The sequence below is a fragment of the Leptosomus discolor genome, chromosome 2 (genome assembly GCF_034619465.1).
Source record: "Leptosomus discolor isolate bLepDis1 chromosome 2, bLepDis1.hap2, whole genome shotgun sequence".
Classification (NCBI taxonomy): domain Eukaryota; kingdom Metazoa; phylum Chordata; class Aves; order Leptosomiformes; family Leptosomidae; genus Leptosomus; species Leptosomus discolor.
In genome coordinates this window covers 62,765,912-62,838,000 of record NC_141392.1, presented here as the reverse complement: position 1 = coordinate 62,838,000, position 72,089 = coordinate 62,765,912, and the positions used below count along the sequence as shown (strand labels likewise).

The 72,089-nt window shown below is 43.1% G+C and overlaps 2 protein-coding genes across 2 annotated transcripts in view; one reads left to right on the top strand and one right to left on the bottom strand.

The window, feature by feature from the left end:
• Positions 1-1,352, top strand: part of TNFAIP3 (TNF alpha induced protein 3) — an 11,299-nt gene extending 9,947 nt beyond the window's left edge. Inside the window, exons 7-8 of the mRNA XM_009960105.2 lie at positions 106-338; positions 1,077-1,352. Of these exons, the coding sequence (XP_009958407.1) occupies positions 106-338; positions 1,077-1,352 (509 nt within the window). The remainder of the gene's footprint in view (positions 1-105; positions 339-1,076) is intronic.
• Positions 1,353-54,505: 53,153 nt separating this feature from the next.
• Positions 54,506-68,462, bottom strand: LOC104348103 (p53 apoptosis effector related to PMP-22). Its single transcript, XM_086461195.1, has 3 exons — positions 68,252-68,462; positions 54,979-55,122; positions 54,506-54,720 (listed from the first exon to the last, which is right to left on the bottom strand). The coding sequence occupies exons 1-3, from the start codon at positions 68,460-68,462 to the stop codon at positions 54,506-54,508; spliced, it is 570 nt and encodes a 189-aa protein (XP_086317321.1).
• Positions 68,463-72,089: the final 3,627 nt, after the last annotated feature.

Sequence of the window (72,089 nt, the reverse complement as noted above, 5' to 3'; positions counted from 1 at the left end):
TTTTATTTATTTTTTTTTTAAACTGGGGAGCTTTTTATAGTTGCTTTGGGTCATCAGATCTATTGGGCACATTTAAACTCCTCCTGTCCTTACTTTGCATTACAGACAGCGCTTTGCTACGCCACCAGAGGAGATCCCAGAGGAAGTCCTCAGCAGCGGGTCAGCCAGGGACCTCCGCTGCCGGTTTCCGTAACACCATGTCCTGCCAGCGGCGTGACTGCGGCACCCTGGGCAGCACGATGCTCGAGGGGTACTGCCAGAACTGCTTCATTAAAGCCCAGAACCAGCGATTTCAGGAAGCCAGGAGGGCAGAAGAACAGCTGGTGAGACAGCCAGAGGTAAGTGTGAACTTCTCAAAATCTTCCTTTTGTTTAGCGCTGCACGTTTTTGTCTTGTGAGAACGACTCTGGATGTGTACTAAAAAATCCTCAAATGGCTGCATCCCAAGTATAACGGAAAGGCAAGCGTAGAGTATCTCATGAATTTTACCTGCTGAAACCGAGGAGAATCATAGAATCATTTAGGTTGGAAAAGACCCTTAGATCATCAAGTTCAACTATAAACCTAATGCTGCCAAGTCCACGTTGTTCTCAGTTTAGGGTTATCATGGCCATGTTCAGTTTTACCTCAGCTGGGACTTCACCAGCAATTTCAGTGGAAGCGATTGAACCAACAGTTGGTTTGTTTGCTGGTTGCAGAGAGATTTTCATTCTTACCCTTAGAGCTATGCAACTGCATCAAGGCGTTTAGTCCACTTCATGTCACCTTTTTCATTGAGCTCATTACAGATTTTTTTTTTTAATTCCAGATTTTTTTTAATTTGGTTTGTTTTGGCCCTTTTAGAATTGAGAGCTACCAGAGATAAAACCACTTTTTTTCTAAGAAATGACAGAATTTGTGATTTTTCTTTGGTAACGCCCAACTTGGCTTATCGTATTGTACTTTTCAGAAGAAGCTTGTGTCTGCAACAACCCCCAGTGGTTACCTATACAAACCATAAGTAGAGTTGAAAGTAAATGAGAAGCCACTTGTGCTGCCAGCGCAGCAACTGACAATGTGTTTTAATGTTTTTCAAGAGAACGGGACAGCACAGAGATTTGCAGCGAGCAGTGTTGAGTAGCCAGAAGAGACAGTGTGCTGTGGCTTCGTGTAGAAACAACCTGGCCTGCAGAAGTGATGACTTGTGCCAGGAGTGCCAGCGCCAGCTTCTGACATCGGGGACTGCCAGGGACCCGGCTGCAGAGGAGCCCCCGAAGCAGCGCTGCCGAGCCCCTGCTTGTGATCACTATGGCAATGCCAAGTGCAACGGCTACTGCAATGAATGCTACCAGTTCAAACAGATCTATGGGTAGCGGAGGGGAAGAGTTGGTAAAGAACAAGAAAGCGATACCAGCTATTTCCTTCACTGAAACGGTGCTATGTCCAAAACACTTAACAGTCCTGGGAGTGGGGCGGGAGGGGGTGGGGGGAAATATAAGCTGTCTTCTCGTGTTCCTGTTTATTCCCAAGAACAGGAATAAGTGTCTACTTCCTCTAAACACTGCATACAAGGACTGCTGAGAAGGGCAGGTTGCCTTCTGCACAGAGCTGTCATTCATGACTAAGTTCCTACAATGCCATATTTAATTCTTGGACTTCCCAGGAGGAAGTGTGAAGCATTTGAGTCCAAAGAACTTCCCGATTCTGCCTCTTTCTCAATACCTCCCCTGCTCCCAGGTGAGGAGCTGTAGCTACTGTCAGAGGTGCAGGAGCCCTTTGTGTTTGTGTACATCAGTCAGAGGCAAGTCTTTCCTGAGAGGGAATCCCCCAGGACAGGCTGATGCAACTTGCAGTTGATGTCTGAAGAAACTTGCTTGGGATTGCCCACGTCCTTGCTGGTGTTCTTAAGGCAGGAGCTCCCGCACGTGTTCGAGGGTGTTGATGGCCAGTGGTTCTGTGTTCACAGAGCCCTCAGCAAACCACGGCCAGAGACAAGACCAGCAGTGGTCTGCTCCTTTAACAGGCTTAACCTTACCAACATTTAGATCCTTTCCCAAATCCCAAGACAGCTGGAAAGACAGGTGATCACAGAAGCAACTTTCACGAGCATGTGCATGTGATGGGAAAGCTGAATCCTGCTGTTCCCCATGCACATGGAAGGAATTGCCTCCAATAGAAAGAAAAAACCAAAGCCCTTTGTCTTTGGCTTCAGTTCTGAAACCAGAGCAACTTTCTTCTCTTGCGTTGTAACTGTCGGGAATATGTCTGCTGCTGTTTGTACCCTCCCTCCCTATTTCTGTCACACTTCTTTCTGTTATCCTTAATGTGATTCTGTTATCATGCAAACAGCTTGGAGCTTGGTAACAGAGTGCTTTAGGGTTGAGATTTTATTCCTGGAGTTCATGCCTCCACCTCTCAACCTGCAATACTTTTTTTAGTGACTTTACCTTTACAGTTGTGCCTGGTACCTGCTTCTCTCTTCTCCTTTCAGACCTTTCAAGTTTTCAGCATCTGTTTTGCTGCTATGATTTTGGAGGTGATACCTCTTTGAACTTGCTTCTCAAGTTTAGAATCTTTTTGTAGTTACTAAAAAACAATTTTCAAAAAGAAAAAAAATTAAATAACTCATGACTTATTTCTGTTAAATTTTATATATTTTGTGAACCTTAATGTGAACATATGTTTTATTAAAATATTTATATTATTTGAAACAATGCAACTTGAAATTTGCACAGTTAGGATTTTTTTTACATATATTTACTCTTATGTTAAAAGTTACAAACTTAAATGTATAATTGAAAAACATTCTCTGATAAAAGGAAATAAATTATTGAAGGATTGAATTTGCTATTTTATATTGATGAGAGAGAGCACAGTTGAGCATGGGACACCCCCTGAAGAAAGTGTTTCTGTTCAGAACCACCACTCAGCATGTTACCAAGTGCTCCCTGGTTCAGATGATGTATCCAGGCTCTTTGAGGAGGTGATAACTTGCTGTAAGTCTCTGCATACTCTCACCTTACATCATCATCCTCTCAGGAGGAGGTCTTGGTACTGTGGGAGACCCATGCAGTCAGTCTGCATAAGGACTTGGCTCCTGTGGATGCAGAATATCTTCAGTCCCCAGAGCTATGGGTGTGGGAGAGTAAGGATGGTGCAGGATCAGGCTGCAAAGGAAGCTAAACTGACTTGACTTTGCTTTCTTCATTCATCCATCAGTTACGCCAAGGATTCCCAACCAACTTAAGTGCCGCCTTGGGAGGTGGTGATGGCAGCAGGTGATCCCCAACTCTGTCTTGCTATGCATGCAGCCCTGAAGGCACAGGTCAGCCCTACCGCCTCCCCTGAACAGGGGCAGCAGGGAAGCCCTTCACCTTTTGGTCCTGGCTTCTGGGTTGCTTGATAGCTCCTGAAAAGCAAGTTGCCAGCTGCTACTTGAAAAAGTGCTTGAAAGCGGTGTTTTCTTCTCATCCCAAGGGAATCCCAGACGATTTCTGCAATGTAATGCTTCCTCAGTGTGGCTTGAGTATGCCTATACTGTTACTTGGGTGTTTCAGACCTCTGCCTAGACAGGCAATACTGTACACTACCATGACTGAAGGAAAAAATTAGTCGGGGCTGCAAACCTCCCCATGCAGTGAGGAAAGAGAACCCTTTCCTAAGAGGCTTACCTCTTCAAGTCAGCTGCTCTCTATCCTGGTTAACTCTTTAATCCCTTCTGACTGTTTAGGAGCACACCTCAGCACACGCTTTGGTGCCGTCCCAATTGAAACCATATAGATGTTAAGTTCCTGAGTACTTCTGCCGTAGGTTAACTGGTCCTTGTAATTCACTCAGCTTTCTAGACCATGTTTCTGGATGTCTGTCCACCTTCCTGATGCATGCTGCTCTCCTTATAGTTTGACCCAACTCCCTCTAGACTCATGTACCCCTCCTTTTGGAGCAGACAACCTAGAAGTCAGCCTACTCCCTGAGATCAGAGCCTGCTGGATCTGCCAACCCCATCTCTACAGCATATTCCTCTTTTTCCAAATCTGACTCTCCATTTATCCCTACCCTCCTTCCCCTTTCTTTATAACTCATGCAACTCACATGTCCGCCCGATTCATCAAACTTCTGCACCAGGCGGTCACCTCGGTGCTGAAAGAGCGGGGAAAGACCGGGAAGGATGTCTCCACCACGAGATGGAGGAAGCTCATGGCATCCAGCCTTAGCAGCCATCAGGACCTGCTCACTGAAAAGGCAGAGCCTCCATCATGATACCTTCAGTGTCAGGAGGCTGATTAACTCCAGTTGCTGTTAACTGCAACTTCTGTGGAGAGGAAGGATTTCACATGAAATGCCCCAGATCCCACTGATTTTTCTTTACTGCTTTCTGGGCCCGTTACTCGTGACCCTGGAGTCACATGAGGCTTGTCTCATTCTGAAGCTATGTACATATTACACTATGTAAATGAGTGCCCAGCCTGTCTTTTGTGATATGCTTGTGTGGGAACACTAAAGCTAGTAGGACCTTTCTCTTTTTTTTTAATACTCTGGTATTTCCCTAATGTCCTTAGGGGATTTTGACCCTCTGATGCTTTCTGCTCTTTGCCCAGACACCTCTTCATGTTCATGTATTTTTTTCCTTCCTATTCTGCAAGAGAGAACTTTTATTTGGTTTCTCCCTTTTTGTGACCACTTCTGGAAGTGTCTTTCCTAAGTCGCAAATCTTTCATAGCCAGAGATCCTTTCCCTAGCAGAAAGGCAAAACTAATATGAAACAATTGGCCCAATGGCTACTTGCACTGCACTGGAATTACTTATAACACAGTGCAGGAAGGGATTGCTGCGCAGGCTGTGCTTACATGTTCATTTTGTTTGAGAAAGGGACACTTTTAGATGATTACATGATGATCTGAATATCATTTATGTTTCTTGGGGATTTAACTGCTATATTAATAGATAACATGATATAGAAAAGAAGAAAGCACTTACTACATTTTCAGTGTAGAGAAAATATAGATTTATCTTTTGATACTTCAGTGCTCTACTTGTCAAGTCTTTGTTATGATCTGAATTACTAGGCCACTTAAGCAGGTCTGGGAGCACCAAAGAGCAGGTACCCTTACCCTGTTAGATCAAAACACTTACATCAAGCTACTGATCTAAGTGTGTATCCCAGGAGCCCCAGGCAGGACTCAGTGTGGTCAGCGGTTTGCAGGGAGAGCAAGAACATAGAGTCACTGCTGTTACAGCCTTAGGTGCAGGCTGTGATGTTCTACATTTACACAGAAGGGAAAGACATCATATTTCTGGCCTGTGAGCCATCTGCCCATCTTTTCTTCCTGCACTTGTTCAGCCTTATCCCCATCCTGCACAGTACTCCATCTCTCGCAGCAGAGCAGAAGAGAAGCTACCTGCAAATGGAAGGGACCCACAGCTACTCCATGCCTCTCTGAGGTAGTTTTCGAGAAGCAGTTATTTAAGTAAGAGTGTCTTATTTGATTAGCCGTTCACAAGTTGCTTGCCATGCCACTTGGTGTACAGATTCCAGCTGACCCACCGACAGCCTGGAGCAAGTAGGAATGCAATAAATGGAAATGAAAAACAGTTCATAGAATCATAGAATAGTTTGGGTTGGAAGGGATCTCTAAAGGTCAGTTAGTCCAACCCCCCTGCAGTGAGCAGGGATGTCTTTAGTTAGATCAGGTTGCTCAGAGCCCCATCCAACCTGACCTGAAATGTTTCCAGGGATGGGGCTTCTACCACCTCTCTGGGCAGCCTGTTCCAGTGTTTCACCATCCTCATTGTAAAAAACTTCTTCCTTAAATCTAGTCTGAACCTACCCTCTTTTCATTTGAAACCGTTACCCCTTGTCCTATGGCAACAGGCCCTGCTAAAAAGTCTGTCCCCAGACGTTTGTTCGAGTTAGTGTAAATGTAGGAGTGACTTCATACCTAATGACATTAGCTCGCTTATTCAATCCTTGCAAAATAAGTGGTTCACCATGCTGATGCATGTTTTGTTCAGGTGAAAGCCACAGGGGAGCAGTGACTGCGTAATTTTATCTCGCATTCTTGAGTAGGAGACTATGGTGTAATATGTACAGCACCAAAACAGAAAACCACAACACTGAACAGTTACGATTTCAGTTCATGTTAAACTGCCAAGGGCCCTTAAAATCTGGAGTTAGAAGTACAGGTGCCTTTACATCTGAGTGCTCTGTTTCTAGGTGCTGGCATTTAACACGCAGTGCAGCAAACTTGTTGCTGATAGGAGCAGATGCAATGGGCTAACATAAACTTGTTTGGTCATTTCTGTGCTGATGCTTTCTCCCACATCGGTGATAAATACCGATAGCATCAACCCTTGCCTGGTTCAGAAAGGTCGTCCTAGCTGCATAGGAAGAAAGACAAAATGATTGGAAGTGGTTTAATTGAGCTTCTGCTTCATTAACTCCCCTTTCCTTGACTATCCATGGTTATTTTGGAGAAGACTGCCACTAGCTCTTACACGGGTTATTTCTCTGGCTGTTCAATTTAGTAGCACACATTTGGATTTACCTCACAGCCCAGCCCTGCTCCTGTATGAGCGTTATTATTTCTCAACCTGCGGCCAGAGCCATGGCTGTCCTTCTCCTGCCTCCTGGGAAGCCCAGCACCCCTGCAAAGGGCTCTCGTAGCCCTTTTACACCAAACAGCTACTGTAGGAAACCTAGTCAGTCCAGTGTGATTGCGTCTCCATTTGTCAAGATAAATGCCTACTGAAAAAAAAGCCTGTGTGTAAAGATCCATATATATATATATATATGCACTAAAAAAACCCCAAACATATTTAATGTCTGTCAAACAGAAACCTAAAATAAGAGCAGGTAATTTTGCTTGGGAGTTTTATGATGACTTCTTTTTGTACTAATGTTAATTTTCAAAAAACTCCCTGTGTCTAATATTGAAAGACAGCCTACAGCATGCTATCCAGACTACCCCCTCCTCCAGCCTCACTAAAGTGAATAATATTACGTACATAACTTCTCCACCTCCCACCACCCCAATCTCTGACAGCAATGATTCTTTTTGTTATTGATTTGGCTTCTCCCCCCCCCCCCCCTTTTTTTTGGTTAAGCTCTAGTACACATTTGTGGTGTTGGGCAGGAAGTCAGATTTCCCCTGGTGAATTACTTGGGGGGGAAACTTAGGTTATGTTCTCTGGTTACGGCTCCATGTCAAGGGATTCATATGAGCTCGTACAAATGCATGTTGTGAGTTAGTCCAATTCACAGATGGTACCGTTTCTTAAAAAAGTCACTGTTCGGTGGCACATCACAAGAAGCGGTCAAAATCCCCTCTCATTTACAACGTAAAGCAAAGCCAGTAAGCTGGGGATCTTCTCTGAGGAACACATCTCTGTGCAGTGGTTTGTGCTTTGAAACCAGTGCTTTTCTTACTGACTGCTCTCAGGTACACTGCTGAGTACCATGGGGCAGAATTTGGTCACAGCATGAAGTATGGTGTAGCATGAGATCACCCTGTCAGAATTCCCATACTAACATTACTTATTGCAGGCCTCATTTCATCTTCTGTTGCCTGACACTGGTGACAGAAGAGTGCACACCGCAGTGACACCTGGTAAACATCTTACTGCAAACACCAGTAACATTTGTACTCATGTAAACCTTTAACAATTCAATTGGCTTCTGCAACCTTACTCCAGGTATTCTGTAGGATAACTAGGATGGGGATTTGGCCAGCTTTCATATAAAAATATTTTTTTACTTACTTATATACATTCTGGAGTGAAAAGATGCACCTTAAATTGCTGCTGTTGCAATCCTCATGCCAAAAAAAGCATGCCTATCTAATGAGACCTGATTGTTAAGACATTGCATTTAAATAGATTCATGTCTTGGTTGCTGGTCACAGTTTAATGGGAATTAGGTGTCTTAGCTGTTGCTGTGGCCCTCAACTCACAATCACTTAAAAGGCAAGAAAAGTAGCCAAACTGATAGTTCAGCGTGATAGGTTATAGCTTATTTATCCTGTAACTTATTACCTGCAATGAGGACAAAACTTATTTTTACTGGAGGGAAGAGATCACACTATTTTTCATTTATGTATTATTAATTCACAGCCTAACAGAAAAGGATGATGTTGCATGGCTTTTTCACAATCATGTGCATGTCTAGACCAGCCTACATTTGCCTAAAAGAAAAAAGTCATCATTTCCAGGGGCTTTTTTTATTTAAAAAGGGAAGTTTGCATGGTGGTGATAGAGCAACGAATGATGACCCCTGGCAGAGCTGTTCTCTTTGAAGGCTGGTGCCAGGTCAGGTGCTTGGAGGCAGGAAAGCCTACTGTGCTTGCCAGTGCTCCTGTGCATTTGAGTCATATCAGTAGTATGCACCACTGAAGTTCAAAACACATTACTCAGACCAGATGTGTAGCTCAGGCCTTGTCAGGCCCAGCCAAACCTGAATCTCCATGAATGTCAAATTTAGCATATTCATCACCAGAATTTTCTTCCTCGCTTTTTCTTTTGGCCACTCAGCAGGGAAGACTTATTAAGGCAGAATTTCATATCATTGGGGTTTCATTATTTAATTAACCGACTTTCAGTTCAGACAGTTTGGTCTTACATCAGACCTTTAAACTTTGCTCATCTTCCCTGCTCTGGGGCTATGTGATATTTCCGCTCTGGGCTCTGCTATGCACTCAGTTCTCCTCAGAGTGGCAAGATGTTTTCTGAGGATTTGATTTTTTCATGTGTCTGCACATTCTAAGTTGGCTGCAGCCACAATGTCATCTGCAATGCTGAGATACCTCGCTGTCGCACGTCCATTCTCTGTTCCAGGCTTACTCTCCTCTCCTGGAAGAGAAACCTGCCAACAGCTGTAACCAAGAGCAAGCTGGTCTTTAACGTGCAGAGCTTTGTTATACTTTCCACTGCATGGCTACACGTTCACTTATAGAAGTGTCGACATGTGCTGTAGATGGCACAGCATTTCCAGCTTCAACCCACTCCCTGTGGCTTCATTTTGCACCACAACAAGGCTTCTGCCTCACTGTTCCCCCACTCTCACACCTGCTCCCGGGTCAGGCATGTTCCTCTGCTCCCCAAGGTTTTGGAGAAGACAAGGGTCACAAGCATGGCTTGCTGAAAATTTCTGGCACCTAATGCTCCTCCTTCACATTTGCCTGCTTCATCTTGCAGATGGCTTCATCTGTAGATATGCAGACATCTGGCCATGCTCTGCAAAGGGCTGACCTTCCAAATTTTACAGTGTTTACTCTTTTGAGTTAGCAATGCTTTGTATTTGGAAATAACTTTGAGTCAAGCTCTCATCAAAGTCCAGCAGGAAATATAGCAGTCATGGGTAGGTTTGAGCTCTTTTTTTACTTCTCTACAGTGAAGGTTCAGCCTGTAATGATAACATCTGCAGTATAGCTGCTGGAGCTGTCTTTGTGCCTAATGTCTTTTTATTAATATGCTTATATACCCTGTTATGTTTCAGGGTGTAACTAAACATTTTGGGTTCTAGGAAATGTATAGCTAGATCATATAGATCATGACTTATTTTCGCCCAGTTGAAAAGCAATAAGCTATTTAAAAATACTTGCTAATGTATAAAAGATTTAATAAATCGCTGTTTTAATACTGCAATGATGAAAATATCAGCAGATAAAATTACCCCAGCAGAGTCTATAAGAAATGGAAAATAATCACAGGACATCACAGAGGTCAGCAAAACCAGGAGATGGTAACTTTATAGGCATATGGAGCCAGTAAGTGTTTAATCTATAAACTCTCTTGTTTTGAGCTGGGTGAAGCAGAGACAAGTAGACACAAGAAAAACTACAAACAAGTTCTTTATTCTGAAACTGCATTAGAGCACTCTAAAGATAGCATCAAGGACTGCATGGAAATCCCCTGGATACGTTTTGTAATTTTTTCCGGTGGATCTCAGGATAGCAAATACAAGAGGTGAGGGTAAGTGGATGACCACAGCTGGTGTAGGCTGCATTTTGTTGTTCTGCTTTTGCAGTGCAGACACTCAAGGTGGAATTTGTCTCCATTGTCTATCCCTCCCTTGACTATCAGGAGTGTCCAGATGTAGGTGTTTACAATGTAAAGGTGACATATTTGATGAGATGAATCTCGCAACCCATTTCTAAGGTGATGTTTCCTCTTGGAGGAAGTTATAAAAGTTTTTTCTTGGAGAAAATTAGGACAATATAGAGATTGCCTTTTACTTCATAGCTTCCTGACTAATCAGTTTGACACTGGGCAAACAACCAACACACTCAAAACTTACGGTGACTAGTGCCTCCTGAAATCAATGGGTGCTAGGCATTTAAAAGTCTTGCGTATCTAGGGTAACTAACCTCACACTTTTTCCATTTATGTATTCATTCTGCATGGAATTGGAGAAATTACACTCACCTCACTCTCCTCAGTAGTTATGAGATTAAATTCCTTGATGATTACAGTATACACTGACATCTTGAGGTGAAAGGTCTGATATGTAATTAACAACACAATATTTCTATCTGCATTGAGGACACACTCACTCCCCACTAACAATATAACTTTGGGAGTCACTTCTTCAGACTCCTCTTTCATTTTTCTGAAGTCACTTTGTCTTGTTTTCTTTCAGGTACTCCATGGGATATAGAGGAATCAAAATGGAACTTGCCCAAAGGGAGCATGTGGAACCAGATGCAAGTCTCTGCTCTAAACATTAAGCCGACTTCATTATCATTTCCTTCGTTATTTTACCAGTGTTCTGGAAATGTATTTTGATTCTCAAATAATTCCCAGTTCAGGCCCAATATGTTGCCAGTGTAGAAAATCAGAGTGCAACGGGTCTGCGTGGCAAGGTTTCGGTAGCGGGGGGGTTACAGGGGTGGCTTCTGTACAAAGTTGCTAGAAGTTTCCCCCATGTCAGATACAGCCAATGCCAGCCGGCTTTAAGACGGACCCGCCGCTGGCCAAGGCCGAGCCAATCAGCGACAGTGTCTTTCACCTCCGTGATAACGTATTTAAGAGAGTGAAAAAGTTATTGCAGAGCAGTAATTGCAGCGAGTGAGAGGAGTGAGAATGTGTGAGAGAAATGTTCTGCAGACACCAAAGTCAGTGAAGAAGGAGGGGGAGGAGATGCTCCAGGCGCCGGAGCAGCGATTCCCCTGCGGCCTGTGGCGAAGACCATGGTGAGGCAGGCTGTCCCCCTGCAGCCCATGGGCGGTGGAGCAGATGACTGCCTACACCCCGTGGAGGGCCCCCACACCGGAGTAGGTGGATACCTGAAGGAAGCTGTGACCCCGTGGGAAGCCTGCACCGGAGCAGGCTCCTGGCAGGACCTGTGGCCCGTGAAGCCCACGCTGGAGCAGGTTTGCTGCTAGAGACCCCGTGAGGGGGGCTCACGCTGGAGCAGTCGGTTCCTGAAGGACTGCACACCATGAAGGAGACCCACGTTGGAGCAGTTCATGAAGAACTGTAGCCCGTGGGAAGACTCACGTTGGAGAAGTCATGAAGGACTTTCTCCTGTGAGGGGGACCCCACATTGGAGCAAGGGAATCATGTGAGGACGCCTCCCTCTGAAGAGGAAGGAGCAGCAGAAAACAAGAGTGATGAATTGACCCCAACCCCCATTCCCTGTTCCCCTCCCCCTGCGCCGCTGGGCAGGGAGGCGGGAGAGAAAACAGGATCAAAGTGAAGCCCAGGAAAGAAGGGAGGGGTGGGGAGAAGGTGTTTTAAGATTTGGTTTTATTTCTCATTGCTCCTCTCTGAGTTAATTGGTAATAAATTACATTTTCCTGTAGTTGAGTCTGTTTTGCCCGTGACGGTAAACGTTGAGTGATCTCCCTGTCCTTATCTCAACCCCACAAGCCTGTTGTTATTTTTTTTTTCCTCTCCCCTGTCCAGTTAAGGAGGGGGAGTCATAGAGTAGCTTTGGTGGGCACCTGGCATTTGGCCAGGGTCAACCCACCACACAGAGCTAATGCAGTTATATTCAGGTCATGGTTTGGAATAAGTGTCAATGGCAAGATACTTGGCATCCCTGCCAAAGACAATATATCCTCCACTTGCATTAATAATGGATTCAAGAAAACAGGGGTTTCCTTTGCAGTCAATGGAATTGCATCAAAGAGCTACCTGGGTCCGTCATCAATTTCTCTTTCTAACAAAGCAAGAGATCTGAAAGGTCAAATGAGACGGAAAAGTACTGGGTCACAATTTTCTGCACACTGCTTGCAGTTGGCTGCAGATTGGGGTTATATTCTTTGAATCATAACACGGTTGGGATGTACCAGGGAATTTGTATCCTGCTTATGCAATGATTGATGTTATAATCTGGGGGAAATAGAGGACCCACTTGTTTACTCTGAGGTTATCAAGGGGGATGAGAATAAACCACTGTGGCATGAACAAGGAAGTTAAGTGAGAAGTTCATCTAGCTGGCTTTTATCTATTTCTGCAGTGACTTATTGCCATAATCAAGGGATAAACACCCTCTTTGCAGTGGAAAAATATTCATAATAAAGATAAAATTGTGATCTCAGTGAGACCCGGGAAGTACCAGTAAAAAGACTTAGAATTACTAGCATGGGAAAAAATCTCAGCAACAAATAATACAGGGGAAGAATCACCTCTTCTACTAGCTTGCTTATACATCCATGAATTGAATCATTCCCTTTTACCCCTGCAATGAACTGTGAACTCATATAGAGCTATTTGCCCGCTGTGCCCCTACCCTTTCTGTTGTTCTCAGGATCTAAACCTCATCTTGTATTTGCCTGTATTAAAGTGCACTTGTTTCAGTGGGTCTAGTTTGCTAATCCATCTATTTTACACTGTCTGACTCCTCCACCTCCTCAGTTTTTACTGTTTTCCTGGTCTTCCTGTCGTCTTTGAATTTTATCAGTAGTTACTTAATATTCTTTTCCTGGCCACAGATGAAAATGTAGAATGAGATCAAATCTGGCACTGATCTCTGCAGAAAATAACTACAGAAGACATGTGCTGAAGATTTCTTATTGCCAACCTATTAGTAATTCTGCTGTGGTGTTAGTTCTCAGTTTAATGGGTATGGGGGTTTTGCCAACAAGAGTTGCTAGATTTTTCTGTCCAAACATTGTACAATCCTGAAATAAATACCTCACAAAAGTCTATGTAATTGCTTTTATCAACTAGGCTAGTAATTGACATCAGCAATGCATGGAATCAGGTTTATTTAAGAAGCTGTGTTTTCTAATAATTAACATACAATAGCACTGGTTGTTCTTCTCCTTCTTCAAGCAACTGTTGTAGGATTTGTGGGTGTAGGTTGCATTCAGGAAGAAATGATGTTATTTACTTGCATCATGTAAGAACAATACTTTCCATTACATTAATAATTAAGGGAAAAGTTAGATACAGAACCAGGATGTTTGCTGAACACTTTTTCCCTCTGTGTTTAGAATTTTATTATCTCCAGAGGAGATATTTACTACAGCTAAAATTAATTTGATGGTAAAAAATGCTTTATTGCCTTCAGATTTGCCAGCCTCTGATTCTCCCCCAATGTGAGTGCAACTCAGATTTGGGAAGGTGGCCGGAATGCTCCTAAATTCATCCTTCTACAAATGTTCATGTTCTGTTTTGATAAACTGGAATTCCTTTGAAAAGATATAATCATTTTACACAGCCCGTTGACTGTCAGTTCTGAACTGAAAGAAACTTTTGACTTGAGACAAAAATTTACCTAGGGAGATAACCTACAGTATGAAGGTTCTCCAGTGTCATTAATGTTTAGTAGCCCCTCTGTACCAATCTAATCCACAAGAAAAATAAGCAAGGTCAAACCCTTGAAGAAGTTTCATACCAGGTAAAATTTTGTACCTACTCTCTGTTCAAAACGTGTAATTCACCCTATCTTCTGGCATCTGATGCCAGACTTCGGGGAGTTTCGGTCCTTGTATGTGGGAGAGAAGTGTTCGTGCTGTAAACAAGTCAGATGTCAAAAGAACAAATGGATGACACACAGGGTGCTGGGTTAGAGTTCAACCGTCAAGTTTTGGCATTACTTGGCAACGCAAAAGGTTCCCTACTCCTACGTGTCTGCACCATCCACCCAGCAACACTGCCATACTCTGGCTGCTGAGCTGTTCCAGCACAGCTGAAGAAAGGACCTTTTGGTCCCTCAGTCTGGAAAATGTGATGTTCTTCATTTTTAATGCTACTCAATTGCTGTGTTGTACAAGGGCTAAACAAACTGTAAACACAATATAAAAAAAAAAATTTTTTTCCAATATTAAATAAGAGAAAACAATGTGCTATTGATTTCCTCCATCAGATCACTGAAAACTTTCAAGAGGAAACCTTTCAAGAGGAAAGCATTTAAGAAATGGTAATTCACATGTTTGTACCAGGATTTACATAGGAACACAAGTAAAAGAACATAGAAGTATACCGGCTATCAGAATAAAAAATGCCATGTAAGTGAGAATCAGATATCTCTCAGATTTGTTTATATTCAGGGGAAAAAAAAGGCTTATGAAGAATTGAGGGTTTGGGTTTTCTTTTCTACCTAAAAGAAATTAAAAATGACGAATTTACCATAGACCAACTATCATCAGCCTCTGAGCTGTAGAGTGCTTTGTGGTGACTAGAGGTCAGCATGAACACACCTACACTTGTGTACGTTTGCCAACTCCTGAGGCAGGTTGCTGGGTCCCCTTTGTCCAGCTCCAAGCCTCTTTGCAAGCCAGGTCAGCCCAAATTCAGGCTGTGTTCAAATGTCAGACATCCCATCAGCAGTCCGTCCCGCTGGGATCCCATACATGGTGTTGCCACAGGGCAGGCGAGGTATGTGGCCACTCACCTGAATAGTAGCCCATTCCCAAAGGAGAAATTAATTGTTCATGTGGTATTTCTTTCTTTGGGGGTCCTGGCCCCACTCCATGGGGGACTGCTGTTGGAGCTGGCATTGGAGATAAAAGGGAAGCCTGTTAAGACCTTTTCTCAAGAGAAACATCCTTTATCTTGTGTTTCCCTGTCCCTCTCAGCTCCAAGGACTCTTGGTTGCAACTGGCAGGTCTGAGGACACCTCAGGATCATTTTCCTCCAACAGATTCAGGCCTGATAGATCTGAAGAGGAATTTTTCTCTCTGGAGGCTCCATCTGGGGAGAATCTAAATAGCGCTTTTACAAGGTAATTTACAAAGAGAGGATTTCCCATTTGTGTCTACAGGAGATTACTGTGTTGCCCCTTTAGAAAGAGGTAATTACCAAGAAGAACAGCACTAACTGCTTCTCAGGTGCAGGCTGGCAGGTGCAGTCTAGGTGAACCAGCCAGGGGTTCACACCAGTGTCCAGGTGCTCAGGCGGATTGGTCATGCTGGGCAGCAGGCATCTGGCCGCCTCACCTTTGACAGAATTTCCATTTCTTTCCTCCTCGCCATGTATTTTGTATGCCAGCAAACACCAGCACTGTCACTTTACCCTGAGGTGCACGTGTTGGTAAACTGAGGCAGTTCCCGGCAGGGTGCTCAGGCAGGTGAGGGCATCCATCTCTGCCCAGCAATACCCTGGGTAGTCCTCGAGTGCCGGAGCCAGAGTGCTCCCCTTGGGCCCTTGAGCATGACCAAGGCAATGCGGAAAGCCAGGGAAGTTGGCTCATTACATCTTGTTTTCACCCCAAGCTCAATGCAGCCTCCATCAGTTCCCCCTGCACCACACAAAATACGGCCCAGGGTCTTTAGGATGTGTGGCAAAACCCCTTAAAATCTCTTTGTCTGCTGCTTCCATAAACACAGACGGGCAGAATATGAGGGTTTTTTAGGCTTTGTCGCATTTTCTGTGAATTTTAAAAGCAAATGTCTCAGAAAGTCCCCAGATCAGTGTGTTTCCGGCACAGGAGGAAGGAACATCTCAACAGTGTGTCTCATGCCCAGCCTGTCCATTCACCCTTACCCAAACCATGCGGTGAATTGCGAGCTAGGTGTGAGTTTCTAACCGCTGACACCACCCAAATCACCCACAAAGTTCTGGTTCATCCATTTCAGCTTTTCTCAGAAGGATTCTGTAGAGAGCTGGTGATATGTGTATGGATGAACACATTTGTACTGCACCAGTTGCTCAGGACAGACTGATATGCAGAACTGTGCTTGGCCTTGCTCACAGCAGATGAACCAAGGTGTCTGTCCTCTAAATATTTCCAGGCTCTGAAATTTCAAGGGCATTGTAATTACAAATTTAAGAGCAAAACTTTTGTGTAATTAATTTTTTCAGAAAATTTGTCATCGGGATAAAGAAAGAGAAAGCAGACAATTTTGTTGCTTTGTTGTTGTTTTTTTTTTAACACTGCAGTTTATCATTGTAAAATTATCTTTGTCAAAACAACATAAGCTTTTTGCGATATTGCTGTACATAGTATCAAAACCTTAACATTAATTCCTTACCTGGCACAACAGAATATTACTGAAAGGCTGGATAAAAAGGACAGGGTATATTTACATTGTACCTTGCTTTCCTCCATAACTAACCAAAGTTACTTAACCAAAGAAACAGATGAGAGGAAAATGAGGTCTTGCTTACAACATTATCTTGTCACCAGAACTAAGTTTATCACATAAAGATAATAACTGCAATTAAAAAGCCATAACATGAACAACAGTGAGAAACAGGAAAAGATAAGTCACACCACACCCAGAAACTTCTCTTGCACAGTCACAGAATAACCTGAGTTTCCTGAACAAATGACAGGTGATTTTTTCCAACCTTCAAATACTCATTTTTGTCCTCCTACTTCTAGCTTAACCAAAGGCCACATGTGAAAATCTTAACCAAAAAAGAAAAAAAATCACCCTTAGATACTCACCCAGATGGGACAAGTCTGTCCTCTATGCCCACAGGCAGGGCAGTGCCTAGACTTACCTCAGCAGAGGGTCTTCCCCTGTCCTACCCCCTCCACACCTCCAGGCATGCAGTGGCAGGTGGGATGCTGTATCACCAGGCCACCTAGCAGCTCCTCTACTTCTACTTGGACCATCTCCAGACTCTGCTATCCAGAAGAATATGAGCACAAAAGCATATTTGATTTCATTTGATCAATACCCACTCGAGAGTAATGAGGGATTACTTCAACAGATGTCCTCTACTTTTCCCCTGTGTGTTAATTACGCATATTCCTCCCCACCCCTTCTCAGTGAGACACAGGGGAAACTAGCCACTGGTTAGCTTACCTGCACAGATTTCATGTGGCTTGTCATCACAAGACAGGGTTTAGAAGATTATGCAGCTATTTTGCTAAACAAAGCAGTTTATATTGTTGTATTTTTCCAAAATGTTACAGGTACTTCCATCCATTTCAAAAGCGATTGGTGCCAGAAGATGTCAGATGGGAAGCAGGCCTTTGGCTGGAGCAGCATATCATGCACGCTCGTCTGATGTCCTGAAACGATGCCTTCAGTTCCCATTACTCCACCATCTTCCAGGAGCTGGTGGATATCCATCTGCTCTGGCGTCCCAATGTTTCCACCCCTGTGCTTTCCAGTTGCAGAGGCTTGTTGCTGCCTGTCTGTGCCGGGACGGGGCTGGGTGTGCTGAGGACCCTGAGCCAGCCAGGGCATCAGCACAGTGCACATGGTCGGCACAGCCGCCATCGTGCAGTGAGAGTGCTGTCACACTGCTGGCTGAGAAAAGTCTCCTTGTGGGTAGATTCTCCTTCCCAGTTCCTCTTTTAGCCATTTTTTGCCTTCCCCTTGCTTGTCATAGCCTACTCCCGCCTGCTTGGCCAGCTGTCTGCCTGCCAGCCTGCTGCATTTCATCTTCCCCTCTGCAAACAAGCGTGTTTCTCCATGACCAGCAACCATCCTGGTCTGCCCCAGAGGCCTGGCTTTCCAGCATACAATTCTTGTTGGCCTACCCCTTGCACCACAGCCGCCCTGTGAAGCCCACAGGACTTTATGGTGCCTGCCTCTCTCTGCCGCCTCTCAGTGCTTCTCTACCTCTTTAAGAAGGCATTGCATCAAAAGGGAAGAAGGGTTCGTTTTTTTTCTAGGAGGTTATTTAAGGCTGCCTGTTGCATAATTAAGAAATGTTTCCACCAAGTGATTAGCAGCCTACCCAGCTGTGAGTATCTTTTATTCACCCCTCACTTGGGAGCACACCCAGGATTTGGGCTTTGTTGCTGCCGTTATTTTCAGTGGAAAGGGCTGAAAACCTGCTCATCTTCTGGGGAAAGCCGTGAGAAGGCCTCAGGAATGGCTGGCCCCAGGTGAGCTGCGTCTGTCCCCTTGCCCCATGTGGGACAGACTGAAGGGGCTTCACCTCGGCTGGGTAAGGCAGGGCTGGTTCTTGCACCATCCGACTGCACTCTCTGCATCTCGGAGAACATGATGTGTGTGTACAACCTCACCTTGCCTCTTGCTAGACAGAACAGCCAGTGTTGCAGCCGCCCTGGCACAAGACTGGGTTTTATTTCTGACCATGACAAAAGCACAGGACTAACAGGCTACCTAATGGCCACAAAAGAAAAAATATTCTCTAGACTACCCAGAGAAACGATCTAGTCATCTGCAGTTCTCTACAGATGTCTTCTATATCTACTTTCTCCAAGGTGCCATCTCCCCAGAGGCATGCAGGTGCCCTCTCTCCTCTTCACTCACGCCAACTGGCAGCTTGCCCGCACGTGTCCCATGGAGCCAGCAGCCTACATGGGTCCCTGGAGAGCTGCTGTGCTCTGCTTAGGTGATCAAGGCTAAAAATGGCACAAGAGCTTGGGAGAATTGTTTCCTGAAGAACCACTTCCTGCTGTTAAACCACGCTTTCTTCTTTTTTTTTTTTTTTATTTTGGCTTGAGAAGTCACAGAGCTACTTTTGTAAGTATTTCCTCCCCTTTCAATAATTTTCTCCGTGCCCCCTCCATTTTATAAAAGGGAATCCAGATGCCTCCTGGTCTTCCCAGTGCCTGTTGAAGGTAGAGAAAAAACCCACAAGCTTCAGTAGCTGACTTTCATCCATTATGGAGTCTAATAAAATATTCAAATACCACAGCAATGAGCAAGATACAGCTATGTGGGCTATAGCTCGCTCTTCAGAGCTTCACGAGAAATTTGACCCCTGTTTTCTTCCTAAAAGCAAAAAATAAGGATGGTGCACTTTAAATGATAAACCTGTACTTGCCTCAGCACTTTATTTCTGGACTGCATTGTTGTCAGCTTGAAGGAGGCAGACAGTCGGTGACAGCTTTCCCAGTGACCAGTGTCACTTGGAGGTTCTCAGGTTCAAACCCATCACTCTGAGGGCTGAGTTACCAGCACAGCAGAGGAAAGCCTGTCTACCTAAGCATACTTATTCATTGATTAAAACTGCAAAAGGAGAATATCAGAGAAGAATCTCTTTTCTTCTTAAACATAATGCAAATTTCAATGTTGAGACTGAAAGTGACCCAAACAGCCACTAATATTCTTACCATCCCAAGGGGCACCACCAGCCAGGCAAGATGCTGCTTATCAACACACTTCAGTTCTCCCATGAAGAAGGCCCTTGAAAATCCCACTGCTACACGCTCTCTACCTGTATTTTTACTAGTTGACATCCTTTGCCTGAGGAAGGTGTCACCTCCACCTGCTTGCAGAAAACTGTACAGAACTGACATGGCTTTGCCTGCAGCCTGAAGTCTTCCACTGCCATCCCTTCAAATCTGAGCGTGAGAGGTACACCAGCACCTGGGTTAACACTGCAAGCTTTCCAACAAAGCTTCCTGGCAGTCTTCACTTCAAAACTTTTCTTATACCTTGATGGCTGGTGGAATAATCCAATACCAAAGATAGAAAATTCTTGAAACTAAAAATACAGAGCAGCCAGGGGTATTGTGTGTGGTTGAATAAGGGGAAGTACTTGACCTCGTGGTGCCCTAGGTTCCAGATGAGCAGTCTTGAGCCTGTTGAATCACTATCTGACAGCTCGCTTTTCATCAGTGTTCATCCTTGACATTATATGTCACATCTGACTAAATAATAATAATGATTTCATGTAAATATTTGCTGATGGGCATTCATGACAGCTCCTGCAGGTATGCAGAACCAAGAGTATGTACCTGTGAGAAGCAAGATACAGCTGCTGCAGCACATTTAACATGCACCACTTTCAGCCACATAGAAAAAGAAGGACAATGTATTCATTACATGGAGAAAGGAAACAAGAGCATTGGAGTTCGGTTTCCACTACCTAGCATTTAGATGAATCCTTTCTAGAGGCCTGTCTGCAAATAAGATAATTTTGTGGATATGGGGGGATTTGAGCCCGTTCTTGAGTCTCCCACAATTTTCCTACATAACCTAGACAAATTGTTTAACCTATCAATGCTTCAGTCTTCGGAATTTTTTTATAGCATTCCTAGTAACACTGCTCTGAATAATGTTTTCATATGATAGGTCAGGCATTTGAGATATTCTATAAAAATATATGTAATATACACATACCTAATCCTGCCTCCTAGTGCTGGTGCAGCAAACAAAAGACGCCATCATCTCTTGAAGGTACAATGTTTCTGTAAGAAATGAGCCGTAATCACAACTCACTTTCTGTTTGGCATCACAATGGGCAGTTTCATCAAGGACTGACTAAACAGGGATGCAAGATTAGCTTAATGGTCTGTTAAGAAATCCCTCATTTCCCCATTTTAGAAACTGCAACCGTGTATTTTCTCCGAATTTGCATGAGTCCTGGTCCTGTTACTAGAAACAACAGACCAAACTCCAGAGACTTACTGGCAATCAACATAAATGGACAAAAAGTTAATAAATACATCACCACTTAGCATAAGAAAAGTCTCTAGAGTACACTTGTGTAAATCCTTATTTGCATCATCTGAAATTTATACTTATTTCTATTGCCATGACATTAATAATATTTATTTAGAAAGGTCTATGCAATTTTTACATAATAAATAAATGTTGTAAATAAATTCACAGTCACCAGTTTCACATGATATACCCTGGAGAAAGCATACCTTTTACCGAAAGAGCAAGACAAAGGTAAAAATTTGATTAAACTGCTTCAGCCTTAGCTAAATCTCATCTCAGACACTCTCAGCTGACCCGAGTAGTTTTGTTTTGAATATAGTAGCTAATAATCTAAATTCAAATCTCACTGCTGGAGTGGTGAAAAAGCGTAGAAAAAACACCTATACTCTTCTCCTGGGTATTTGCTACAAGATTTTGAAGACAGTTTTCATGGTCAACAAGATACACCAGTCTCTCCTCGTGGGCCAGTTATTTTAGTAGCTACTGCCTGACCTGCCTGTCATTCTCCATCACTATTTCTCCTTAACCCTTAGCAGTGCATATCCAAGTCCCCATGAGTGGCAGCAATCAGGAACTCAGCCTAGTTGGGCAGAGCTTTCTGGTACTACAGTACTCTTCCAGGATACCCCAGTGATTAACCCAGTGCTTTATTGAGTGCTTACTTTCACTGGTTTATGTCAAGAAATAGGTATCTATTTTAAAAGGTTTTGTCAGATATGAATACAGAAGCAAAGATTTCCCAGCACTGGGCAGCCATCACAATGCTTGGCAACCGGGATGCAACATCACTTCAGATCAGGCAGAACTGCCTTGAACTTCTGCTCCTCTCTTAAGAGGAACACATGATTTTCACATGTACAAGAAACTGTTAAAACCTTTCTATTTTTAAAAATTCCTCTTCTTTTTCTAATCTATGTAGAAAAAGATAGCTACTCTATAGGGAAAAAAAAATCCTTAAAACAAGTAATTTAATTGCCTGGCCAAGAATGAGATAGTGGCAGGAACAGTAGGTGGAAAAAACTTGCCATACTGAAGACAGTGACCAATTTTCCTCTTGCCTGTCTGTGAGGCCAGGTTTCCACATTCTGCCTGCAAAATCAGCCTGGATATCATAATGATTATAAAAAGCAGGTAGTTGGGAAGAAAATGTGTTACAAAAGTTAGTCACATCGAAAGTGGTTGAAAAAAACCTGACAGAACACTTCTGAATCAAAAAAAAAAGCAGTGCTATCAAAGCAATGTTTCACAATATCACATCAGTTCTGCCAAAATACTATTTCAGAGGAAATGAGAAATTCCTAACATAGTCAGATGATCTGCTAAAATTTCTCATTAAAAAAAAAAAAAAAAAAAAAAAGAACACTGAAACTACAGGTTTTTGTTCAACTGAAATTCCTGTGAGAGTCCAAGTTAGACTAATTGCAGGTCTAGATTTCTTTTGCTAAGTGTTATTGCTTGTCTCGGATTCTTTGGTGACAAGTTTGACATTCAGGTCTCAAAAATTTCAAAATCCTTTGTGAAAGAAACTCTTCAGCTCCTTTTGATGATTTTTAATTTGCTTTCTTAAAGATTTTTAACATAACAATTTGATTTCTAAATGGTAAAAGAAACAAAGCACTGTTTAATACACCATTTTTTTACTTCATGAGTGTCACATACACAATTTTTTTACTCCATGAGCGTTATATTTCCTTTACAGATTGGATCAACATTTCAAATATGGCAGACTAAACCTAAGTACATGCATGCATACACCACCTCTGAAAAGGCAAAATTAGCATTTATTCCCCTCAAAGAAGATGACTGCATTTATGTAAAAGGGTAAAATTGGATGTTACAGGCACAGAAATCCACATTGGCTAAGACAGGGGCACCTCTGCTTTCACACATCCCCAGTAGGTATCAGGAGCCAGAAATGCATTTAAAAGATAGGAGTACAATTTGTTAATCCCTGAAAAATGAAATGACAGAGGAAAAAGCTTTCAGGGGATGCTACATGACAGCACCTTTCTTCAGTCAAGTAGCATATGGGCGTTTTTATCCTTATCCTGTTGTCCAGGGCCATTGCATTACTATTCTGCCTGGACTGGGTTGTAGCTGAATGGGACACGTGTAATTTATGCCCTGGCCTGGGAGGCATGATCCGTACATGACAGTCACCTCCTCTGCCCTGGGGTGCTGTGCCGCTTCCTGTGCTTGTCGTTGGCTCAAAGCAGTGTGGACATGCTGCCAAGCCATTGGGAATCACTGAAATAATTCACTTGTAGGTAATTCGCCTATGTAGTAGGCACACGATTTCATTTTCATTGGTCTTAACTTTCTGTCTGCCTGATCCACTGAAATCATTGCATGATTTCAAGATTCACTGCAGATGCTCTAGGTTTATTAAGGTCCTAATTTAGATGCCATCTAGAACCCAGGGCCTGACAGGATTGTCACAGTATAATTGACATTCAAAAGTATTTCAAAGGCTTGTTAAGTATGAACAACATAACTGGGTTAAAGTTTTACTTTCTAGGTTGCAGTGACCAGAGATCTCTTGTTTCTGACTTTCACTGCAAGTCTAACTGACTACAGCAATACTTTTGCTGTTGACAGAACTAATTTTTCCTTTTCTCTAAGAACAAAAGTTTGCTGTGATTCTCTAAGAATGAGACACTAGATATTCCGTGGAGAAGAGTTAATACACCGCTGAAGTTTTGGAAGCACCCCTAAGCTATTGTTACCTTGATTTGGCAATAGTGAGACAAGCCATGGTCAGTTTTGGGGAAGAAGTATTTCAACAGCAATGCAGATGTGGCCAGTGAAATATTTCTACATTCCCAGATTTCACAGGAGCTAGTAAGGGTGCATCAATTACATCCGCATTGCAAGCCCTTCCCTTCTTTGCCTAAGTGTCTACCTGAGGTCCTGTCTGAAATGATACCCAGTGCACAAACCTTTTTGGCACCTTTGACAAGACCCCTTCATCACATTAACCCTGTAACGTCCTCCTCAGATGCACCCTGTGGCTCTTGATGTCCTGCTCGGACAAGTAGCCTTATCCGTGTCTGCCTTTTCTGTCGTGGTGGTGTACAAAACTGAGGAAGAGGAAGAAAAGAACAGCCAGATCTACAGAGCTAGAGAAAATCTAGAGAGATTTTCACAAGGCTGGCCCACAAATTATCACCAGGGCTCTGAATCTATGACTAGAGAGAGCAAAAGATGCAAATCAGCCACCCCTTGATACATGGCAAACTGGTAAAGCTGACAATGGTCAACATGGGATTACTGAGATAAAATACATGGTTTGCTCATGTCCACAGAAATGCAATAAACAAACATGGACAACTAGCCCTCTTTGGCCTATGTTTCATGACACAAGCCTAGCTTTTGTGTTGCAAAGGCATGCATTAAAAAGTATCCTTGGTTGCTGTCTGCTAAAGCACACATACAGGGAATCCCATGAAAGACAAAAAAAAGGCACCTCATAGCCATCAGATGATCAGTGGGGCCTCACTAACACATGGACATGTCATGTCCAAGAGCTCCCTTGCTCTTCTGGCAATGATGGATGAACATGCCGTCAACTCAGAACCATCACCAGCAAGTATGGTCAACCAGGAGCCGCAAGGAACCTGGGCCAACCGCTGGCCCAGACCATGCGTCCCATAAGCTCCACAGCTAGCTCCTGATGGCATGATGCTTGGAGTTCCTGCTCTGTGTGCCATGGCTTTGCCAGGCTTTCACAAGAGCCTGAGGCTGGCAGTCTACCACTTCTGCACATCTTCTCAGGGACACTGAAGGAAGGCCAGATGTGCCCAGGCTGCTCCCACAGTAGCAGAAATGCTGGGAGCCCTTCCCAGTGCACCCAAGGGCAGGCCCTTCACAGCTGATGGTTGAAAGAAGGCCCAAAGCCATGTAGACACACTAGATGTGTCTTTTCCATGATTTCTAGAGGGTCCTCTGAGACTGAGGAGGAGGAAACAAAGAGTGAGAAACAGCAGAGGGAACACCAAGGTCAGAGAAAGGAGGAAGAGAAGGAGGTGCTCCGTAGGGAAGAAGATATACCCTGCAGCCCATGGAGGATCCACACCTGAGCAGATGGTGATGTCACAGCAGATTTTTCCTGACAGGAACTACAGTCCATGGGTAATTCACACTGGAGCAGAGGAAAAGTGTGAAGAGGAAGGAGTAGCAGAAAGAAACCACTATGTACTGACCGTACCCATCCCTGCCACCTTACACCACTTGGGGCAGGTAGAAGAGTCTGGACTGAAGGAGTGAAGTTGAACCTGGGAAAGGGGGAAGGAAGGGTGTTGTTTTAATGTTCTTCTTTTTGTTTCTCACTACACAAATCTATTTTAATTGGCAATAAATTACATTGATTTTCCCCCATTGAGTCTGTTTTGCTCACAACAGTAATTGGCAAGCAATATCCCTATCTTTATCCTGGCCCATGACCTTTTTCATCCTATTTTTCTCCCTCTGTCCTACTGGAAGAGGAGGGGAGGGAGGAGGGAGTGAGCAGCTGGATGGGCATTTGGCTGTTAGCCAGGATTAACCCACCACATTCCTCTTTTGGCATCTGTGGACTTCTTTGTGGGAAGGGGCAGAGATGTGATGCTTCTGCCTTAGCCTTCCTCTGCCACCCAAAAGCATGAGTGGCACAGACCAGCACTCCATATTTGGTACTTCTAACAACATCTCAAACCGAGGCAGGAGTGCCTCCCCATAGTTCCAGGAGGAAATGGCATCCATGGCCTCCATTAGAATTAAGTGAGCACTGAGGTCAGCTCAGGACCTACGTGCTCAGGCTCAGTGCTGACCAAGCTATCCTGTTCAGGCTCGTTTTGTGAAGAGCTACTGCACCAAGTTCTGCACTGCACTGCACTCTACAGCCCTCCTCTGCAGTAGCCCAACGACCAATACACAGAATAACCACGATTGCTTATATAGCCGATAACCTTGTCAGCATGGGTTGTCCTGCCTCTTTGGCCTGTCCACATGAATTTGTCCATGAAAAGACTGATCGAGCTTATAAAAATAATGATGCATCTTTAGTATGGATAACAGCAGAGTAAGAACGTATGTGTGGCCTTTTGTTACTGAATACAGCCATCTAGTGGTTAATTCTTGTTTATTCCCTACAGTTTTCAAAAGAGACCAACGCCAACAAGTAAAAAGAGACCGAGATAATGAGGGTGCACATGCAAGAAAATTCCCTTCCTCCTCGTACAGCACATAAGGATTACCCTTGAGGTCTGACCTGAAGAGGCCACTTGGCCATCTCAACTTGTGTCTATGGGTAGACTTTCTAAAAAGCAGCCATGGTAAGGTCTGGGCACTGAATCTCCACCAACACCAGATGGGTGATTCCTGACAGGAATAGCAACAGTTCTATTGCTCCTTGTATTAATTCACTGTTTATGTGATTGCATATCTATAAAAATCCCATACCCAAACACTTAACTTCCTGGTGTACTCTAGGTCCTTTTCCTTTGCACATGATGGGCTCATTTCCCAAATAAAATATTTTGTTACTCATTTTCTAAAAAATCCTAGGCTATTTTAGTATTTCTATTTTGGGTCAGAGAAATGCTGATTCAAAAGTCTTAAAAAAATGTATGAAAACTGAAATAAAAAAGAAGAGCACGAGTATGCAACAGATTTATTTCATATAATTTGGTTCGCACATCCTAAACAGGAATACTCACTATTTAGCTAAAAGTAAAATAATAAAACAATAAAAAGGAATTGCAGAAGGAACTTCAGAAATGTCTAACGATTGATCTAATTCATATTACCAGCTGAATACTAGAAAAGCTTGCTGGTAGGTCTGAGTAGCATCTTCTATTTCCCATTAAATTATGATTATGAGGTAACAGAATTCAACTAGTTTCCCATTTCTGTTGTATATTCTCCCCTTGCCTTCCAAGAAGATGCCAGCTGATCCTTGGTCTGGGACAGGTACCACCACATGCACCACCCTCTTTCCCCCGCATTTAGGAAGCAGTTGCCCATGGACCATGCAGAGGGTGGCAGCAAGAGGAATGAGTTTACTGCAGCAGGAGGAAAGAAAAAGCAGTTTTGGTCATTTAGACCCAGCCATAGGTCCCCCGGTGCTACACTGCCTGTGCGCTGTGTGAGCTATTCAGGGTCCTCATGTAGCTGTATCATCTCAGAGCAATGCATGAAAGGAGGCAGGACTCCCCCTTCCATCACTTCACGGCGTTTGCTTTAACCAAGGACTGCATCGCAGCCTAGCTCTTAAATTGTCAAAAATCAAAAGAAATAGTATAACCCTCAGTATCTATATCTGTATTCTCATGCCAATACAACTTGCTATACCTTGTGTGGAAACCTGCCTACAGAAGCAAACCAGCACTTTGATATGAAATGCGTACAAATGAGCCAAATCCTATTTTAGCGGGTTATAGCTGCATCATGAAAACAAGCCCTTTCAGGCACACATTATTAACATGGGAGAACACACGAATTTACACAGGTTTGTGAGAAAAACGTAGGTATCTAGGGCCAAAGGAAGCATTCCTGTTCCCTGGTTTAACCTCCCATTAGCAATATACTTCACCAGTAGCCTTTGTTTTGATCGTATTTGAGTGTGAATATTATTCCGCTTGGCAGGGAGGCAATGGGCTGGTCCTGCTGAGCTCCGCCTTCGAGCTCACGCACTTGCAGGTCAGGCATGTTTCTGACACCCGTAACCTCACAGCCCAGGGATTTAGGTGCCTGCAAGCCAAGGCCCAGGTTTGCACGGCATGGTTGCATGACCTTGCTGCAGCTTTAGTGAGGACACTGTGATGAATTGTGAGAGAGTACTTAAGCTAAAGTTGGACAAGATAAGAGAAGTAAAATCAAAGGCAGGAGTAAAGGTGTTGAGGCAGAATTTGTTCCTAACAAGAGGACTCAAGAGACAAATACTGTTTTACATAAGAAATACAGCAGAGTCAAAATGGCTCAACAAGACCAAGCATCAGGCTGTTGAGAAGACCGATGGAGGCTGCCACTTCCCCTCAGCACTGAGAGCTGCCAGGCAAGCAGGGACACATCACATCCCTGCAAGCCAAAATGCAGTTCAGTAGCATACTAGCCCCAGCTATGTTCTGTGTGTTTTAGTCGATAGAATATTGCTGTATATTCACAAAGTGGTGCATATCCTGCTTGCATGATCTTCATGCACAACAAGAGATGCCAGAGCAAAAGCAAACGGGCACAGGGACGGTTACAAATCATAGTGTACTGAGAACATCCTACTATCCTACTAAGAACATAATACCGATGCAGAGTGTTGATAACATCAGGATTTCCATGGAGAAAGAGGTCTTAGGGCCCTCCTGTGCAAGTTCTTTTATTTTAGTGTCATCTAATGTTACTGAGATTTGCAGTATTATAGGGGTGGCTGGGACCTGACCCCACAGAGCTCAGCACCCTAAAACAGCCAGCAAGGTCACAGCCCACAGCTCCTCTGGGGACCAGTTTCAGCTGGGTTGGGCTTGCTGGGTTTCCACTCTCCAGGCTGAGCCTTTCCCACGCAGCCAGCCTGTGGCACCTTCCTCCTCTTTGGACAGAGGTCACCAATCCTTCTGCCAGGGGAAGACCTAGGTTTAAACCAAATGTGAGTGTGTCCTGGGTTTCATGTGTGGTTTTTTAGCTTCATGGCATGTTGCAATTACAGAAGGAAGCTTCCAAGCTGCGTGAGGCAAGGAGGCGTCCTAAGCTGTTGCCTGGCTAATTCTTCTCTTAGGAAGATGAAGAGCGTGAAGCTGGGCTTGCCGATAGCCATCCAAGGGCAGGGTGGGTGCCAGGGAGGAGGACACCTCCACCTCCGCACCTCCTACCGCCGGCATGGGCGCTCCTTCTGCGCCAGGCACCCACCCGGGGGCTGGCCGCTGCCAGGCGCCCCAGCTACCACACGGCTCTGCAACGGGAGTTTCCTGGCCTGTCCCCTCTTGCGGTTTAACGCTTCACGGAAAAATTAAAAAGCTCTGCTCGCTCTCTTACGGCCAAGAGAAACCCCCAGCCTGGGAGAAGTTCTGAAACGACTGACCGCCCAAAGCGAAAAGCTATCCAACAGCGGTTGTCCTCTGCTTGCCTTGCTTCTGAGGCGGGCCCGGCTGGAGAGGCCCTGCCCTGCCCTGCCCTGCCCGCCCCCGGGAGCTCCTAGCTCGGTGCCGGTGCCGGTCCCCCCGCCCCCCGGCTCCTGCGGCCCGCCAGGGCCAACGGGCGCCGCCAGGGGGCGGGCGCGGGCAGCGCCGCGGCGGGGGCGGGGCGGGAGGGCGGGGGAAGCCCCGGCGGAAGGCGGCGGGGGGGGGGGGGGGGGGGGGGGGGCGGGCAGGAGCAGCCGGAGAAGCTGTTTCACTCTGCGCTGAGTGTCTGTAGGAAAACATTGCTCAGTCCTCATTGCAGAGGCAGGCAAGCACTCTTCTCACCAGTAAAAATCCCTGGATTAGGGTACGGTGGAGATTGAAGCAGAATCACAGCACGGCAGGGGTTGGAAGGGCCCTCTGGAGATCACCTAGTCCAACCCCCTGCTAAGGCGGGTCACCTACAGCAGGTCACACAGAACTGCATCCAGGCAGGTTTTGAATATCTCCAGGGAAGGAGACTCCACAACCTCCCTGGGCAGCCTGTTCCAGTGCTTTGTCACCCTCAGAGTGAAGAAATTTTTCCTCATGCTGAGGCAGAACTTCCTGTGCTCCAGTTTGTGCCCATTGCCCCTTGTCCTGTCACTGGGCACCACGGAAAAGAGCCTGGCCCCATCCTCTTGACTTCCACCCTTCAGACATTTATAAGCATTGATAAGGTCCCCTCTCAGCCTTCTCTTCTCCAGGCTAAAGAGCCCCAGGTCTCCCAGCCTTTCGTCTTAGGAGAGGTGCTCCAGTCCCCTCATCACCTTTGTAGCCCTCCGCTGGACTCTCTCTAGTAATTCCCTGTCCCTCTTGAACTGGGGGGCCCAGAACTGGACACAGGACTCCAGATGTGGCCTCACCAGGGTAGAGTAGACAGGGAGAATAACCTCCCTTGACCTGATGGCCACACTCTTCTTAATGCACCCCAGGATACCATTGGCCTTCTTGGCCACAAGGACACATCACTGGCTCATGGTTAACTTGTTGTCTACCACAACTCCCAGGTCCTTCTCCACAGAGCTGCCCTTCAGCAGGTCGACCCCCAGCCTGTACTGGTGCATGGGGTTATTCCTCCCCAGGTGCGGGACCCTACACTTGCCCTTACTGAACCTCATTAGGCTCCTCTCCACCCAGCTCTCCAGCCTATCCAGGTCTCACTGAAGGGCAGCACAGCCTTCTGGCGTGACAGCCACGTCTCCCGGTTTTGTGTCATCAGCCCCTTCATCCAGGTCGTTAATGAATATGTTGAATAAGACCAGACCCAGTACTGACCCCTGGGCAACACCACTAGTCACAGGCCTCCAGCTGGACTGTGTGCCACTGATCACAACTCAGCTCTGTCCTTCAGCCAGTTCTCAATCCACCTCACTGTTCACTCATCCAACCCATACTTCCTAAGCAGGACAGTGACATCTAGCAGCTTTTGGGGAGTAGTAACTGCTCACCTCAGATGGATTCCCATTGGGAAAGTCAACGTTTAGCTATTTCATTATTCACAGAGAACGAGGTGAAGCTCCCAGTTCCAGGTGGGTGCAAAGAGAGAGGATGAGCTCAGGGCCTGCTGGTGTCTCCACGAATCAATAAACTCCAGTCTCTGGAGAGCCACCAGCACCAGACTCCTGCCCAGTGGGAGCAGTGGAGTCACGCTTGTGCCTCCTTCCTTCTCCTGGGCCACAGAAACATTTTCTCCTGTGCCCTGTTCAGTCCAACCCCCCTTTCTGGATGGCAGCTTTCTCATGTCTGGAAGTAAAGGTTTGCTGACTGTGATGACACTGGCCAGAGTCAGCAGTCAAATCCTAGATCTTGAGACAGGAAAAATTTTGCCATCTCTCCACTATGGTATTGTTCACCATCAAAGACAGCTGGTCAGCTCAGACATTTTCTGATCTGTGCCCCTCCTCCCCCCCCCCGATTTTTTTAGTCCCTAGGGTCTCACTCTGTCAACAGACGCACCATGTCTTTCTCACCTAAAAAGAAACAGGCACAAAATGAGAGTAATTATCTCACATAGAAAAAGGCATGTCATTTTGCATGGCAAATCTCCCCATGGTATCACTCAGAATTCAGTAACTATTTCAGCAAAGGCTGAAAGTAGCACTCACTGCGGTCTGTGACACCTTCAAAGAGCAGCTCACCACCTAAGTGCCTTACTGTGATGGCTTCGGGTCACCATGTGCATGCCAGTACATAAGTTTGCAACCTTTCAGTGTATTTATGCTTGCAGCTTGCTCTTAAATATTCTCTGTGCTTTTGCATGAGAATGTTGAGGACTGTGAGCTGGGACCCCAAAGTATTTGTCTAGCAAACATAAGCATCAGAACTAAGGTTGGCAAGGACACTGTCCTAGAGCAGCCAGGGCCTTGCATGGGGAAAATTCAAATTACTTCTGTGAATTTCTGATTTTACTGTATTAGGAAAACCATGTTTTTTCATGCAGTATAAGCCCTTAGGGTCTCCATCATATGTTTCTTAAGGTAAAGGAAATAATCAAGATTTTTTGCCAAATTTTAGTCTGGGTGTCTTCGCCCAGCCTGCTGGAAATTCTCCTGCAGGTTCAATCACTGTTGCTGTTGTTGCTAATGCAATATGTAGCTACTTTTCCAGCAGTTGTCCACTGCTGTGGTATGCTGTAAATCAGATTCTTTATTAGTGTGGAGAGGGGAGAAATAAATTACTGTACAAAGTGGTGATACTGGATTGTTTCTGAAAGAAAGCTGCTACAGTAGATACGTTTCTGCAAGTCTTTTTCCGAGAGATGTGCAGGTGCAGAATTAATCGCCAGGGCCAAACGCAGGCCACCCTGTTTTTCCTGAGTCTGGTCGAACTCCAGAACTCCAGTGGAATGTGACTGACAGAAAAGCAAGATAAGGAAACAGTATTTCAGTGCGGAGTTGCAACTTTTTGTAATAATCCCTTTGATCCTGTTCTCCCTCCTGCACAGGGGCAAGACTGTGCGCTGTGAACACGGCTCCAACAAAAGGAGGCAGAAACTAAACTCAAATTGTTCAGCCACTTGATCTTTTCTTCAGTGCATGAATGTGCCTAACCAATTTGAGGAGACGGCACCTTCTATCAAGGATATAATCACGGGTAATTCCCTCGGTGCAGAGGAGTTTAGAAGCTGGAATTAGGAGTTGGAGACCTGTACGTGTTTTCTGCTTTTCTGTGCACGCGGGGAGGCAGGACGGGAAGATTGGCAGGCGTTTTCTGGTTGAAACCGCCCCAATTTGGGTGGAGCAGGATTCACACAGCTCCAGCTGACGGTTGCACTCTGTCACTAGGCCAAAGGAAGCAAATTGAACTGCCTGGAGTTGCTACAATTAGACATTAATCTCTGCCTTGATGCTGATTAACTCCTTAATGCCACACTGCCTACCGAACAATTTGTTACTCAGCTGTAAACATGGATCTCTAACAGCTTATTGCCCCTCCTGCAAGCATGACAGCAGTGATTCTTTTTCCCGAATAGACAGCTTTTGGTGTGGACTTGGCAGAAATGGTACCATCTCCTCACCCCAGGACTAGCACAGAGCTGGTTGGGGCAGAGGCAGCAGTTGAAGATGTCTGCTCCAGGAGAAGGGATGCATCCAAGAGAGATGGAGATCTCTGCCATGGTTCTTAAGTGCATTTAGAAGCAAGGTGGTGGCTGCCAGCATACTGACAGCGTTTGTTCACGTTTGCTTTGTGCCTTCGGGAGGCCTGAAGCCGATTCTCTACGCAACAGATAATCGAAATGCAGTTATAATGTGGTTAAGATTTTCAGTAGCTGAACAGGAGCCAGAATGTATCTGCACAAGCTAAAATTACACATGATTAATGTTGGTCTTGCATTGTTTGGAAAGGAATCACTTAGGTAACCACTTTATCCCTAACTCAGAGAGCATGATATGTCAAGTATTTTTGCTCATTATTCTAATGTCTGTAATTTCGCAACCTTTCAGTATATTTATGCCTGCAGTTTTCTCATAAATATTCTCCTCTCACTCTTCAATACTGGTCAGAAAGATAGTGATCTTGAAAAGACACAGGTAATGAAGTAGTGCATTGTCAGAATGAAGCACACAGATTCAGATCAGTAAACCCCTGTTCGGCTGCTGTCTATTCCTGAAGGTTTCTAAATACCGCAAGTGCCTTGCTTTTTGACAGGCACCAGCAGGCAGAGTAGTCACAAGCCCATGGGAACCCTAGGTTCAGCTGCTTCCCACAAAGACATGGCTATAGCCCTTTCTCTCACATTGAGTCTCATGGCTTCACAGCCCACAGATCTACAGAGGTAGTACAGTTCTGCAGTACGATGATGAAGATGCTCACGTGGCAGAGAAGGGAGAATACATGGGGAACTGGGTTACAGCCACCTCTGTCCATGAGCGTGAGCACACACATACACATTCATGGCTATATAACAGTTCTTAAATGTATAACTACTACTTTGAGAAAAGGCAGAATCTTAGGTCTTCCCTTGGGTAAGGCATGCTAATCTCTGAGCTCAGGGGAGTGATCCCTTCCATCTCTTGCTTTGCTCTTTTACTTACCTTTTCCTCTGCAGTGCCCCCCACCTCAGGAGGGAGCGTGAGTGCCACCTGACAGAGGGGAGCAGTGGAGGCTCCAGGGTTTGAGCTACCCCAGGCAGCGCGGGCAATTGCACGTGGCTTCCCGCCTTGGGATCCAGCAGCACACCTCCTTTCTGAATGAATAATTGTAAGGAGTTAACGACTCCCTCAGTGTCAAAATTACCACTGCTTACTTTAGGAAGCTTTTGGTGTTTGTGTTAATGGAGATGTTAAATTATAGGTCCTACATGGATAAAAATTAGTTTCTAAGCCCTGAAGAGTATCTAGCACTCCAACTAAGGTAATTTTTAAGAACTGCTCTTGCCTTCAAACATTTCCCATCTTGCATCCTTAAAAGCATATCTGTCCTTCATTGATTTACCCAAAGTGACTTCCCATGGTAACACAGGGTGTGAATGGCAGACAAAACAATGAACTTTTCTTTGTCTAGGTCTCCTGAGGCCAAGGATGGTTAGCTGCCTGTATCTCTCTTCTCATAATTTTCTGACAGAAAAATATGTGCTTCAAGATCATGAGACCTCTTGCTGAGGACATTGCTGGGGGTTTAGGAGGCACTGCACTGCAGTCAGGAAGCACCAGGTGCTGAGGAGCAAGCACGGGGAGCACCTCATTGTCCACATGCCTGGCAAGGAGTTTGGCTGTACTGGGGAGCTCAGACTTTTTGATTGTGCTCTCTTCAAGACTAAGTATTTTGATTTTTACTTTTGTTATTTCACCTTAGCAAAACTGAATTACGTAAGCCGCTTTTCTTCCTCTGCTAATTAACGCAGCCAGTACTCCTTTGAGCATGACACCCTGCCAGCACCTAATGCCACGCTGCTCATTAGCAGCATCAGTCTGGCCACATCACTATTTGTGTGTTTGTTCTCTTAAAAGTCACCCTCCCACGCACACACACTCACATGCAGCATGTTCTGCATCAGCAAGTTTGGAAAATTGAACCTTCCCTTCTCTAATCTGCTGAATAAAAGTGTTTGTGGAATGTGTACCTTCCTCTACCCCCAAGATCTTAATAGCCCTAAATGTGCAGACAGTGTCATTGTAATGCGACATAAAAGAGGGAAACGATGTTCTCACCTGTTGCAAATATGTGCAAACCTTGTAAACAACACAGACATGTGCCCACCAAGTGGCATATGATGACAGGACTTGGCCAGTCCATTAAATGATTCACTGTAACAACTTGAAGCCAGAATTGAGAAACTGAGCTTTGGTTTCAGTCTAAGGGTCTAGTACTTTTGAGCAGGATCCCACACTGGAAAATGTGTCAGAGAATATACAGATGAGGAGGTTTCTATATGTTTCTCTGTCTAAACAGTTGGCCGATATATCACTCTATGTGTGGTACTTCTGGGCTGAATCAGCTGAGGTTTTGCTGTGGGCTTGAGTGTGGGCAACATGAGACCAAATTTAAACATATTACTCACAATAGCTCTGTTTGCAGGTTTTAGCCCTCTGGGAACTTTCAGCCTTCTTGCTTACACTGTTCACATTCAAAAAACCCTCAGGTCATGGGACCTGTAGTTGGGCATAGGCAGTGAAAAACATCTGCTACCACAGGAAGCAGAGAAGCCAACACTGTTGCTACATTTCTTCATCCCTTCCTGTATATGATAAGAAATATTTTGTTTACATACAAAGAATCAATGTTGTCTTATAGAGCTATGAAATCTGAACTGTCTATGAAATTTACTGCTTAAATTCAAACTCATCGTACCATTGAGTGTTCTAGGTCCCTTATTAAAATCCCAGTGTAAGCTTTTTTGGGCATATGTCCATGGAAAAAGGGTAAAACTTTCTACTAGAGCAGGTCAATGTAATATTTAGAGCTTCCAATACAGTTAAAGTGCAGGTGGCCCTTATTTTATATAGACATGTTCTACATAAATTGTATCAAAGGAGGTGGGTTTCTCAAAGGATCTAAAGGGAACTGGGAGCTCAATAGTCATAAAAATTAATAAGAATGGGAATCATTTGCAAATCTCTGTTTAAAAATCCATCTTATTTTCAAAAAAAATTTTTCTTCTCTTATGTCAAGTGGTAAATTAGATCAGTTCCAAAATAAGCAAATGAACAAGAGACATACAAAAGTCTGTGAGACTGAATTTCAGCCTTATCCGTGTGAAATGCTGCATCCTTACTTCAAATTCTTGAGCCAACATTGCTTTGATTTAATGCCAAAAGGGACACAAGACAGTTTGATAATGACTGTCTACTGGAAACAATCTACAGTTTGATAGTGACTGCCTACTTCTAAGAAATTTTCCACGTTTTCAACTAAATTTAGTAATTGCTGGGGCTGGGGGTGTTAAAAGGCTCTCTAAGACCATCAGACCATCTGTGCTGATGTTGACAGCTCTTCCTTCAGAAAAACAGCACACCTTTTTAGCCACAAGGTTTAACTGGCTCTGCCTACTGAGGAAACTAACAAAGAGCACGTGCTTATAGTTCTCCAGGTAATCCCTAGCAGGGATTACCTCCTCACTACAAAAATTAATGTCTAGAAATTAAGTAAAGAGAGGTCAATGTAGCTGCTAATAACAGAGAAAGCTAAGGTTGCTTTCTAAGTCAAACAAACAAGAAAAGTATAACTTCAAAAACCAACCAGCTACCACATCAAAAACTAAGTTGTGGTCAGCAACTGAGTTTTGCGTGGGAGGACTCACTGATCAAATTTTAAAGTTGTTATAGCCTTACACAACAAATTATTATTTGTACTACATAATAAATAACCTCTTACTTGCAAAATGATGTTAAAAGAGTGGTGTCCTTCCTCCTCGACACAGAAAGGCTCAGGGTCCTGTCATGGTTTGCACAAGCAAATCAATAGGTGAAAATACCTGAGTGAAATGCCCAAAGCAGATCACCAATACATCAAGGTTTACTTTAGAAGCTATTATTCTGGCTGTTGTGTTCAATCTGAGAAAGCAGACTACCTTTTCTAGAGCAGTTTGAAAAGGGTAAGATCCTTGAGATTCTCGTGAGATACTTTTAAGAGAGCCATTGAAGATCCAAACACTTTTCTACCTGGGAGATAAGCTTGCCTGGTAAAGGAGGATTAATAAACATGAATCCTTTGTGCTGCCTTCTGATTAAGACCCACACCCATCCATGGCTAATTATTGTTTACTTGGATTTGTTTAGGATAAACTCTGAAGAACTCTAGGGCATGACAATCTGCAGCTGAACTTGTGACAGTCTTCCTGGTGAAAAGGCATGGCTCCTAAACACTATATTTTGACTATTTTTTCCATAAAAGAAAAATCTACACAAAATGGAATAGTTGCGTAGGTGCTCTATTAGATCTGCAGAAAGTTTGCTTATAAGCTTGTTTAATAACAAATTTGCACATGAAGGTTGGTTGTACAGATATCAGGTGATAATAGTGCCAGTAAGTACTGGTAGCCTTTCTGAATACTGCATTTAATTCTTCACCTCGTGTGCTCTTTCCCCTACTTATTGCGATATGCATGGCAGGATGGACTGAGGGATTTGTTGATTTGTTTTTTTTTTTTGGCAGCGTGGATGGAAAACTCCAGCCATGTAACTAGAATGAATCTTTTCTCTAAGAGATCTGCATGGTAAAAGTTAAGCTTAATGAGGTGGAAAGCAAAGAACTGAAGTAAAGAGCTCCTGTACTGCAGCCTGAGCTCAGACTAGTGATAGGACGAGGGGTAATGGTTTCAAACTGAAAGAAGGAAGATTTAGATTACACATTAGGAAGAAGTTTTTCATTACAAGGGTGGCGAGACACTGGAACAGGTTGCCCAAAGAAGCTGTGCCTGCCCCCTCCCTGGCAGTGTTCCAGGCCAGGTTGGATGGGGCTTTGAGCATCCTGATCTAGTGGAAGGTGCCCCTGCCCATGGCAGGGGGGTTGGACTCAATGATCTTCAAGGTCCGTTCCAACCTAAACCATTCTATGATTGCCCAGAGAGACTGTGGCTGCAGGTTTAACTTCAGTTAAATTATGGAGCTTTGACTGCAGAAGGTAGGATCACATCATCTCTTGAGGAAGAGATGTCAATGAACCACTTTATGGGTTCACTGGGCTAGAAAAGCAGATACAAACCCAGCACTTGAACTGCCTTCCATAAAATGTAGTCAGAGGGGATCTTACCATTCACTTTCACTGGGAGCAGGCTTACAATAAGCTACAGGGACTACAAATACAGGAAATTTTGCATGCTAACACACAGGGGTTAGCACCACTGTGCTTCCTGGCAGCCAGGTTGAAGTAGGTTTCCTTGCCTGGTTGTTGGAGAGCACTGTAGAGATGGCTCTGCTGGCTTCCAGCAATGTCACTGTCTCTCAGGGATTCAAGCCTAGGGATTCAAGCACAGACACTAATACCATCCAGCTGTAATGGACAGGGTATAAATTGCAAGGAGCATAGGCAACTATGGTGTAATTACAGTCAGTACCTGCTCAATATAATTTGATTTATTTATTTTCTAATATCATCTTCTTTAAAAAAAAAAAAAAAAAAGTATTTTTTTCAATAATTCCAGAAAACATTAACTGGGAGGACTGGGAAAGAAAGAGTCTGAAAGGAATTACCGAAATCTAGAGCCTGATTCGCCCCCATTTTGTGCCTGGTGTCCTCAGTTGCCCAAGAGCAGCACGAGTATTAAACATATACTCATATTACAATAGAAAATGTCAATACTACCAGTGTCAGCGTCAGTAAAGTCTTACATTTTGACCCATGAACACAGGACAAGTCCATGACTTGTTAAAATTTTCCCAACCAAGCCACTGAAACCAAACCTTTTCAGCTCTTGCTTTCTTTTACAGACTTTCTGTGCCCAAGTTCTGTCAGACGCTAACGACAGAACCCCTTCCCTGCAGAATGAGTGAAGCCATCCCTGCTTCTTGGCAGTCCCTGGTCCCTAGAGGGTCATCCTCACTTTGTTCCAGGAGAGGAGATCCTTGGTTTATACAGGCTTCTCTGGGTCAGGAAGTTTCAACAAAGCATTGGTTCATATAGGTCAGATCTGTATGGAAGCTCAGTTTCAAGCTGACCACTACTCAGCAGTCCAGAAAATAAACACAAAAACTGTGAAGGCAGAGCAGCATTTTCTTTTCACCTTGAGATAATCCAGGGATTAGAATAGGCAAAGGCGGTTTGCTTAGATTTTTTTATTCTATTAATCCTTCAAAAGAGTAAGCATTTAAAGAGTTGGAAAAGTGGTCTCATTCTTCTGACAGATAAACTATGAAGGCTGATTTCGGCAGTATTGACATTTTGTTTATTAAAAATAACATTTAAGGTTGTGTCATGCAAGAGGGAATACTAGTGGCAAGTCCCTTACAGTCTTAAAATCTGAAATTATTGAAATTGATACACAAATCAAGAGAAAGTGAGATAGACACATAGGCCAGTTAACCTCTCTTAGGTGTCCACACCAAAGTTGCTCAGGCTGGGCTTATCTTCTCCTCAGGGGAGGAGCACACAAGGAGGTGATATTCCTCAGACTCTGCTGACTATAGAAGTATTGACTGTCAAAGGAGGCTACACTGCATTTGTCTAAATTTTTTTCTCCACCGTTTCAAAGGTCTATTCTTAACTTTCCTTATTTTCATGTTTCTTCACACTTATTTTACATGAAATGCACTCAAGTGTCACGGTGGAAGACACAATCGTGCTTTTGTTTACCAAGAGGTACACTGTAAGAAGCAACAATGCAAGCTTCCCCAACACTGCCTTATTAATGTGTTTCAACTCTTGATTTAAGAAAGGAGAAAGGTTAGTTCAGTTCAATCAATCCTTCCTGATGATGGTGCCAACCAACTAACTCCATTTGCTTTTTGGGACTAATAGAAAATAATTTTAATTTTGGCTCTCTGCTTCAAAGGAGAATTTGTCTTAAAATGATAGATTCCCAAACCCAAATACAGATCTGTTGTACTCAATGTATGATTTGGAATATTAATATAGACAAATGGTCTTAGTTTTGGTTGGTCATTTTAGGTTATCTGTTGTGTGTACTGAGAAAGCCAGAAGATCCTGAGCTCCTGCAGTTATCTTACACATCCACTTGAAAATATCTTGATATTTTGTGTGCTGTTGTATCTTTATTTTTCCCCAGGGTGCAATGGATTTTTCCTTTGAAACCAAAGAAAACATTAACGGAGAGTTAGCTCATTCAGGCTACACTGAAGTGCTTTATATTGTCACTTTGTAAGGATGTTTCTAAATAAGGGCTGTGCGATTTTGAAGGAAGCAGTTAGAGAATTGTGTAGTTTGAAATAATAAATCACATACACATGCTCCTAAAGAAGGACTCGCCAAAGACCTTGATGAAAACATGGTCGGACCCAGCTAGAGAAGCTATCAGAGATGTGCTTTGTATTGCGAGGATAGGGGCCCTCTTCTGGGTCCAGTGACAGCAGAGAAAGTGATTCCTAGCTATATTTTTCTTCCACAGCTCTTCTGTTGACACCACAATTGAAGAAGCATTTTCTAATTCATGTCACTCTTAATCAATAAAACTAAATAGCGTAAATTGAAGGAGAGATTTGGTGGAAAAAAAGTTTGAAATAATCTAACTGACTGTGTCTGAAATAAGTTAGAGAGCATTAACACAAGTCACTCTGCAGGCAGATCAGTGAGGTATAAACTATGGCAGGAGGCAGTGACAGCTAGCAAAGGGAGTAGTAAGAAATTAAAGCAGAAGAAGATCCTTCTCTGTAGCTTTGAAAGGGTGTCACAGCTATTGCCAGTTCTGGGAAAGTAAGAGCTCTAATCACATCTCATTTTTATGACACAAAACTAACCTTTCTAATATTGACGAATGAGAAGACTTGAGAATCAAACAGCTTCTGATATGAACAAAAATCCTTATGGCTCAAGCAATCTCAATTTAGAACAGGGATTTCTGAATGTCTGGGCTGAAATACAGTTGAGGTTGATTTATGTTTAAAAAGAAACAACAGTGCTTCGAGAGACAGTCACATGATACCTGGGGTAAAGGACAAACTTTCAGTTGGTTACTTTTGCATTCCAACCTGGAGGCTCCCTGATAAAGGGCTTTGCCTTCCAAGGTAAAGACTAATCTGTGCCACAGCTCACATACAACCTAAAACAAATGTATCACTCTTTGCACAGTCTCTCGTTAGTGAAATTCCAGGTTTACACACATACTCGCTCAAAAACTGTGTTTCATGCGTTGGTTTGCTTGTTTATTTACCAGTCTTATCAAATCCTGTGATTGATACAGCCCCACCATTCATTATTTCCTGTTTTACTGACAGGGAACAGGAAAATTTGCATAACACTTGCTATGGGATATTAAATTCTCATAAATCTGTTCAAAGTTAAAAGAAAAATTGATTAAGAGAATCCATTCCTTACATCTGCATATGTTTCTTAAATTGATAACAAATTTCAAAGCTTCTAATTCTGCCAGAAGCCCTAAAATCTATTAAAGCTACTGTTCTTCTGAAAGCTGTTGCCTGGATGCTGTTAGTCTCTGTGTTCACGTTCACACATACACAAACATTAGAGCCTTGCTTTTGTTTAATACAGGTAAGAGTAATACCTGGGGGAAAACAAATCAGAGTAAATACAATACTGGTCATTTAATAAGGCTGCCTCTGCTACCTGGCACCTCTGGCTGTGAAGCCAGGGATTTTTCCTGTGCATACACTGGTATCTGTTGTATAGGCCAGTCTCTGACCTGGACGATGATGACCCTAGTGTTTTCCTGGCTTTGTAAAAGATTTGTTAGGCTGCTTTGTTTAGTGCTTTCTCCAAGCCAAACCCTGCCAAGCCTGAACCAACACCCTTATGATTCATCGTCCCCCCATGCAACAGCAACGTGCTGCTCAGTTACCAGAACAAACTGGCAACTTCCGAGACACTCGAGGTAATCACTGCTGTGCCATAAACTGGGAGGAGAATGACAATGCTAGCACTGCTAATACAACAGCGATAGTTATCCTGGGGTCCCTGGGGCACTGCAGTAAACCTAGTACCAGCATCACTGCTGCTGATCACAGAGGAGTAAGCTTCAACCTCTCTGACACACAAAGCTTGAACTTTCAACCAGGCCTGCAAAAAAAAATCATGCTGATTTCTGCTAGAACATGTGCAACTCCCGAACAGTTTGCAGGCTGCTTTGAGTCAGCAACAAAAGTTATTGAAAATCTCCTGAGTATACTGAATGTGCTTCTAATGAAGTTATTTTGTGCTGTCACAGTTGCTCTTTCTCTAAAACATGGGAAAGGACACAAAGGACAGTATTGCTTCACCTGCTTCATTCACCGTGGTGTCTCATGTAAGCAAATTGAGATTTGGGGACACAGAGGAGTAAGAGGGAAGGAAAGCAGCTTCTTCATTTCTTTTCAGATCAGGGTGTTGCCTTGGGCGTTGTCTTTGAGGAGTGACTGCGTTGGCATCCTGAGGAACAACAGGCTCAGACTGTTTGCCAGCTTTAGCAATCAATCACAGCTAAATGCAAAACCATCCACTGTTTCAGTGTACCTTTCAAATATTCATCCTCCCAACAGCTCTATGAGATGCTGTTATCTGTATTTTACATAGAAACAGATGCTCAGAGGAGGTAAGTGGCACTGGAGGATTACAGCACTCTGTTCCTACACTCACTGTATTATTGGCCATGCTTTTCTATTCATCCCTTGTGTCCACATGTGTAGGCAAAATTGAGGTTCGCGCTCACTAAAATGACACCTAAGCTCAACCCCCTGTAGGTTCCCTTCCCTCCCAAACCCTCACACATAACAAAGAGCTCAAAGATGACAACTTTTCTGAAGAAATTTATAACATTGAAAGCCCAGTTTGTAAATGGGCTCATGCAGCCCACCAAAATCCTTCCCCGCAGTACTCCCACATGGATCACTAGCTGCAGCAATAGCAAGATGTAACTGAAAAATAACATTGAGAGCAATCAATTGTGGTACTTGAAATACTGGCATTTCACATCAGGATTAGCAGCCATTTCAAGATCTTCTTGAGCTGCTTCTTCACTGAAATGTTTTCCATTAAAAAAGGCTCTCAGTGTGGCCTCCTCCACACTACTTGCTCCTTCTGTAGTTCATTTATTGACCTGATCAGTCACGGTCACTCTGCATTTACCAGGAAAAAAGAAAAAAATAAGGTAACCCTGATGTTTTTTTCATTTCTGTGTGGCTTCAGCGTTTTCTTTCCCTAGGATATGTAGGGAAAGCCACCTTTGGGCTATGGAAGGATGAGCTGTCCTGAATTTTTGCTATAAGAAGACTTCAAGCATAATCAGATAAGAGTGGATAAAAATGTGGGTTAATATCAACTCGTTGAAGTGGAGTGCAAACTCTTGTCTTGAACATGTGCATTTGTCCTTTGCCCCCACCTCTTTCTTGATTAATGGTGGAAAGATTTCCAATTAGTGCAGCTGCTGATCGCTCAGTCAACCTTTTAGTCCAGGGTAGCTTGAAGAAACTTTAACACTAATAACTCCTGAAGTGCTATGAGCAAAAAGCTTTGTGTCTTTTATGTGAGAGGTGGCTGCTTGTTTGTGCTATAGTAATAGCTCTTACCAAATCAGTAACATTTCAGCCTAAATGATTTGCTAATTATACAATTAATAGTCTTCCCTCTGCTTGTAATCCATCTTGTACTACACAGGGAGCAAAGGAAATGTCACAGATGCCACCCTGGATTGAAGCAGAAGCCAATACTTTACAACACATTACCTTCAGCAATAGCAACCATGTTGGTCATAAACTGGTTGCAACATCTCCCATCGTGAAGAAAGAGGCAGGCTCTGATTCAGCTTTGTCTCTGGGTCCAGCTGTGCGTCCACTGCAGCCTTGTCCCAAGATTTTTCCTCAGGTAGGTCTAAGGAGACCGATGTGCCAGGTGCTCGATGGCTCAAGGCGAGCGGTGCAGCCTGTGCCTGGGTCTCAGTCCAAACGTGGCTTCGCTTTCAGGCAGCATCTGGCCTAGCCAATAGGCTGAAGGCCCAGTTACAGAGCTTGAGGTTTGGTACTCCCTCTTCAAATGGACAGGGCATTCACAATGCCCACCAGAATGGACATTTCTGCTACCTTCTCATTTCGTTATATCCAACTGCAGGAATACATCTCTTTTCATTTATTTACATTTCTTTTCCCCTGTAAAGTTCCTTAATAACTCCTAGTTATTCACCGGAATCAAAACTTTCATAAAACTCATCCCCAAAATTTTCATTTATTGACAGTGGTCAGTGAAGAAATTTCTTTTCTGCAATTTATGTTTTAATATTAAATATTATGTTATTTTTACCTGTTGTGAAATAGATTTTAAAAATCTAAAGGAAAAGTTATTTAAAACCATAACCTAAGGATTTACTAAGGTTGTTTTCTTAAGGTTAATGTTCTTTTGTTTTGACAAGATTAAAGAATTAATCTCATTAAGCACTGTTTTTGTTGTTTCACATGAATAGAAATACTATCAAAATAAAGTGCCTAAGTCTGCAAATGGAGTGTTACAGTCTGTTCTAATCATTTTGGGGTGAAAGTCTTTATTAAACCAAACTGGTTCATAAAAATTGCTTTGATTTTTTTTAATCAAATCTGCTTTTTCCAGTGGGAAAGGTTTCTATATGAAAATTTTTTGCAATTTCCATTTTAATGGCTACCCAGGCTCCTACCAGCTACAAAAGCAAACAAGAAAACTGCGGTGTACGGAAACAGAAACAGGCTGGTAAAAGGTTCAATATAAGCCCATAAATCTCTAATTATATAAATTATATTTGTTGTTAATAATACATTCTGCTAGTCACAGATGACAGAACAAGGACTATTAAAGTTAAAAGGAAACTCTTTATTACGCAGATGAAGGGAGAAACATCCTTTTAACATACTATTGGAAATATTCAATTATTGTCATTACGATGGGCAAAGTTGTTGTTTTAAATTACCCTCATGAGGGTATGGTCTTTCCTTAATTTATAACCACATGAAAAGAACGGACAGCTGCAGAGTTGTGAAACCCTCCTCCTTCCACCCGTGAATGAGGAGGAGGAGGGATCGTCAGATCAGGATCTGTGTTATGGGCAAGTGACGTTTCCTTCATGGTTGCAACCTGCTGACCAAGTAACCCATCAGAGGAGGACTACCTATTCAGATGTGGTAAACCAGAGCTTTTTTAGCAGTTACCTACACCTTTCTTCATCATTAAAGTAGGTGCTGCTGACCTCCATCATAAATCAAATATCCTGGTTTTGTCTGTGCCATTTGGTATTCAGAGCAGTTTACCAGTCATTTAAAGCCACCAGGAAATTTTTATTGACAAGCATTTGGAGATGAAAATATGGGTCTTACACATTTTGAATTTGAATCAGAAGTTGAAAACATCTTAAAAATCTGTATACAAACCTGCAGTGGCTTATGAAACGGTTCCTGAAACTTAAGCAAGACAATATTTTAAAATCCTATTAGTTATACGTTTTGATGTTCCACCATTCAAAAGGTCATGAGATTACTGAAGAGCTTTGGCTTCTCGGTGCAATTTCTAGGTCATCTACGTGAGGTAGGGGTAAACAGAGGAGTCCTACTGGAGAAGACACTGTCTAACATCTAGATATGGTCAGGGAAATAAATTAGAGAAAAGGACATCCCTTGCTGACACGTTTAGCCTAGCATTTCACTCTAGACAAATTACAGTGGGCTGACAACAGAAATAACATCCGGGCTGAAGCACTGCAGAGTTTGCATCCTGCTGCCTTGCTGCCTCATCTCAGTTTCCCCTCTCCTTCCATTCCCACCACATCTCCATTCCACTCACTGTCCATTTTTCCTTGTGGCTTTAAATACACTGTCAGTGAGTCTGCAAGAGAAAAATAATTAGGCGACAGGGCTGGGAAGCGGCTGGTGGTGACATCAAGTAGTTTCTCCAGATTGCTGCCTGCTACTGACCTACGCAGAATGGTCCTTCTTGGCCTCCTCTCCTTGTTTGCAGGGTGTTTGCAATCTCTATTGGGAAGGGTACAACTGTTAATTGGAAATTAGGGCAAGAGGGTGGAGGCTCCTAAAACATAATTATAAATCACCATGCTATGTCCCAGCACTGCCATGGGAAAGCAGCTTGTAACTTTAATTTCAGTGCTGTGATGGCTTCTCTGCCAACTGTCTCACCACCCTCGAGCGATTGCAGAGGAGCTGCTCCCCAGCACCAAGTGTTGGATGACTGCACTGCCTGTGCCTCCTGCCTCTTTGCCGAGGAGGTTTGGAGAAACCCAGCCCTAGCCTGAGGGGTATTTTCTGCCCAAGAACTGATACTGAATGTCTCATCGCCAGCGTCTTGGCCCAGGTTTTTCTGCCAATTCAGCTCCTCAGGACTGTGCAGTGTATTTCTTAATCTGTTATGACAGCAGAAATACACTGGCTGCCCTAAAGCTGGAACAGGAGCTTTCTGTTGCCCAGATCAACTGTTTCACACTGAGCTTAATTTTCGTGCGGGTAGATATTCTAGATACCTACTATTTGCATCTATACAGACTTTTGGCAGTCCCAAAGCCTGATGGGAATAGGTATTTGAGGGGTATCAATTAATATTATTTGCTTACAAGAGGTGGATTATAGCACTAGCTATCAGAGCCATGAGGGAAGAAGGAAGTGTAATGATAAAGCTCTGTAAGACGGAAATAAGCACTCCCTTTTCAAATGGCCCCTGCACGTTAGTTCATTCATTTTCTTTATTGCTAGGCCAGCCTACATCTTCATTTTATCAACACAGATTAAATGAAGCTTCCTAATGTAAGGAAACTAAAACATCTGTAGAGATGTAGTGAGGCCCAAATCACATTTTTAGTGGCAGGAGTGTATGGCAGCAGCACAGTAATTGTTTGGCATTTGTCTACAGTGCCTCCATGCCTTCAAAATGCTTTTCATAGGCTGTCAACAAGCCTTTATGTTTCTGTTTGACTTGGCAGGGACTCTCAAAACCGGGCGAGTAAGTGAGGAGGAGCCCATGTACAAGCCCAGTCATCTGTAATTTGGCTTAGTCTTCTGTGATCTCTCATCTGATAACCTTCAAAGCTGTGCCTTTCGCTGCATTTCACTCCCTGTTTGTACCTTATCGCTAGCGACTTGAAAGAAAGAATTGCTTTGGATTACACTAGCTTTACATTAGCTATACTATTGTTTCTAGTAGCAAAACAGCTACTATATTTACAATAGCAGAACCAAACCAGTTCTGGGGCAAATAGATTATTCACTAAAAAGCAAATCAAATCTCAGCTTGACTTTAAACTCTCAGGTTTGCCATTTGTGAATATTTTCATGCACTATAAAATAAAACCAAAACAACTAAAATGTTGTAACTGTATAATTTTGAAATAAAGTTTAAATATTTCATTTCAAAAATTTATTATTCTAAAATCTGAAAAAAAATATACTGGGAAAAGGAAGCTGAAATAAATATTTTGGTTTTGGCTGAAGTTCATGAAAGTAGCCAAATAAAAAGAAACCAAAAAATACCCCAAAGAATCAATAATTTAGGCAAACTTAATATCAAAATTCTGGATTTTTTTACACAGTAAGATACGAATAAACACAGCTCAGACAGGAGCTGTTTTGATGACACGAGATTGCTGAATATCAATCCCTATTTCCAACATTAATCCAAGCTAGTACCCCACCTGTAGCAATGTTTAATACATTAGAACAAAGCATCCTTTCCCAAAACATGCACTGTATATGGTCTGTGTAATAGTCTATATAAGATATATATAGGAGGTGATAAGCTGCTATGATGCCTGAAGCCATCTTTCCTCCTCAGAGCTATTTTGGTTTGATTGCTTCGTATTAGTTACTCTCTTGTTGCAGGTTCCAGAGCAATCTTTGAGTTGTATCACTAGGAGGAGGTGGAAATGTATGTGGAGAAGAAACCCTCACGCTTTCTTTGAACATTTAGAGGACTCATTCCTGCAAGCACCAGGTTCCCAAGAGCCCTCAGAGCTTGGGAGGTGAAGGCAGAACATGTCATTTCAAGTCCACCACTGCAAAAAGTGTTTTAGCAACCAGTTATTGTGTCCTTATTTGTCTTGACTGCACCGATAGAGAACTGAAGAAGTTTGCTATCACCGCGTTCTTGACTTTTTTTTTCTGCAATGCTCCCTCATGCTGGCCTAGGTGCTGTTTAAGCATGCACTGCCACAGAGACGAGCAAGGCTTCCCTCCAGCCTGCTCACACAGACCATCTGAGGGGTGCTCCCATCTGGCTGCTGTGCAGCCAGCTCAGAATAATTGTGCTCTAGGCTGTGAAAGAGAAAGGAGGGACCTGAAGGATGCCCAGGACACTACCAGGGATGACAGTAATTATCCAGAGTGGCAATCATGTAAAGTGAGGCAGTGTGCTGCTTTGGGAAGGATGTGTTGAAGGGAATGGAGCAGACAAAATGCAAGTTCTTTCAGTTAGAACAAGAAGTTGTGCTGGAGGAAAGCTCAGAGGCAATGATGCTGCCCCAGGGAGAGGTCTGGGTATAGGCATAGGCAGTGCCAGAGGGAAAGGTAGTCTTGTCATCCAGCTAGTGATAAATGTTGTATGGAAATCAGAGGTCAACTCTCAGATGGTATTTCAGATCAGCCTCCTGTGGAAGATAGATGGCAAAGCAGAGCTGGAATCAGATAATGAATGAGATGGTAAGAAATGTTCTGATAGCCAGGGACAGCAGGTCCTCACCTATGCTGTGACTCAGGGCAAAGTTTCAGCTCTTTGTACTCATCCTCCTGTTACTAATTCAAAGAGTATTTCTTGGTGTCAAAGCACCAGGCCTAACAATTATGAAGATAAATAGGTGCGTCTGTTCCCTCCCTTTTTCCATGTATTATACATGGGATTATCTTAAGGAAGGTTTTAAAACTTGACACAGTGAATTTTTGATTTTACAATAATATTTTTCTGTCTTGGGCTAACCACTGTGAGTCGCCAAGTCTCCAACCTTCATCTACCCCCCCCCCCCCCCCCCCAAACCTCTCAGCTGAATAAAATGGCAGTTTCAGCTTGCTAGAAACTTGTTTGGGACTGTAGGCTAAAACTGAGGGAAACTTTCCACTCAGGCGTGTAACTACCCCGTCCTGGCATGAAGGCACCAGCTGTATCACACAAGGGCCAAATGAGTCCTTCAGGCTTCCCCCCTAACTCCCCTCCCTGGGCACAGTAGGAGGCAGGGGCGATGGGCAGCTCCTTCTTCTGTGTACTGGAGGACTCGAAACCAGTGCCCAGGAGATTTGTTGATGTTAGTGAAAAGCCTCAAGGCAGCAGAGAGTATACACTCATATGGCGGGAAGGGGTGTCACAAAGGTAATTTGGCTGCTAATCACCCCAAACCATTTTACTGTCAGGACTGCAAGTAGATTTTGGGGTACCGTTTTTGCACTAGACTAGGTTTTTCTCTTGAACGTTAGTTCTTGTTTCTTTCTTCTTTTGAGGGTTAATTCTAAAGTAGCCTGAGAAAATATTCCATTCTTCTTATTTGCCTAATGTCAGCAAGATTTTATTGCTTCAAACCCTTTTATTTAAGACGCAAAATGGGAGGGTTATGGGATAAAAGCCTAGTTGTATTAATATTTCATATAAGCTTCAAATATGAGCATGACAGGCATGGGTGTGCTTGTCAGGACAGGGTGTGGTAAAATTGGGACAGCTTACCAAAAAGCAGCAATGCTTTACAGAAGTGAGGTGAGAAGATTTCCATATGGGAGAAAAAAAGAATGGAAAACTGAAATAACAGTGCAAACCCAAATGTCTTACATAACTTTGGTCCGTTCTCACTCGTGTTGAGGTCAACTATAGACTAATTGGTGATACAAAGTATGTGGATATGTAGAATGTCTTTATGTAATACTTTTCCTTTACTGTTTTTCTGGTTTGCATTTTACTTATTTGTTTGACCTTTTGCTAAGGACAAGGCTCTAGGGCACTAGTTACTTTGTAAGAACTGCGGAGCTGGACATGTAACCCAGGTCTACAGTCAATAGTTGAGTGAATCTTCTTCTTTTGGGTTTACACTATTCTGTAAAAAAGCCTATAGGCAACATCTCTCTCTGTTCAAACTGCGTTTGAACAATCAAGGGCTAATTAAAGTGCTTTATGATGGGTTCTCCATGGATACCTAATATAATTTATTTTCAGTATGATACAACCATTAGAGTAGGTTTTCACAAAACTGTTTTTACACAAAAACAGATGGCTTAGGCAAACAGTGGCACAAGTAAAAGGATGTGTCATAAAAGTAATCCAAGAGAGGGCAGTTTGATCTACTCTCACCACATTTATAATAAACAGTGAAACTATTTTGAAAGTTGTTCCTGTAAATTCTCCTCGCACCACATAGTCACATGCAAAATTCTACGATGCGTCCACTTTTTCACCTTCATCATGGAAAATGAAAAAGAAAATTTAAAACATTTACTGCAACACTTTTTATACAGGAAACCTGTGGAACTACCCAGTGTGCATAAATGGATATACGAAAGTCACTTAAGGAACCATCTGTGTAAACAGCTCTGATGACTCAGTCAGAACCATCTGTACCTTTAAAATTATCCAGGTGCTTTTCTAGATTTGGCTCTTAGCACTGAAGAACCTTGCAGATAAAATTTGGGCATAGACATTATTATGCAGTTGCACCAGAGTAGCAATTTTTTCTTGAAACCAATATTTCTAGCAAAAGCAATATTTTGACAGTAAGGAACAGGGTAAAGTAAGATCCATGTGATTTTGTCTCTCTCTTTCCATATTATTAACTATACAGCAGTCTTTCAGTTCTCAGTTTTGAATTTCTGATATGACTCAGAAGTAACTCTTTGGTTGTTCAGTTCACCATTCTTCTAGCAAGATGGTTTGATTCCTGCTTTCCAACAGAGTGTACAAATGGGCCAATTCTGTTCTCTCTTATCACAAACTTGATTGTTCCATTCTTTTCTTAAATCTACTCATCTTCAGAGCACACAAATCCACTGAATATAGAAACGTGCAAGAAAATGTTCCAAGAAATTGAATTATAAGAAGTAATAGCTGTTGCATAATTGAGATGTGTCAAAAGGAAAGATGGATCTCTTTACTGCAACTGTGATGTGTATCTAAAAGAAATGTGATTTAATTATGATGTAGATTCTGCTAATCTTACACATATTGAATTGTCCTTTATTCTGGGAATGATCCTGTCTGCTGTAACTCTTGTTCCTTACCTTGTACAGATCAGTGTCCTACTCCAGAAGTAAACAGAGCTGCTGAAATCAATGAAGCATCCCATAGAGATACTATTGATTCTGAGCACGTAAAAAAAAAAAGCATTTGCCCTTCAAGGATGAAATGTCAGCCTCAAGAAAATCAATAAATGTTTTGCAAGTGATGTCAATGGGGTCAAAACTTCACTCAGAGCATTAGTTCATACAACAAAATATGCACAACTTTAATACACTTGCAAACTAGATTGCATTTGCATTATTGATTAAGCAGGCTGTATTTTAAGATCAAATAGCAGGTGCCTGAAAAAGAGAGAGTGAAATATGGACATATTGCAGAGAAAATTGAAAAGGCCAAAATGTCCACGTCATACAAGTTCTGGCAGAAACACCAGACATTAAATGGAACATATTAACTTACCAGTAGAAAGTTTTCATTATTTCTTTTGCTTCAGTTTGTACCTGTAGGTCTGCTTGACATTCCACTTGTTTTCAGCAGAATTTTTCCTTTGCTTTTCAGTAGTATAGTTGAATTAGATAAAATATATTTGTTGGAGGATGTTTCCTAATTCTTAATTTGACAGGAACAGCAGCACTGCCTTTGGCAGTCAGGTCTTTACTTCTGTTGCTGTAGCAGACCTAATGTTCACAAAAGCCAAATCTTGCAAACATCTGTTCTCTTCTGATCTCTCTTTAACATAGCCATTGGTCACAATGAAACTTTTAGTCTTTTATTATGCTGCTCTTAGTGGTTAAGTGCCCTTTTCTCTTATAGACAAGACTTGGGGCAAGAACCCTGCCAAACAAGATGCGGAAGTAAAGGGGTGTCTTCTCTTCCTCTGATTTCTAAAAATCCAAACTTTCTGATGCTGACTTAGCTCAAATTAATCTAACAATTTGGTTAGTTAATAACCTACTTGCCCTGTCTGTAGACTAATTTAACAATTTAGTTGATAACCTAGTTAGTTAGTAATCTAGTTGAGGCACATCCTGGCTTCTGGATTCAGCTTCCTTTTCTATCAGAACTGACTGCATTGTGTGTGCTGCTTTTGCCACATTCACCTGTTGCAGCAGTCACAGGGAACAGCACTGGGATTTGTACAAGAGTTTTATAGTTTTTCTCACTGTTTTTCTGCTGCAGGGCTTAGGATGTGTTTTCCTAGGGATCTGTGGTGAACTGGCCTTGCATGACTAGCAGCAAACTACCCTAAAGGTAGGCACTTCAGCTTTAGCTCCTGTGATGTTTCTGCTTGTTGGATACCTGCACAACCCCCTCCTTTTTTTAGAGAAAGCCTTTCCCTGTGGGACCCTGGGGCAGGGAGCCAGATTATGGTCCCTGCTGCTGTACTGGGGCCAGCAAAGATGCTTCACTCTTCCTCTCTCCCAGGAAGGGGGAAATGGCAGCAGGGAATGGGAACCAGGGCTGCAGAGCCACAGACACCAGCCCTGACACTGCTCTGTTGCCCTTAGGGAGGAGGACGAGGAAAAGAAGGAGGAGAGAGAGGAGGTGGTGAAGCTGCTGAGAGCAGCAAGGAAGAGGAGAGAGGATGGGGGATGATTGCTGGAGATTTTATTTTCTTTTTAATTATGCACTGCTCTCTCATCAAGGTTGGAGTCATGCTCCTAAACCTTGTTTTGTGCACCCTTCCCCACCTCCAGATGTTGGGTCAGTGTCCAGCTAATGTTAAAGAAACTGTAATTACAATCAGTGGTTGCTCAAATTCCCTTTTGCTTCCTCACGGGATTGCCACATCCATTGGAGCAAAAACATTAAGCAGGGCCACGCTGGCTTCCTATTCGGCGAGCACGGGTGTGTTACGCGCCATGCCAAAACGAGCTGTAGCACACTACAGCACAGAACTGTGCGTATAGTTACTTGACACCACATAGCCCATAAGCAGACAAAGTAAATCCACTATTCTCGTGTGCCTGTGAACAAGGCCTCAGGAGACAGCCAGAACAGGACTGAAGAATAATACAAGCTGTTGTGATGCCAGATGTGTAAGTTACTCTCCCCTCTCAAAATCCAGCCAGTGTACCTCGGTGCTCCAAGGAGGTGCCTGAGAAGAGGAGGCTTTGGGGGCTTCCACACTTCCCCATTCTTAGTAGAGAACAAATGCTGACTCATTTTTGAAACGACACATAGATACCATCATTTATTAGGTATAATAAGCATAACGAAAAAATTTATGATGATTTTTTTCCTGAACAGATAATATTACAGAAAGAATTGCAAGCCATTTTATATGAACTACTTTCTCAACTATATTTCATTTTAATTTCCTTCCAACTAGGAAACATCTTCTTAACGTAGTTGCAAGCTCTATTCCCTGTTGTATATACTCTCCCCACTGGTCTGATACATCTCAAGTTTATTGACCAAATTTAGAAAACACTCTGTAAAAGTGAATGGAGTTAACTGCTTCAAAAAAATGGGTTAAGTCCTGTGCTTTTTTTAATTTTAGCTACACAGAGGTTTTAATAAAAATTCTTTCTACCTCTCATTCTCTGCAGTAAAGCATATTTCGTGGGGCACTTTTCATAAAATATACATAGTTACAAAATTGCAGATGTGTTACAAGTTAATAATCCTCTGTAGCTAAGGATTTTGATGAGAATTGTTTTTCCACATAGCAAAATTATCATTTTTTCACTTAGGAGAAGAAATGCAACATTATAAATTTAGGATTAACAAGGCACAAAACAGCAGTCTTGAGTATTGCAATACATTGAGGCTTGCAGCACTGTGGAGTATAAGATACTGAAAGGTGTTTTACGATGTGATTTTCTCTATGACAGCCTTAGTATGACATGGTAAGGGGTATTTATGCATTTTACAGTTACGTACAACAGTATACTCTTTCCACTTTCAAAATACTTGTGAACAGCAAACCAATGACAATGGGGACATTTAACAAATGTTTGATACCTACACTTGCACTGCTTCAGCTCAACTCCTGATGTGTAGGGGAATCATAACTCTGCTTAAGTCCCTCCTGACCCTTCTACACTGGATAGAAGAGCTGGACTGGTATAACAGAGCTCCTTAAAGCCAAAGATTTTGATTCAGCAGATAAAAGAGGCAGATGCCCATGAAGAAAGCCATACCGGGAGCCTCTTCAAACTGGGTCTGTAGGTTGCGGGGGTGTCTTGAAATCCCTTCTGCATCTGCCAGCTCTGTGCTGGCCCCAGTAATGGCATGCCGGGATTTTTAAGGGTTTATTGATGGTCCATGCTTACTGTTACAAATATTTAGAAATAAATACTTACATTCCACATGGATGGGTAAAAGTCAAGATGCTGGCTTTGGTAGGAGGCTTTCTGTTGGCCTTTTCTTATCCTGTCCCTATGGCTTAAGTAAGTGAATGAAAAATGGAAGCAAGACTATAAAGTGCTGGCTGACTAAATTACTACCTTGTCAGTCAGTGGATAGAGGTGTTTGGCTTCTTGAAATATGTGCAAAATCTTCAGGTTAAAGATGATACATACAAAACAGGATATTTGTGAGCTGCTTTCCTTCAGGAAGACGATATATGTTGGGTTTTTTATTGGTAATTTAAAATCTTTTCTGAATTTGATTAGAAATATGAATGCATTTAAGATGCAGTCTTAGATGGGAAAATGTGGGAACCCACATACACCCCACTCAGGGGAATGAATGAGGAAACACAAGGTTTTTTAATGTTTAGACTTTATCTAACCAAATGACATCAGATAGGAAGGTCCAAACTAGAGTAGTTAACTTTATTGCAGAACGCCAGTACTGTTTTTCTACACGCATTTGAAAAGTTTCCAGCCTTTTCTACTAACATCCAATGACGATATTCTGGAAAACGTAGCTGCTCTGTCAGGTATCTCTGGAATACAAACGCATTTTTCCTGGTGCTTATGGGGAAGAGTAAAAATATGTGGGCTTCACATTACCCAAGATTTGATCTTCATAGTTAGGAAGGCAGCAGAAGAAGAATCCCAAGCATATTTCCATAATGGCGGTGGTCCAGCCGAAGCCATAGGCCCAGCTGAACATATTGATTCCCGTCATTTCAATTTCAGTTGAGAACTTTACTGGATAAATGACCAGGCCCATGATGGAGAACACAGCTGAAGAAACAGGAGAAAAAAAAGGTTTAAGCCAACACCTATCACATTGCCTGCCTCCAAAATACCTGTAGCTGAACCCACTTGTGTTTTGGAGGACTTGAAAATTGATCCACTGCCATGACAGACTTTATATTATTTTTCATAGAAAGCTCAAGTGCACACAGGCAGAGACTTAGGTATAGAAACAGCTGAGGGAAATACCAGCTCTAGTATGGATATACCTGCACAAGCCAAACTTGGCTTCATACACTGCCTTACCAGCAACAAAAAGCAAGCCTCCAATCCCTCGTATGAAGTTGAACCGAAGTGTGTCAATGGCAAATGCTATGATGGCCAGAGCGAAACAGATGACTAGAAGTATAAAGCCAACCAGGTATGTGGCAGCAGCAGCTCTTCCCCAAGCTGAAATCAGAAGGAAGATACATTAGAAAGTAACAAAAAAAATCCCTTGCAGCATTTTACTCTGGTTTATAAAGAAAGGCTAATTTTAAATGTGAAAAGAAGGACAGGTCCCAAGAAGGAAAGCAGAGCAGCTTTCTCTGTTGTCATAGGCGAATATTTTAGTTTCACAAAAAATCACTCAATAAGTGCAGAATGTATAAAAACGCCAGCTTTGACCTCTCATACAGAATGCAATGGGGCTTGTGTGCAAGCTTCCTCTTTAGATTTAACAACTAAGAATCAAGATAAAAATTACTGTAAAGATGTAAGAATGGACACTCTCCTCCAATAACGAATGTCATTACCTCAGCAGATGACATAAAACCAGCAGCATTTTTCATGAATGAGGAGAATTAGACTGTCCCCGAAACTACTGAAATCCTTCCTTTAAAAAAAAAGGGTCCATACAAACTCTACCTCTCTGGCATGCAAATTTAAAAGTATGGCAATAGTCCACAAATGTCAAAATTCAGTGGTTTCTGCCTTTTCAGCCTTTGTTTAGCTCTGTGTCCTAAATGGAGCTAAAGATTTGGAATCTCTTTTGTAGGGAAATTTGACCGCTGCTTTTGATCCAAAGTCAGAACCGTTTCACTTTGAAAAGCTTGTTCAGGATATTAATAATTTCATTTTCAAATTATATAAATTTATGTTATAACATGGCAGAGCAAAGCATATTCTGTTGGCATAACAATTGGAAAAAAATATTATTTATTCAGTATTTCAAGTCTTGAGAGGCAACGACTGCTCAAAGAGATCAAAGTATCTCCTCTTCTGAATGTAAAAAGCCTACTTTGACACTTTTTAAATTGTGTATGTAGATGGCCAGTGTTGGGCGGGCATGAAAGCCACCATCCTGTCCCTGGTGAGTGACACCTTGGTGCTCAACCTCTCTTCCCCTAGACCCCTGCTATTAGACCAGAAAAATGGATCAGGATTTTCCAGCTCTAGTTTCCTTCCCATCAGCCCATCAAAACCCATTTCCATTTTTTATTTTCTTTTTACCATCCCCCCTGCTTTATGATCTCTCTTCCATTCTAGCTATAGCACTATATTTTCAGTTTCATGTCATGTCCTTTTTCTTCCTTATGTCAAAAAGTTTCTGTTGGCTTATAGGGCTTTTCAACTACATTATTTTCCCTGTAAACTGGCAGCTGCCTGAGAAGACTGAAAGTGACAGCAAAGATGTGCCTATATCCCATTTTCTAGTCCAGTATTTTAGCCCAAACTCTTCTCTCAGGGAGTTTACAGGAGGCTTGGACGTAGAGCATGCAATGTGAAGGCACAGGTGGGAAGGCAGCACCACAAGCAGAGGATCAAAGGAAATAGTCAGGAAGAGGAATTTCTCATACTGTCACAGTTCAATTCACCCTGTTGAGGATGCTCCTGCTCCCAGCCTCTCTGTCACCCCTCTAAAACAGCAAAAAAGGGGCACCTGGTTGTAAGAGAAGCTGACCTCACTGCTCTTGGATACAAGAGTTATAACTTCCGGCAGAAGGGTGAAATGACAAGGACATCTAGAGGTAATGTTTTTTGTTACATGCACAACTGGTTGTGGTTAGGTGCAAAACTCCTGGGCAAAGGGATGTCCTTTCCCAGGGCAGACTCAGAGCTCAGCTGCCCACCCAGGAAGTGCTGAGGCACCTTGAGACCTGGCAGGTTCATCTCACCCACTGCCACCACCACTGCTGCGGGCAGCAGAGAGTCTGCCAAAGCTTAGCCTTGCTTCCCAAGGGCAGCTGACGGCAGAGCGCTGTCCCCTGGGGTGGGAGCATCGCCTGAACTTGGGGTGGGGCTCAGGGGGCAGCGCCTGGTGGCTGCAGCCATGTGCAGCGGCACCTTGCCCATGCCACTGTCTCCCTCCTCCACCGAGTTTGCCCAGGTGTTTTTCCTGAAGTAGTGTTACGAGTGCTGTGACTGTATGAAAGCAGATTGGGTGCACGCCCAGCCCGCCAGGCATTGGCTGTATGGCAAGAAGGGACATGCTTGTTGCAGGATGCTTACATCTTTAGGAGGCACTGCTTAATCAGGTAACAGCCAGTTTTGTGACTCTCACTTCTACAAATGTGAAAAAAAAAAACTCTTGTCCCAAATTAATCTGATCCCAAATATTTTCTTATCTTCCAATGTTGTGGGGTTTTTTTGCTTTAACAGAAAGCAAAAGCATAAATAAATTGTTCTAACTGCAAAGCTTTTTCTTAAAAGTGTGAACTCCAGGCCAAAAATCATCACAGGTGCAACACCAACTCAAAGTATACTTGACTCTAGAGAGAGGGCAGCTGAAAGCTGAAAGGATCTAGACCACCTGTCATCAAATCAAAACCAGAAACAGAGGGAACAGCAAGTTACAGGGCATCAGGCTGAGTCTGTGAAAATATTCAGCAATTTGTGATATCTGTTTTCTCAGGCCCCAAAAATGGCAGTGACGTTTCGGCTGTTTAAGTTAAAATGTGCTTTTTCTAGAAAAGAAATGTGTGTTTACGCAAAAGCATCCTTAAACACCAGGATGATCCTGTAACGCTTTAAGGCTAGTCCTATTTCTCCCTTTTTTAGCTCCTCTGTCAGCTGAAAGAATGCCAGTGAACACTATGGAAGGGTTGTTAGCAGCTAAACATCGTCAGCTCTAGCTGACGATTTTCTGAGCAATTCTGTCTTAAAACAAGACCTTGCTACCCCAAACGGGCAAAAGGAACCCATGTTTTCATGCCTATCTCAAGGACAGTGCTTGTATTTCTGGTATTTCGTACGTCAATCAGCAGTGATTTGTGAGAGTCCGAACTACCCACAGCGAATGCAGTAATATATGACTACTGGAAAATGAAGCAAAGAGCCTGCCTCCTAAAACTCCCTGCTGTGTGAGAAGACCCCTGAGCTGATTTAAAGACCAGAAAGAGCCCACCCATGCCAGTACAGAGCTCACTGTAACTTACGAGCAAGATAATTAGCTGAGACAGTATACAACAATAACAGGGCTTTATTACTCTGCTATTAAAGCCATCTCGATTTAGAGGTAGCATGACTACCTCTTGTATTGCACCACCTAAACACGTTCTGAATATCCTATTGCTGATTGCAGCCGTAGGGAAGTTGATGGACTTCATTAGAGATCCAGGACTAAGAGTGTCTCCAGTTTCCTGCCTTCCCGATTCTTCTCCCTCATGCGTTTTCCAGTTTGCAAAAGTGTAAACACTGTCTGTACTTCACACATAAGGAAATAAACTTCCTTGTTCAGCAGTAAGTTGAGCCAAAACTTTGAACCACAGATGTAGTCTTTCCTTAGCCTGCTGTGTTTCATGCCCCAAACGCTGCCTTCAAAAAAGAGCTGTAATAGCTTGAAAATAGCATGTGAAGTCTACTTCCCCCCACGACAAATACAAATTTCTCTGTTTCTGGTGTGTGTGATTCAAAACATGGGAAAACATTCACAACGACATTCTCACGTTTTTCTTGATCTGGTACCCACAAACCACACAAACTACTGAGTCTCTTTCTTTGGGTGACATTTTCTGAAAGCAGTCCCAGAGAGTTCAGAAGTACTTCTCCTGGTCTAATCAGTAAGAACATACTTCTCCGAATTTTCCTCCTGGCTTGAAGCTAAATACACAGCTAGCACTGGAAAGAAAAACAAAAGTTTATGGCCAGCTTGCAGACACCAACAATCACCTACGGGTTCTTGCTGACTGAGTTTTAACACATCAGCCACTGCAGTGAATTGTGCAGCAATTTTAGGAAGGATGGTTGTAATTCAAAAGAAACAGGGAAGGGAGGAAAGAAAATGTAACAGATTAATATTTTGCTCTGTTATCCTCCATACCACCACAGGAAAGAAACACAAACCCTGCAGTTCTAGCTCCAGCCTTGCAAAGCAATTTTTACAAGAACTAAAATCTGCTGTGGTGGTGATTCATCTCTGTGTTGTACGTAATGAGAATGTTTCCAGGCTGAGTTTGCAGAGCTCAACCTGTTTTACATCTCTCTGATTAAAGGGAAAGAGCATTATTTTGGAAACAAAGCTGAACTCACTTAGGTTTCTCAACCTGACGTTCTTCATCAGGGTGTGGTGAACTCCGCAGAGCACATGCTTCACTTCGGAAAGGAACAGCTTTGTCCAGGTTTTATCTATTTCATTTTGGTTTGTTCTACTGAAGGAAGTTTCCATCTGAAAGTGAACATGTCTGCAGCAGAACATGTGTTCCCCTTAGCTTGAATCTTAAGATGGCCCATCAGATTCATTAACCCACTTCTCAATTTATCAGCCAAAGGGTTACAAGCTGTTGGTGTACATGCAAGCCACTGTCATCCAAGACACTTCCCTGTGCTACCTGTGCAACACTGGGCAGCGCAAAGTCCTACCTTCTGGAAATCACTGCTCTGTAACATGCCAACTACAGGAAATTTCTGTGCTCTTTTTGAAATCAAGTGAACATTCAAATCTCTGCAAGTGTTTGCTGATCACACGAGCTGGCATTGAAATACAAGTGTGCATGTGTTTGTATACAGCCAAGATAAATCAGAAACTATTAAAAGCAGCTTCTTATGAACAAACTGTATGTGCAGACCGACAGCTATTGACCGAAAATATTTCAAAGGAAGGCTATACAAATGAAGAATATCATATGTTAGTCATGGATAATTTATGAACAGAATAAAATTAGGAAAAAGTATCAAAGGCACGGTTGGATGTGTATTATTCTCTGAGCTTCTATCTTCATTGCATTCTTAAAAAACCCTGCATTCTCTGAATATTTTTCCTGTGGGGAATCAATACTGGATGTTTTCCTGTGGGATTTTCTTGTGTGTGTGAGTTTGTGTCCTTTGGAGTGGAATACAAAACTTTTTGTCCTACTGTTTTGCATCCTTTTTTGGTAATTCTGTCTTCTTCCCCTAGCATTACTTCTTTAGAATTCATTGACAGTTAATATGGATCTCTCGTTTAATAGCATAGTATTATCTCACAACATGTAAGCTGTTTTTATGTGAGCAGAAGCCAGCTTTTAGCTTGCCATTACTTAAGAGACAACCATGGAAGCAGAGAATGACCTATTTAGGTTCACATTAAGACAATGTCATTGAAAAAGTTTCTCAGTGATTAGTAGCAGGTCTCATATAAACGAGAAAGGATAAGGACTTTAGGACAACTACCCCATAATAACGATTTTAAATGACAACAGTAAGGAAAAGAACATTTATGCATAGTCCATCTATCAGTAAAACACAATATATATTAGCAGAAAGCAGTGTCTTGACCATAACTTAGTGCTAAAGTGATAGCTCAGTTTGACTTGGTGGACTTTAACTACTTTAAAGCAAAAACCTATTAACTCCCCACCACTGACTTCACTCACAAACATATACAGGCAAGGCCTGCATTCAAGGCTCTGTGTACATCTGCAAACCTCTTCTCTTAGTGAGGTAAGCAATTCAACTTAGAAGCTATTCCAACTTGAATTTGAGGGGGAGGAGCAGTTACATCTTGAAGGAGTGGTTCAAATTCATCTCATCGTAAGCCCAGGCATGTACAGGCTTGACTTCGAAGCTGGCTTCTGCAAATCTTGTATTAAGAGCTTCTCCCTGATGTTTACTTAGCGCTAGGGAGGCAGAAGTGGCAGAGGGCGTAGAGCCATCATCAAAGGGAGCACCAAGGGAGTAAGTTAGCTATTAAAAATAATGTGCACAGAGTGCCTCAGAATTAAAGGTTTGCTCATGAGAGAGTCAGGGAGTACCCCTATCTCATATTATTTTCAGAAGCAGTTGCACACGTTGAGGACATTTCGGGATCAAAGCTCAGTCTTATACACTTTAATGTTATAATATTTTTTCCTCCTATTTTTTCCTACTTCTTTAAAATTAAAGCAGGATTACATACACCTGGATGTGTATATGGGGGTTGAGAGGGTCAGGTAAATAAAAAAAGTAAGGTATTGATTCAGCAGTATATATATGTAAACTCAGTTAATCAGAGTAGCAAGGTATACCTGCTCCCTAACTACCCTTCAGTTAAAGGTGGGTTAAAATATTTAATGTGAATTAAACAGAAACCATTTCCATCATAACACAGACTATGAACTAGGACTTTTAATCAAAACAGCAGGGTGGGACCTTTCCAAAAAGCTCTTTTTAACTTTTATATTCCCAGGGCCATTTGAGGCTGAAGAACACTGAATTTACATCTCATTCCGTACGCACCAAGTATTGTTCTCACTCTTGATCAGCAGTTTCCATGCTGTGAGAAAACTTTGTTCTGAAACATTTCTGAGTCGCCCTTCGCATTAGGGAGTTTCTCTCTGATAGAGAGCAGCTGCAAATCTGGACCTAATCTTCTGTTAGAAGTAAAATTTTACCATTTGCAAAAGAAAAACCCCAACGTATAAGCAGAAACGGCACTTTGTGCTCATAAAACACATCATAAGCTCTGTTTACTCTTCTTGTGAATGAAGTAGCTCTTACAATGCATCCTCAAAGTCTTCATCACTTGCTGCTTATTGCTGATGGGGTTGTTAATGAACCACACAGAGACTTCCTACATTTGGGTCCTGATTTGGGCCCAGTGTGCACATTCCACATAATAGGTGACATTATATGTATTCAGCTGCAGATTGGTACTTCAGCAGGCCTGTGTGTGATCTGAAGTGTCATTTAGTATCAGTAGAAGGAAGCCAGAAATCTCCGGGACATAGGCTACCATAGTCACTCCACAAACTACATTGAGTTACTGGGCATTTTTGACCAATGAGAGATTTTGTAATGGTGCCTGACAAAGAAGAAACATAGCATTACAATACTTACTGACTCAATGTGTTCGAGGTTGCTCAGAACAATGCAAGCTGTCAGTGAGAAGTGATATGGAAATGTGAAAAAAAAACAGTGTTTTGAGGGTTTTGTTTCTTCTCATGCATACCTCCTTTCCTGCTTAAGTAACCTGACTGTTTATCTCTACAGTGGAATTTGAAATCCATCTTGCATCCCTTATCACCATTCAGACTACGGAGAGGTTATTATAGCCCTGCTGTGTCAGATTACCTCAATAAGATAGAGGAAGAGATGAGGTGAAGAGAAATGAGAGTTTTGCCACAAGTTTCCACACATCTTCAGCAGAGATGCCTCCTCTGTGTGTGCGAGTGAATGGTATCCTCTCAAGGACTTAAGGTCCTGACGACACAAAGTATTGAGGATATTCACGATGTCCTCAACACCAGCAGTTTGTGTCTTCTGACAGGGAGATGAGAACCCTCCACGCAATTGCTGTTTTTCCACCCAATTTAACTGTAATTATTAAAGGACCATTGGATAATAAACAGTGGGATGCCATCTGCAATTGCTCTCTGTAGAGTTAATTGCTGAAGAGCATACTGTTATTTAGAAAAGAGTCTGATTAAATGAATCTGCCACCAAACATATAAAAAGACAAATCCTAAAATTACAAGGGAAAGCATGTTAACAATTGCAGATGAGGAATGAAAATTGCCATGGTAATTAAGTCCTCTGGGCTTGATTCCCTTCTCTTATACCTCTTTGATAGCAACAGAGTGTCTCCTACAAGCTGGGGAAAAATCTAATTTGTTCTTTCTTTCTTGCATCAGAGTTCCTTAAATATACTGTTGTTGTGATAATTCTGTTATTATATAGATTTAATTGAGCCTCTATTTTCTAGCATTCTAAGTTTTGAATAATGATTGAATATTCTACTTTATTAAGTAACAAATCTTGTAATCTCGCTGGCTAGTCCCAGGTAACATTACACTTTTAGGAGACTGTTGACTTAGGAAATCATGTGCTTCTCTGTACACTGTCATTAAAACTACCAGCAATCACCGTATATAAATATAACTGTTTCATGCTACGATGCAGCAGGAACAGCAACAAGCTTTTGTTTTCAGTTCGCCCTGTGTCCAAGGAGTCAAGGTTTGCCCTGTAATCCAGGCAATGCACAGAGCACAGAGCTGGGCTCTCCCAGGCTTCCCTGAACTGATCAGAAACCTTCCCAGCATTTGTTTCCCAGCTGCAAGGACACTTTTCCAAACCTACTTGAATTTTACCAAATTCTGAAAGCCTTTAGGTACAAAACTTTGACTTCATGGAAAAATCTGTAATAAAGACCCTATGACTTGATCTGGGTCCTGCTTCAAAAACACAGTTACTTGTTTGCTTCATTTCTGTTCCTACATGCAGATACCCTCAGGTGCCAAAGAGCTGCTGGGACAGCCTGCTTCTCCTCCCAGGCCCTGCTGAGAGGGGCAGTCTCCCAGTCCATCCCTCTGGAATTATCCTCGTATCACTCTGCTCAGGGCACTTGCTTCAGCTTGGGTTGAGTGAGGGCTTCCCCACGCCTGGGATTAGGTGCTGGCTGTCAGATGTGATGGGAATGCGGGGGAAGGCAAAACAGTTTTACATAGGCAGTGTGGCAGTGGGGAAACTTGGTGTCTGGTCTGTCCTGTGCCCCAGGTGTGATGAGTCACTGGTCTGCTGGAGAAGTTACTTTTCCAGAGGGAGGGCTGTGCAAGGCTAGTGGTAGGTGTAGCACCCAGAGAGGTCCTTTGCTGCTCAGAGACCAATCCCGACCACACCGTGTACCTCGCTGTTGTATCACTGGAGATTTTTATCAAGTGATTTCCATTTTGATGTTCCTCCAGGATAATAAATGGTGCTTCACTGTAGCAAAAGATTCCCCAGACCCAAAAGCCTGATATAGGCAAAACAGGGAAGAAAATCTACTCATCAGTGGGGTTCTTATGAGACTAAAGCAAAATGTTTCTTTCCTCAAGAGGATATTAGCTTTGGCAGCATTCTCTTCTTTCACTTATCCTGTAGACATACTCATCTGCTGCCATATTTGAAGTAATTTTTGTTCATTATAATCATACTATATTAGCTATCCTGTCTTGTAGTATTGCATTAATATTCATGGACCAAATTAAAACTGGAATGATCTAGAACATAGTTACTTGTTATTTGCCTAGAAGACAAGAGGCAGGAAGGTGTCCTTTCCTGATGGAAAAATAATTCCTCCCTCCACTAATCTCCACAGCCACTAAAACCTCCACACGTCCTAGGAAAAGGCTGTAATTGAGTACTATGATGTGAAAATACCTGAAGACCTGGATTCCACTTGTGGAAATGCCTTTTCCTGATTTTTTCCCCCAAGATCTCTGTTTGCACCATGCAAATGAGCTGACCACTTCAACCTAAATTTAGAGCATTAATCTTGCAGTTATTTTGATGGCAGCATCTGCACATGGAAGAGCTGCAGGGCCAGGTGGAACATAAGATGGGACAAGTGTAGCCACGAGTTTTTCATCCTATTGTGCATCACATTGGGACTAATAAAATAAAATAAGATCAGTTATTTTCCCCCAGCCAAACCCACACATGTTTAAACATCTTCAAAGCCTGCAGTGGAATAAATTACATACTGAAAAAGTCTCTCAGATCCGTGAGACACACCTTGTTCGAGAGAGACTATATAGCCGAAAATCAAGAAAAACAATGGAGTGCTGTGCCAGTTTCATGAAGGGATTTAACCTCTGCATTTTCTTTACAAGCTCAGCCATGTCCCAGACAGATACATTCCATATTGTGCTCATTGTCTATCCAAAAATTTTTTGTCTCTGTCTTTGTAAAGGTTCAAGCATGTTATAAGCTTGAAATCTTTATTTGTTCCAAGTGCCAGAACACTGCAGAGCTATGGTTTGCATCTCTCAGTCCCTCATCACAAACTCTGTGCATTTCTAGTGAAGTGTCCTAAAGCACTAGATATTTTTTCCTAGAAAGTTCTATTTATTCAAGCTAAATACGCTTGAAAAGCAAAAGACTTCTGATAAAGTCTAGATGAGTGTCATATGGTTAAAGCAGAAGATCTGAACTCTTGGAGAAAATAACGGAGTGTATAAACTCTTCATATTCTCACTTTCCACAGAGCTCATAAACTTTGCAAAACACCAAAGATGCTCAGATGCTTTCACAGAAGATAACTGCACCATTGGAGTTACTGTACTGTCTTTCGGGAAAAAAAAAATTAATAAAATTGTACAGCCCTCTTGTCTTCCCTGTGAGGTTTTAATTCTGCCAGTTTAAGCAACTATTCAGACACTCCAGACTCCACAGTGAAATATTCAACCTTCTTCCCTTCCATCTGACCGACCTCAGTGATGTTGGGTTTTTGTCTTCTGCCTGTGTCTATACATATGTTAAGCCAAAGAGCAGAGATTCAAGGGTAATTACAAATATTGCACATGGAGAATTTGATTTGAATTTGCACATTATATTGAACAACTGGCAAGAACATTACAATTATGTCTAATTATGATAGGATGAAGATGTCTGTAGTGGATTAAGGTAGCTACACTGTCCAAGTCATGTTGAAAATATTTGCTGGCAGCTGCTGGGGTACACATGCATATCACATATGTCAGTGAAACCATCCCCGCAGGAAGACCCAATTTCAGAACCTACCCAGCCTGTGGCGTATTAGTCAGGGAAGCTGAGAGTAAAGCCCAGAGGAAATGAGATGGGAACTGTGGAACAGAGAGGGGAAAGAGAAAATTCATCTCAGGAAATATGTAAAACACTTCTGTCCTTTCTGTTTACATCACATCCTTTGTCTCTCTGCTCAGGAAGGCGTCTAATTACACTCTGTTTATCTAGCACTGTGTTTAGCTTGGCACAAGACAAAGTTAAACATCCCGCAGAACACGATGCTGAATGCTTGTTTTCTATGACCTTTCTGGAGCACTGTGGATAAATGTAATCTCAGAATTATCAAAACCCTATGTCTCAGCACTGAGGCAGGTAGAATCAGGCTCAGCAAGACCTGGATGCTCACAAGTAAGATGCTGTCTCATGGACTGGTCTTTTGAGTGGAATCCAGGTACCTGTGTGAGGAAAGGCAGAAGTCTCAGAAGAAAAATTCAGACCCCACACCAACTGAGCAAGAACAGAATGATAGGAAAAATGGAGGACAGGATTGGATCTGAACACATCCCACCTCTGGAGAGAAGATGCCTGAAGGAAGAGGCTGGAAAGAATCAGGACACTGGCATGAGTTTGCATCCTTAATGGTCAGATCTACAGCTATCTTGGGGGTCAGGGGTAACCCACCTCTACAATGGCCGAGATCTACATTGTAATGGCATAATCTTGCAGAGGCAGACAGCTGGCAGCATAATCCACTGTCACTTGGTCTATGCACACATTTTTTACATACAGGCTTTACATATTCTTCCATTGGCTAAATGGCTCCATTGTCTCAGACATATCTTCCTTTTCCACCAAGAAATTTTGTTCAGGAGGATTTTGAGGATTTGCTTAGGTTTTCTGGGTATTTGGTAAGCTTGAAGAGGTCAAATGATAGATGCATGCCCACTGAGAGCATAATGCAGCCATGCAGCAAATGAACAGCACTTCTAACGCTTTCAGAAGTATCATCAGACACTCCAATGTATGTGCTGAAGAATATTCTGCATGCGTGTACCAAGTCAAACGTTTCTCTGTTAGAAGTGCTGGACTTATTATGGATGTGATTCAGGGTAACCCCGGACATTGCAGGATAGTCCACATAGAGGATGATCTCCCTGGTTTGTCTGTAGATGCTGTCCAGTGGGAAACTGTGCATACAACTGCAGAATTTAAGCATGTAAAAGTGAGGCAGGATAAGGAAGGAAGTGAAATGCCAAACAACGATGCAAGGACTTGGAAGCAAGGTGAAACTTCTCTTATATTATCAAGACAAGGCCAAGCAGTATTTTCTGTCCAGTTAAGGCTGGCATTCATGACATAGATAGGTCCTAACCCGGAGATCAGGAGGAGGGCTCACTTTCCATGGAAACTGAGGGCTAAAAAGCCCTTTGGTAAGCATTATGGTGTCTCTCTTGCTCTCCAGTGCCATGTGCCAGAGGCCAATTTGCTGGCTTGGTCTATGTCCAGCCACACAGCTGATGCAGGATCTCTGAGAGCAGGATTGGGTGTGATGCTTAATGGAGCTGGTCTTGTCCTGAAGCCCCATGCTCACAAAGGCCTGCTCCAATTAAGTTATTATGGTTGAATTTTGTGCATAGAAGGTAGAGTTTGACCATATATGACAAACTTTCAGGAACAATTTTAAAAAGCTGTAATAAATGATCCCTAAGATTGTTTCTGCAAGTGTCTTTACACTCATTTTCAACAAGAACAGCTGGGATTCTTAGTCTTAGAGAAAAAGTTTTCCTCGTAATTTGAATTAGCATAAATTGTAAGAATGCTTGGACTTTCCTCCTGGCTCAGACTAACAACACATCACTCACAATAACTTCTTTCAGAACATAGTCAATAGTAGATATATAGGGGAAAAAAAAAATTAAAAAAAACCCAAACAAAAACCCCAACAAAACCCAATGCACTTCTAGAGTGATCCTTCTCTTGGCCTGTTCTCCCAGATTCAACTGTTTACATCTTTTCAAGCTGAAGGTTGCACCTGAGTCAACATGTTTAATAGCATAATCAACAAAAACTCAGTACAAGCAAGAAATCCTTTCATCTTTTAAAGCTTTCTTTCATAATCACAAGGAGACTCTTTCACACGACCCACCTACCAGAGCAGTTTCAGGGCAGCATTCTGCAGCCTGACACTCCCTGGGAATATCTTCCTACCATCTTACATTTTTACCTACCCATTTCTTGCTGGCACTTAGGACTGGTTATCACACTAATGCCAGGCTTACCCATGAAAGTTGCTGTTTGGACATTTGATCAACAATAGCTGTTAAGCTTTGGAAAACAGTGATCAGTGAGAAGAACTTACTAACAACTTCTAAGAAACAATGAAAATCTTACATGCTATAATATTTTCTGCACTGATACATTACTATGTGTCGGTTTTTGTACCGTGTAACTCGCCATCTAAAGCAACCAGGTTTCTTTCTGCAAGGGGTAAGGGCATTTTTCTTCTTCACCCTGTTAGTCAAAAGTCTTGATGTATTTCAGTGACAGCCCTGTTGCCCATAACTTCGTATATAAATGCCAGATATTAGGCAATACAGTCAGGAGAGCTGAGGGAAGATGAGCTTGGACATGTGTCCCACTGCTTCAGAGACTGCTCCCCACCACCCTTGCAGGTGCTTACCGTAACCCATGAGGGACTCGCAGTTCCATTCCCCACCCTGCTCAGGCCTACTGCAGGTCTCCCATAACGATGCTCGTTGCACGTAGGGTAAGGTCTGCGACTCCAGCCAGCCCCTGCCCGCCAGCGCAATGATACCAAAGATGACGCCTATGCCCAGGAGCAGGGGTAGGATCCATCTGCACCGCGTGTAGTCAAGGCCGTACTTCACCATCTTCCGGGGCAGAGAGAGGCTCGTGGGATGAGGATGGCCGTCTCTGCCACGGACTCGGTGACGCGAAGCAACGGGTGCTTCTGCAAAGCCGCTGGAAAATGAGTGCTGGTACCTGTGAGCGTGTGTGCAGATGCTTGAGAAAAGCTTTTTAATCAGGAGAGACACAGCAGGGAGGGAGGGAGGGAGGGAGGGAGGGAGGGAGGCAGGGAGCTCCACCTAGATTCAGATGAGTAAGAGCTGCCGCTGAGCAATAACCAGTTGAGCTGGGGAGAAGCTACGAGGTTGGGTTTATCTGTGGGATCCTCTCTGCCCTACTGACTAGGTAACAAACTGGGTGCTGTTTACCTTCGGCATTTAACGCTTTCCTTCCTGCCACTCCCCACCATCAGGAGCATCTCACAGCTGTGTTTACATCTTTCTGCCTCCTTGGGGATTTGCATTATGGCAGGTAAAAATACGAGACTAGCCAGGGAACTATTTGCATTAGAGGGTGGTTGCTTCTGAAACTTGCCACCCAGAGGCTGAAAGTTGCCTTTCTTGCACTCCATTTAAAAATAAAATTATATCTTATTTCTTACAATTGAAAAAAAAAATCCCCTAGCTGCTATAAAGCTAAGAAAATAAAGAGCATGTGGCTGTCCTCCCTCCCTCTTTTGGGACATAGCTGCAGGGGGAAAAAAGCAACAAGATTTATCATTAAAAATATGGTATAGTCTGGATATAGCCTTAGTGGGAGAAGGCAAACTGAGCTTTGATTTGGCTGTGCCTTACTAACACTCCCTGCGTGTGGCTCTGGCTGTATGTGCACTGCTCAGGGCCTGTCAGAGCCTGCCTGCAACGTGCTGCGAGAGCAATGCGGAGATGAGCCATCACCTCGCCATGCCCTGGGAGGCCACCCACCCAAGTGCAGGGCAGAGTTTTCTGTCTGTCAGCTCAGAAGTGATATAGCCTTGCTCATAGCACTGTCCCTATGAATTAACATGTGCTACAACCTAGTATCTTGGTAGGGCCCAGACCTCTTTACATCTGGAAGCAGCTGCACCGCTTGCATATCAGAGCTGGTTTCTGTGAAACATGGGTAAGCACAGAGGATGCACAGTATCCTTTGCTCCCATGGTGGATTTTGTCAGGTGGGGCTGCATTCAAGTACTGACCTCATTTACTCACAGAGATTTGCTACTATATTGCAGCTTTCATGGTGAAATGTGACATCCGTACTGAACTGCAAACTCCACAGCATTTTGCTGAATTAATATTCATAAATCAATAATGACCTAAATAAAAGAAATTAATAATTTACATTGAATTGCTACACTGTAAAGGGGAGTACCCGTAGAGCTGTTGAGCTTGCGTGGACCCAAACTGGAACATCCACAGCAATAAGCTGCAGCACTGAGAGGAGGTAGTAGCTCTGTCATGAAAGCAATTTGAGTGGGTTAATGTGGCACCATGCCTTATCTCTAATCAGAGATACCTTATTAGCCTGGTGGTAGACTAGCAGTGGTGTGGCTGCTTTCCTCTCCTTCTCCAGCTGGTGCAATTCTGGCTAGCTGAAGCACCCTGCCAGCAGCTCCACCATAGTACAGACAGGGCCCCATACCCTTGTGATTGTGAGAGCTCCGTCAAGGGCGTTCAAGTCTCTGTGAGAGCAGATTTGGCCACTGAATTTGAATGTCACTGAAAGGAAAAGTCAACTATGAAGACAACTCAGCAGCTGTTTTGGGTTGGAAATAAGAGACATTCTGAAGTATTTTTTGTAAAGTAGACTTTAAGACTTTAAGAAACCACCATTTCCTTAGAATATTGTGTATCTTCCCTTGTAGTCCACATTTGTGCTATCCACAAATTCAGTTGTCATTAAACGTAATGTTTGCCATTTTCCAGTTCTATAACACCGTAATATATCATTTTTATGCATGATTTTAAAAACATATTTACATTAAAACAAGTATTGTTTGACACTTACCCTTAATGACATATTCTGGTGCCTGCAAGCTGTCCAAGTCTGTTCACACGTTCTTTCTGTTGCCACAGCTGAGGTAGAAATGGGGACAATAAACTCCAGAAGATTGAGAGAACACAGATTGGGATATTAAATGTTTTTAAAGGAAAAAAATGGCTTCAGAAACATCCATGCATGTGGCAGCAGACTGTAGCCAAGCCCTCACTCAGCTGTCTATATGCAGTCTTTTGCCAACATTCAGTCCTTCACGAAGTGTAATGGGTTTGCATGGCAAGGTTTTGGTAGCTGGTGGTGCTACAGGAGTGGCTTCTGTGAGCAGCTGCCAGAAGCTTCTCCTGTGTCTCATAGAGCCCATACCAGCCAACTCCAAGATGGAGCTGCCACTGGCCCAGGCCAAGCCCATCAGCAATGGCAGTAGCGTCTCTGTCATAATGTATTTAAAAAGTGGGGGAAGTTGCTGTGCAACAGCAACTGCAGCGGGAGAGAGGAGTGAGAATATGTGACAGAAATATTTCTGCAGACACCAAGGTCAGTGAAGGAGGAGAGGGAGGAGGTGCTCCAGGCACTGGAGCAGAAATTCCCTGCAGCTTGTGGTGAAGACGGTGGTGAGGCAGGCTGTCCCCCTGCAGCCCATGGAGGACCTGAGCAGGTGGGTGCCCGAAAGAGCCCAAGGTGACCACATGGGAAGCCCACACTGGAGCAGGCTCCTGGCAGGACCTGTGAATCTGTGGAGACAGAGGAGCCCACACTGGAGCAAGTTTCCTGGCAGGACTTGTGATGCCATGAGGGACCTGTGCTGGAGCAGTCTGTTCCTGAAGGACTGCACCCCATGGAAGGGACCCATGCTGGAGTAGTTTGTGAAGAACTGCAGCCCGTGGGAAGAACTCACATTGGAAAACTTTCTGGAGAGCTGTGTCCCGTGGGAGGGACCCCATGGTGGAGCAGGGGAAGAGTGTAAGGAGTCCCCCCACAAGGAGGAAGGAGCAGCAGAAAAAACGTGTGACAAACTGACTGCAAGCCCCATTCCCTGTGTCCCTGTGCCACTGGTCGAGAGGAGGTAGAGAAATTAATGGGTAAAGTTAAGCCCAGGAAGAAGGAAGGGGTGGGAGGAAGGTGTTTTTAAGATTTGGTTTTGTTTCTCATTACCCTTGGCTGATTTGACTGGTAATAAATTAAGGATTCTTTCCCCAAATTGAGTCCATTTTGCCCGTTACAGTGATTGCTGAGTGATCTCTCTCTGTCCTGATCTCAACCCACGAGCCTTTCATTATACTTTCTCTCCCCTGTCCAGCTGAGGAGGGGAGTGATAGAGTGGCTTTGGTGGGCACCTGACAACCAGCCAGCATCAACTCACTATGTAAAGTTACAGTTTTCTAAAAATGCAGCTTTTTTTTTTTTTTCCCCCTCAGAGAAATTAGCCAAATCACATTAAAGAAATTTTGTAGCTGAAATACAGTATGAAGCCAATCACTGCTAGGTATTTCAGAGCCAATGCTTGTTGAGGAATAAAATCCTCTTCCCTGCTTTTTGAATGCTCAGTCATGTTTCAGGTAGGCATTTATGACTGAAGGATTTGTCATCAATTTTTGTTATAACTCACCTGCGGATGAATGCACAGTGTCACAAATGTTAGCATTTGCGAGATGGTACCGCAGAACACATTA

Coding starts and splice junctions, on each gene's coding strand:
- LOC104348103 (XM_086461195.1), bottom strand. CDS start 68,462: ATGGTGAAGTACGGCCTTGACTACACGCGGTGCAGATGGATCCTACCC. Junction 55,123..68,251: donor CGAGTCCCTCATGGGTTACG/GTAAGCACCTGC, acceptor TTCTGATTTCAG/CTTGGGGAAGAGCTGCTGCT. Junction 54,721..54,978: donor AGGCTTGCTTTTTGTTGCTG/GTAAGGCAGTGT, acceptor CTGTTTCTTCAG/CTGTGTTCTCCATCATGGGC.